We start from the raw sequence: 72,089 nt of genomic DNA, 5'->3' as shown, positions 1-72,089 counted from the left end.
TTTATTACGTATGTTATTATGATATATGATGAAATTGAATATGGATATTTTGAGCTATTATTATTATTTACACATTTTTCTGTGGGTATTCTCGTTACTATTGTAGAGTAACCAGTGGGTAGTGTAAACAGATTAAACAATAAATTAGATTTTAAAAATATCGAGTGGTTACACGGTTATAAAACAGACTAGTAACAAGTAACAAATATTTAAATGATTGAATTACTCAGATATTGTAGCTTATTATCAATTACATATGGTTTAACATTTACATAAATATTAAGTGTACTACATAGTAATATAGTGTCATCTCTCTTTTATAATTGTACTTTAAAATTACTGTACTTAGTAAAAGTGCAATACTTTCCAAGACGTTGGTTACTGAACCCCTCCTTAAGAGTTAAAAGGCTGTTAAAATTCAAGTAACCCTGTTTAAACTTCAGAAAATCGTTATAATGTAATGAAAGTATTTACGCTCGGGTATTACAGAAACTGAATGACTTTATATCAAGAGCTTATCTTTTTCAGATGAATGACTTTCGATAAAAATGGTACTTACACGTCTTATTACCTGTATATTAAAATACGGTATACCCTACAATGTCAATTTTATTGAAAATATTTTATATTTACATTAATCCTTATTAAATTTTTAAGTAAGTTTGCTATGCTTAAGGATTGAAATTTTACTCTATAAAAACCATTGTTGCTCGTTTCTTCAAGAAATTGTAAAATAAGGAAACACATAACAGTATATTCCAGCTATTCTGTTCACATATAAAGAAATCTGTCGTTGGAAATTTTAACCAGACATGGTTCTGCTTATTTACATGATTAGATTATACATGATTTAAGTAACATTTCTTGTATTTTTATGCGTTTAACAATAATAATATATATCGGAGAGGATACGAATAGGCGTATACAGCTCATAGCAGGCATCAGCTCAGAAAACAGGGTGAGGTAATATACAAAGCAGTATGAATACGGTTGAAACCTGCAAGTGACAGAGGTGCGTACTTCTTGCTATTCAAATGGGGTTGAAGCAATGGCGCACTTTATCAGCTGGCAGGCAGTAACAGCTTTTTATTAGTTTACCACGTACAATTGAATATATAATAACTGCTAATCTAAGGCGCTAATTTTCCACAGCTACGCGAAAAAATAAGCGAGAGAGATAAACTAAGGGGCGCAGTATACTGTTAGATAAATAAATGGGCACTATGTTTAAACTTTCTTAGCTCATATCGATTGCCTTGGTATTTTTCTAGTCAGACCGGATAAATTATTTTCCTAGTCCTAGAACGGAATGATAAAATTACACTCGATACAATAGTTCTTGAAATTTTATAAATACACGTTACAAGCTCCGGTTTTAAAACTATTTCATAAATATAAGTTTGTTAATAAAGTCTTTTATGGTACAGTTGTTACAGTTTATTTTTAGATGAGCTGTTCTTTCTGAGTGGTTTTAAACAACATCTTTAGGTTTATTGACCTTATATGTTAGGTGTAAGTAAGAGCGAAGTATGACCGATGATCTATCCTACTGAAACATTTCAGTATTTATTGTCCATAGAGATCAATAAAAATAAATCACGTCAATTAATTCTTCTATAGCCCCCACACTGGAAGACCGTGATCACTGCAAGGTGATGGTTGGGGAACCACCAATCACCTGTTGTTTCTCAAAAATGTAAGTGTTGATTTACATGACATTATTTATTTTTGAAAGCCTAGGGATTATTTCTCAAGAAAGGTATCTATAGATTGCAATTTTTAAAAGCGGCTAGTTCTTTATTCATGAGCATTAATATTATTGTTTATTTTTGATATTCATTATTGCAATACAGGAGAACAAAAATCTTGATACCCAGATATTTTTTCAAAGCGATGGTTCTTATAAAGCGTAGTATTAAAATAATGCATGTTAGGTTACGCGTTTATCCGAGTACATGAAGTTAATGAAACTACCTATATAACTTGATTTATTTTCAAGGGTTATAATGATATATAGGTGTCAACATATTTGTAAAATTTTAATAAGATTATATCTCATAAGAAACTAAACTGATCATTCAAACCAACTAAATCAAACTAACTAATAATGGAATTATGTCTCTGCTTTTCTGTAGCAATAAATGTTTCGCCAACGTTTCGGCGACCACTATCTTATATAGTCTTATTCGAAAATAATCTTACCCACTATAATTTATTTACCCTTCTTGAAGGTTCAAGCTCAAGAATAGTTTTCAAAAACAGATTTTACTTGTTTGTCCAAACTCTAAACATAAATTTTAACTACCAAATAGCAGCTATCACCACTTAGTTTATAAATACGTTACAAATTAACTGAAATTGACATAAATGATAAGATTACAAGTGTTCTTAATGATTTGGTTCTAAAAGGGTTCTTATTTAAGTAATCAATAATTTCTTCATTATTTTTTGACATGTTTGGTTGGGTGTAATCATTAGTACTGTATATTGTTGATGAGAACAGAACATGGGACTGCACTAATGTTTCATTCGAAGGCCGGTTTAAACTCTTGCAACAAAGCCCTTGTTGCAGAACAGTCAATCATAATGAGGTAAGTTACATTACACTTGAAATTTACTATTATTACAATAACACTCCATATTATATTAGTTTAATGAAGTATTAACTCCATATAAAGTATCGTTATATATTTACCAACTAGATTTAATGGTTAATTGCCAGTGGTTCTATTATTTGTACTAAATGGTTGTTAGTGTAATTATCTCTTAAAAAGTTAAAATGAATTACTGTACATGAAAAATACATGGAAAATTCTGTATTCCAGTTATAGACCATTGCTGGTTTAGCAGTATAAATATTCGAGAATGTCAGAAGGATTTTAATTTATAATAAATATTTCCAGGAAAGCTTCGTGGTGGAGGTTTAACACAATGAATTTAGATAACTGTTTAGATAGTTTCATTGGGATACTAATATATCCAGATACACCTCATAAGTATGTGACATTGATTGAAATACAATATTCCAAGAGCACAAATGTTTACATATTCTTAAGTACAGAATATTGTGAGAGGTTGTAAGGTAAAAAGGTGGATTTTCACAAAGCTTCACCAAGAAAACGAAATCCTCTACTCTCTGTTTGTCCATATATTATGAAAGTTCTAGGCGTGGTGAGAAAATTGGGTCTTGGTAAACACAAGGGACAAACTTTACTTTAATAGGCCCATACTGATTTGTTTCAAACACAACTGACAAACAAAAAAGTAACACACGGACTTTATTATTTCTTCTTTTCAACTAAATTAGTACGCAGTTTAAGTATGAAGTATTTATATCTACACCACGAGCTTGTAATAATGGTATATTACAGCTATTAAGCCTATAAATTACAGAGTAAGCATTTCAATAACGCTATCTTCTGCATTTGCTGCTCATGACAGTGAGAGCTCTTCTAACCCTAAAATTGCAATATAAGGAATAAATACTAAGACACGTTCTAGATTTACACAGATTTCTTTAATGCATTTCTTTTGAAAGACGGACTAAAAGTTAAAACAGAACTCTTTAAAATATATTTTTCTATCCTTCTTTCCTTCCTCAAAAGCTTGACGAGAACGGAACTTGAAAAATACAGATATCTTATTTCAGTAGAGAATATCTTAGGTTATTTACATCAAATTATGAATCATAAAAAGAGATTTATATTTTAAATTATTAAATTTTTTATTAATAACCCACCAATATTATAACTTTTCTCCGAATAGTTGTGAATAATAAAAGATAGTTACAACAAATAGTTCATTAATTTTCAAAGTGTTTATTTACACATAAAGCTAGGATATTTAAATTTTTTTACATGGCTGCAATTAAAATGGTCATATATATATATATATTTATATATATATATATATATATATATATATATATATAATATCCAGGCCTATATAAGACGTATTTTTTATAATCAAACACACTTGTAAAATAAAACAATTCAAGAGTATTCAAGAGTATTGTAGATTTAATTTCTACAATATTTACAACCCTGTGCTCAAAAATACCGTTTATCGTTTTCATTAGTATCAAAAACTAATTTGCTTTATAGTTTCTTTGAGATTTTTCCTATAATCTTAAAGATATTACTTTGCACAAAAAATATTATGTTGCAAACCTTCATTATTTACAAGATATAAAAAAATACCCAGAAAGGTATAAGTTTAATAAACGGTTGTTGTTTATACGCTACAACAATTACCAGTTAGGATTGGAACCATTAGTTATAGCAAATTATTTTATATGATTATATATTTTGCGCTAAAGCATGAATATGAACTTCCTTTTCTAAATGTATTTCCTTACTCAAATACAAGAGTAAATTAGAATTGCAAATAAAACTTTAAATTAATACACACGATACAGACTGTATGAGTATCATCGCGGGTTCTCATATAGACATTGTGTGGGTGAATAGTGCAATCAGTAAGCTATAGAGTTCCAAGCACATGTGTATTCTGGGATATCGTAATATACCAGTCTTTACTCATCTATCGTTGGCCCACCATCGTTTGTCCAGCTTTACCAATCGATTAATCAATGTAACAGCTTTGTAGATGGTATAATAATGTATGTATATATTAGTAAATGCATCAATATTGTTTTGTTTGTAGATATATTATATGACGAAATTAGCACTAAATGACTCTTTCTTATTTCCTCTATCATTATTAGACCTTCTAAGCGGGTAAATTGAGTTTATGAAATATATAAAAATGAACGTACTGTTTTAAAAAATAAAATAAGTGTAACTAAACTGAGGTCTCTTTATATTAAATATTATATAAACGAATTTATTTCAATTACATTCACTTAAACACTCCACTCCTTTTTCTTACACTCAATACCAAAAAAGTAGTCTCATCAGCAGACTTGTGAAACTTTTTTCTGACAATTTCATTAAAATGTTTGAATATATTTTTTTATTCAAGGACATTACATGTTGCTTTTTGCTCTAATCGATTATCTAATATACGTTGAAGGCCAATTATAATTTTATTTGTGTCTATCTGTCTACCTGTATGTAAGTTTACTCAGGGTCTCAAAAACGAGATATTGATCACGAATCTGCATTTATTATATGAGTCACTCCATGGTGTTTAGCTGAGCGTAAGCGAATATGTTCTTATTAGACTTATGGGTGTCATTATCATCAAGTCTAAATAGCAGAATAAATTATAATTATAATAAGTCATATAATATAATTTGTGAACAATAAAATTCAATATACTTCTAAGCACTGATTAATGGCAATATAGCCTAGTTATTTGTTAAAATTATTATTATTTAATTTTTTGAATACTGATATTTAGGGAGGTGCAAAATAATTGTATCGAATTATTTACCCAACAATAGGAGTTGTAGAATTGTAACAAAGTTGCTGTTTTTCACTATACGGCAGTAAGAATTTTACATACCCCGGCATACAAAATGAAAGTTATGACAGATTTTGAGACGTAGGCTTTCAATGAAGCTCAGCCAAGTCTTATGGTTGGACTTGCAACATCATATACTTTATTCAGGTTCACGCATAAATTTAAGCCTACATATGAACCCTTTCTGTTACTTCATATCAAAGTATAAGTAACAATAGCCTATATACCAAATTATATTAAAACGATGGATGTGTTACAATAGCCAAAATAAAAAATTATTAGTTTTTAATCATCTTTAGCGTGCAATTTATCTAAAAAAACTTCAAATTATGATTTCTAAATCCTTTCTAGATAGATCGAATAGCATAGTCATAAAGTTATAAACTGTAAGTTAAATAATATAAATATAGTCCTATCGTAAAGGAATAAGCATACAATAAGTTTTATTATATGTTATAATTATCAGAAAATATTAACCTATATAGTGATAATATATATATATATATATATATATATATATATATATATATATATATATATATATATATATATATATATATATATATATGCTTTGGTTATCAGGTTTTACTAAAATACATAATTAAAAAACACAAATATTGTCATATTTTTCACATTGGAACCTTGAAAGCCCATGTGGCTGATTTATACCCCATCTACAGCGTAAGAGCTTTTGAATGATTTCAATCATGTATACAAATCAATAGTTTTAGATATCTAAATTTTGAGTGGCAATATTAAGGAACTCTTATATTAAACATAATACGCAATATTAAGTGGTTTAATCGAACAATTTGATTTTGATTATTTTGTTTTAAGAATTGTACAGTTTTAAAGGAGCAATACAATTATATTCAAAATGTAGCGTTACCTCATCCCAACATGAAAAAAGAATGCGGAGGATATAAAAGAAGGCAATAAAGTCATACTATTACATTCTGCATCATCATAAGCACTAATTACAAGGCACCATGGCGGCATTAATGGGCGCAGCGACATTTCCCCTGCTTGACGTTTACTATTATTATAGCGAACGGAACATGTACATGGTCAGCACATAAACGTTATCTGCATACATACTTGTTACATTTTGGAATGGTGTGTATTCGAGAATTATAGTTTTTTACATGGATGAAGAAATAATTTTTTTCTGAATCAGTCTTTACTTTGAAATAAAATTATCTTCGAGCCAATCTGAGAAACATTTATTCACAAGTTAAACCATTTGGATTGCCGCATGTAGTTATTGTGTGTGAAGGTATTTTCCGACACGAAATAGAGTAGTATTAGCCTCCGGCTAGCTGTGATTAAACATTTGATCTTAACTTTTGGATCGTGCTGCAATTTTGTTAAATTTATTCTGTAGCATATCAAAATTAATCTCGTTGTAGATAATTTAATGATTCCAGCCCATAAATAATGCTAATTTCACACATCAATATTATTAAGTGCTCATATCTTTTGGTTGTGGGGTTATAATGATGACAAAAGTATTACGGTACTTCAACCAAAAGAATATTTTCAAACAATATTGCATGAGACTTAGATATAAACACATCAGTATTAGGACGAAATCCCAACATTTTTATGAAAAGTAATTTGATATCTAATTATTAATTTAGTAAATAACACTATACATTAGGGTTAATTTGTCCACTTATGGTAAACTACTGTTGAGATATCTGCAGATGTTTAGGCACATACGCAAATCAGAGCCAGCAATTATATATCAGCCGTGATTTTATTAGCTTGAAATATCTAAACCTTAATAATTTAAATTATTTGCATTTATCCTATCAAAGAGTATTTCGCAAAACAATAAACAATTACTATCTACATATGATTTTATTTTCGTCATATTTATAAAATTTGCAACATTAAAATTTATTACGTCTGATAAAGGTAAAAAGTCAATAAATAAAACGACACAATACGTTCCCACTCTGTGGAGAGCTCTTGGGCTTCATAATGAAAGTGGCGCTGGAGTTCTGGAGTAAACAGTGACGGTTGTCAACTCCATTTATACAATAATTAACACTGCTATTGAGCACACCTTTTAATATAAATACCTTATTTAACTTGCATTTCCGTAGAGAGTTTTTTCCGTAACGCAATACATGTTTAAAGGCGTGCTGATTTAATTTTTTTGATTATTTATCGTCTGTTAAATATTTTTAAACAATATACAAACGTGTAGCTTTTTCTATAGAATTCCAGCCTAGAATGTTATAAATAGTGATTTTGGGGGGAGCAAAATATTTTATTACCAATAGTAGAGCTGATTTTATTCTTTACCGTTACACAATTTTTGTTGGAATTTTAAATCGGTGAAGCAGATTGAAATAATCTTTAGAGAAATTAAGTATTTCCATCTATTAAATGCCGAAAGGATAAGCCTTAATTTTTTAATAAAAAGATAAGTATTGTTTAATGAATCTCATATTTTACCATATTATTGGTAATATTTATTTAAGAGAAAGCAAATTAGGGTAAAATGTGTCTTTAATAATCTCTGTTTACACGTTATCAAGGAAAAATATTTTATAAAAAGTGTTTTAAATATCTAATAAAACATGTACCTGCTGTTACAGATACGGTGCCAACTTAGGAATATCTGCAGTAACAGCGTGACTGATTGTTGTACCTGCTAATCCACTGATGGATTGTTCTATCAGCCGATGTTGACGATCGCCCGTTTAAGAAAATTGGCATCAGCACGTAACATACATCCTGTGTCTTACCATATCTTAGTTTTAACAGTATCAATAATGAAACCTTATCACGATATGTTTTATATCTCCAATATAAAATGATTTATATTACTGTTAGTAATCATTCACTAACGACGGCTATTTAGTAATACACCTGCATTATTTACTGAAGTTACAAAGTTTTGCTTGGATTACATATAATATACTTAATTCAATATATGTATACAATGAGACTCATATTTATATTCACATAAATATGCAAAGTGTTATTTACAAACGTATTATTCACGGTGTGCCAAATGTTGGACTCTATGCCCATAGAAATATTTATATATTTGTCATATATAATTTATGATATTGATTTGTATTCACTATATTATTTTGTATTGTCTGTTACAACAAGATAGATATGGGCAAGTGATAAAATATCTTCCTTTACAGAGAGGTCATATAATAAGGAAATTGTTTACAAAACATTTTATTCATGAGAGCCTAATTGAATTTTCCCCAATCATGTGTTGTATCTTTTACAAAGTATAAGTACGTTCCAAAAACGTTTTGAACAAGAGACTGCACTCGTAATGTATGTAAAGGTCCATGTAATTCACTCATTTTATTCTGATTTCTATGAGACAGAAGTGCAATCATACAGAAAAGAAACTTTGACATGCCCCATAAAAAAAAAAACTCTACCGGTCTATTTGCAATGTTGTTTCATGAAAAGTTAAAGGGAAATTCTTTTTATATTTAAAATCGTGTTTAATTTTATTAAGATTAGTGTAATTTTTAGTATAACTAATTTGTGTTCTCTATCTAATAGTTAAAAGACTGGGTTAAGTTGAACTATGGACCAAGATTTGGAATCAGTTAAATTCTCCCCAAATGGCTGAGGCAATTAAATATAAAATCACCTGAGATCACACCATAGCCTGATTGATTGTTATAGCGTCCCATGAACGATACCCGGAGGAATTCGCTCCCAGTCGATCAAAATGTAAACCCTTTAGCAGTTTCTGTGGTAGTAGTCGCCCTAAATTTTATTTAAATCGCAATGTACGTTACAATCTCTTCAAGACAAGGTGTTACTTCTATTTGCACTCTTGTAAAATCCGTTAGATTTTGTGGAGTTTTGTTTAAACTCTGGAGAGATGTGGGTTCCCTTGTAACCACTTATACCCTCCCCTCCCCAGATGCCAGTGACTGTTGTGAGATGTGTTTCAACTGCCAGTCTTCCCATGGACATCGTGTCGATCCTGTGATGGTCTCTCCGGAGGATGTGACGTCAGCCGTGCAGAGAGGCGTCTGTGAGCGGTGAGAAAGCCATCGGAATGGCATTATTCAAGTTAAAGCTTTATAGCAGTTATTTTACCATCGCAAGTTTTTCGTTTGTGCTCCTAGTCTGGGTGTAATTATTTTAATATATTTCTCAATATTATAAAGATCCATTGAAATCCTACGACCCAGATCCATATTTTGTTTTAGTACTCTCCAATCTAATTATAACGTATTTTAATTACTCAGAACAGATGAAACCTTAATTCATAGGTGCCCTAGACGTGTTATTATGTTATAAGTTGAAATTTCATATGAATTTATTCAGTCATTACAATTATTTTCTTATTTTTTTATTCTTTTATATTTCCGTTACCATAACAGATGAGTTAACCATTGTGTGTAATAAATTAAGAGTAATAAATATACAAAAAACGGGCAGTTAACTGACAGACTGCACATAAATATTAAAACATTTTGTTTAAACTACTCCGATAAATATGTGTAAGTCGGAGGTAAGGTAAACCTGGCAGGTATTTAAAAAGCAAATTATTAGAGGAGCTGCAGCTTACAGAAATATATCTTTAAATGATTCAAAGAATGGCTCACTACGTTTGCAAACACATATGGACAATCTATGGAATTGCCAATGGGTATCCACAATCTGTTGGCGGTGAATAAATTCACAAGTATCTTGAATAATAATATAGTGAATAGGCCTACACACAGTATGCATCTTCAAGAAAAGGTTAAATCGGCGCTTCCGATTAATCTAGAATCTTGTTGCTCTTCCGTTACACTTGACTCTAAACGGCCACTAACGAAAAGAGAAGCTATTATACATGATATTATGTAGTATTTCGAAAATAAAATGATATATTACAAAACACTCATCGTTTTCTTTATTTTTTTAAGGAAAGGCCGATCCCTTTTTAAGCCTTATTCTGCCCGTCCTCATGGGCCACTAGCCTGTTTAAGAATCTTATCAAACGAATTAGGGTGAGAGTCGATACAGTACAAGGTTGATGGTGCAAACGATCACAGACAGGATTTGAACCTGCGCTATCTCTACCTCAGACCCAAAGTTCAAACGACCGCTCGACCATCGGCACTCCCAAAGATATTGTTTTCATCTTTAGTATTAATTAGTGTTACTCATCTTCTATGTAACTTCAATTCAATTTTTTTTAACAAAATGCAAGCTATTTACAGCCATCAGTTGTTACAATACAATTTTACAACTTAATTAGATTAATCAGATGTCACGCACATCTGAGCATGGAGTGTTCCAGTCGTTATGTCGTTGCTGGACTCTGGAGAAAAGAGCTTGGGTCTATCATCCCTTTTGTCTGCGTTGCATCCAACCCTTGCAATCTCGTAGATTATCCAGTATAATAAATAACAATGTATCAAGTGTATACCTTTACAATTCTCATGTACAGCTAACTACTCTTAACGATCTATTCCACTCTCTGATCCTGATTTGCTTAATCATAACTGTCATTTGACCATGATATGTTCAAGTAAATAATATTTTTATAGATCCCATCAGTATTTCTCTTTATATTTATTATCTCTTACAATTGATAACTTTGTAACTTGACGTCTATATTATACACAGTGTAAAAATGTTAATAAGGTAAATATAAATGTTTTGCTTTAACAAAATTACACGTTATCTTGTCACAGAATGTTGAGAAAGTATAAAACAAAAAAATAATTTCTTTATAAATCTAAAAAAAAGATAGTTTTAGCAAAATTATGTTAGAGCACTCTAAATAACTGTACTCTGAAGAACGTAAAAGTATATTACGTCCCAGCAAGATGTTAGTTAATACAAATCCTTTTTAGAAGTTAAAAACCTTATAAATTCAAGTAAAGCTATTAAACTTCAGAAACTCGTAAATGTGATACAATACTAAGGCTGGGCATTTCAGGAACTTTAAGATTAATATTCAGATATTACTTTTTCACAGTTGAATAACTTAAGGGAGAATGACTCCGTTTATTGAAAATATTGTGTATCATATAATTGAATGTTCTTCAAATATACTTTGTCACATTGTTTACAATTAAACTTGTAATTATAATTCGTAAAGATTAGAAACTACTCACTACTAATACAAAGTTATGAGTCTATAAATTTAGAAATAATGATCAAATAGAGAAACAGATGACAAACCATAAGTATAATAAAACTTTTAGTTTTGAAATTATAATCTGTTGTAAGTTTACCACATAAATATAATTATAATTTAGCTTTTAATACTTTTAGAATTTCTCGTCAGATACCAGTAACATGCATAATAAGTCATGATATTATTTGCAAAAATGGATCTTAGAGAGGGAGAGAGGAGAGAGAGAGGAGGAAGAGAGAGAGAGAGAGAGAGAGAGAGAGAGAGAAATGAAATGAAATGAAATGAAAAATGCCTTTATTTACAGAGGCGAAGTTAGGACTTAAAAGTCCTCTCTACCACTTAACCTCCAAGATAGAGAGAGAGAGAGAGAGGAGAGAGGAGAGAGAGAGAGGAGAGAGAGAGAGAGAGGAGAGAGGAGAGAGAGAGAGAGAGAGAGAGAGAGAGAGAGAGAGAGAGAGAGAGAGAGAGAGAGAGACTTACATGCATGCAGCACATACTCTACTTGTTACTACATTCATCAGACATGTTTGAATTTGTTATACACAACACATTATTTCTCACAAAGCAATGTCGTTTCAGACAGCTTATTGACTTCTCATTTCATCAGATATGCATTGCAATAATCGTGTTCCTTTTCAGCCAGACTATATCTCAAATGTTTTTTGTGCTTGTTGTACATGTATGTTGTTATCTTGTTAAAAGTATAGGTATATACGGTATTAGTTTGACTTTTCACCATTTACGCCATTATATAATAACATTCATACTTTCCATTATGGTTCAATCAGGAGATAAATCAATTCGAAAGTTTGCCGCTCCTCTATATAACATATTCTACTGACGATTATTAGTTTCGAGGCTTAATAGGGAGAACTTTTATGACATAATGGCTCTATCCGTTATAATATTAATATACTTTTTTGTTCATATACACTCGTATCTCTTTGTGTGTCTAAAATGATAGTAATTTAATTTATGTCTCAAAACTACTACTATTAACTATGTAATATGCTAAAAACATTAAACATTATAATACATATATTTTATAAACAATGTTATATACATTTATATATAACTCATTACATATATTTTTATCATTCCTAAATTGGTCCTCTTGTTATGGTGAAACTATTTATTGTAATGGTTATTTTAAATGGAAAATACTGAATTTATAATTGGTCTACGTAAAAAAACACATTTTATACTCCCATTTAAATATAAATTTATTTAAATAAAAAAAGGAGTCATGCTATAACTACGAATGTGTTATGTACATCGCCTTTCCTAACTACTTCTCTGTAAAAGAAATGTGTCGTAATAAATATCAGAGTTGTCAAAGGCAATGGTTTATTCCAGGGTCATGGAAACAGATTTAATATTGATACATTGATGGGGCATTTTTTAAATAAAAATATATACTTGCTAAAAAAGCAACAAAATCCCTTTTAAAATGTTTTAGGATAAAAGATGTTTTAAATTGAGGTTAATAGAAGAGAAGAATATTATAAGTTACTCAACTTAACAAGAACGGAATAAAAATAGTTGTTCATTTCATTCAGGAAACAAAAAATTTTCATGTAGATGATAGAGGCTATATCTACTTCAATATCGGATAAGAAGAGGAATGGCAAAAAACATTGTTCTAATCAGTGACGAGAAATTTCTTTTGAGTGCATTTATGATGACCATTTCTATAAGACACAACAAGTTTACAATGTGATATTTTAGCTACCACCAGCGTAAGAATAAAGATATTTGTTTCTACACTGTCTGGAATTTAGAAAGGAAAGTTTGCTGCCAAAGGTGTCACATGACAGGACTCTGAGGTTTTATCCAAAAAATAAAGTCTGAAACTTTTAGCCTATAACTTTTACTATCTCACTTTAAAATGTAATGAACTTGTAATAAAACACGGTTAAAATTGCTATCCAATCGTGTCTTTAAGAAATTTTTGCTAAAAATAAATTAACCTTACCTACATTCAAATACAGTCTTATTGCTAACATTTTTACGTATCTAGATATATTTTAGTAAACAGTTATGTATATTTTGAAACTTGAGGCAGTTTTACATAGGGCTTAACGAAAGAAATATTTTACAGGTGAGAATGTTGAAAACATATGTTCAAAACCTTCACACTCTTTATAAGTTTAATAATTAATTATAGATTTTCATTAAGTTTTTGTCTATAAAATCAGTTAAAATTTACTCGAATTCAGCTTCTAAGTATGTCATCCCTATTATTTGGAGTAACATACTGGGTGACAACGTAAAAGTACGCCACCATTTGTCACGTAACAGCCTTCTCTGAGATTAAGAGAAAATTTTCAATTTTCTTGTTTATTTTCATTCTCGAGATGTCCTATGTAGAGGCTGACAATCATACACAAATTTTACACCGTCTCCTGCAGAGAAAAAGAAATTGTGTTTGTCTACTTGAGTGATGACTTGCTTCAATTGGGCTTCAATTACCTGCAGCGAAACTGAATGGTTGGGCATGCACCATCAAAAATCTATTTCTTGTCTACCTAGAAACAAATTTTCACGCAAATTTTAAGTTCTACGTAAGAAATGTTTCTTAAGATATCTTGCCATATGATACATTAAAATTTACGTTTATTAAGTTACTTTTAATAACAAATTTGTTTAAAGGCATTTTTTTAGTTACAGTAAGTTAGGAAAGTTACTACAATGCAAGATTCTACCGAAATTAAATTATTGTCACCGAATTTTAACATTTACTTTCTTATAATACGGATAAAAAATACATATATAAAAAATAGATAAATAAAATATTTCATGGTCCTGGAGTTATATACATGCTGTTTTCTAATACTCAGTCAATTAAATATCTGTTAATCATCAGCTTTTTGCATGAGTTAGATAGTCGGAAGGTACGGGTTTTATGAATAGGAAGGTCAATATACAGGGTGTACATAAAGTCCTGCACGGGTATAATATTTTCTGAACGATAACAGATAAATCAACAAGATTTGGTACATCAATACTACACCTAAAAATCTACTTTTTGAAGGAACTATCAGTTTTCTGTAATATCATGGGGACGTCCCGCAAGGAGTCAGAAGGAAATCTTAAATAGGAGCATAGGTCAATATGCACATCATTTTAAAGGGCTTATCTAGCAGAGCTTAATGCCGCAAACCGCACTGAAAAAGATTGATCCAGTACAAAATGGCGGCTGTTCAAAGATTTTACTTGGTTACATTTTATTAGTAGCCATAATCCCAGTAAAGCAAAACTGCAACCAAACGAATACTGCAGCTAACTACTACATTATGCTTGTCAGTTGTACAGAAGTGAATTATGACGTTAGTTATCCTCAAGGGTTACAAACTTGGTCCTAATATATTGATAACGGGGAAAACCTGATAACAGTAACAATTAGAAATCTCTTATCTTTGGGTCGCAGTTAGGACTTTCCTATTAGCCAGTCTATTCATAGTAGGCTATTCTAGTTTTCTTGTTTTAGTAGTGCTGTCCATCCTTTCTATCAGTGCGCTTTAGTACAAAAGAGTTTGTCGTATTGCTTGTAGTTCTATGTCGCTTGACGAACGTGAACGTATAAACACTTCTTATGATGGTTGGTTGGGGAAATAACAGACGATCACACGAGGAAGCATGCCATTTATTTAATGACTACTTTCACGAGAGGCAGCCAATTTCTAGAACAACTGTAGGGAGAACTGTTCAACGCTTTATGGAAACAGGAAGTGTTTTCCGATCGTCATAGGTCAAGAAGGCCCGCTACTGTGACAACTGAAGACAACTCTTTAGATGTATTGCAGTCATTTATTGAGAATCCGCAAGAGTCCCTACGCTCAGCGGCACAAACTCATGACATCTCTGTTACGTCTGTTAAAAAACTTCTGAAAGGGTCTAATTTTAAGCCTTATAAAGTTCATTTGGTGCACAAACTCAACGAAGGTGATTTCAATCGTGGTATAGAATTTTGTGAAACTATGATGGCCAAAATAGATCGCAACGAAATTGATGTAATCAATATTGTGTTTTCGGACGAGTGTTCATTTATGCTGAATGGAAGCGTAAACAGGCGCAATTGCCGTTACTGGAGTAGCGAAAATCCTCACTGGATACGGGAGGCTAATAGGAAAGTCCTAACTGCGACCCAAAGATAAGAGATTTCTAATTGTTACTGTTATCAGGTTTTCCCCGTTATCAATATATTAGGACCAAATTTGTAACCCTTGAGGATAACTAACGTCATAATTCACTTCTGTACAACTGACAAGCATAATGTAGTAGTTAGCTGCAGTATTCGTTTGGTTGCAGTTTTGTTTTACTGAGGTTATGGCTACTAATAAAATGTAACCAAGTAAAACCTTTGAACAGCCGCCATTTTGTACTGGATCAATCTTTTTGAGTGCGGTTTGCGGCATTAAACTCTGCTAGATAAGACCTTTAAAATGATGTGCATATTGACCTATGCTCCTATTTAAGATTTTCCTTCCGACTCCTTGCGGGACGTCCCCATGATATTACAGAAAACTGATAGTTCCTTCAAAAAGTAGATTTTTAGGTGTAGTATTGATGTACCAAATCTTGTTGATTTATCTGTTATCGTTCAGAAAATATTATACCCGTGCAGGACTTTATGTACACCCTGTATATATTTGTAAATGAAATTGAACCGTTTTCACGTAAAGAGACATACATTCTAATATATCGTGTAAGGTATCTTTACTGCTCATACTGGTCCTATGTTTAGAACAAAAAATTCAGGTTTTGTTAGTCCAGTGATGCTGTACAGGATGCAGGATAAAAGTATTGTAGAAGGACGATAAGAATCCAAGATTGGAAATATGAGGATTCAGACATGTCCTCCGGGAATATGACATAACGTTACGATATTGGCATCATTTACTTAGTTACAATATTCAAATTTAGGAACATGTGTATACATTTCTAGGTAAAATAAAGTAAAATGGTTTCTTTGTTTTTAATTGACAGATTAAAGTCTAAAGAGCATAGATTATTAAAAGGTATGTGTTTTAAAATATTTAAAAACATTGTTTACAGTTGGAAAACACAGCCAAGTCAATTTTATCTTTAAGCAATATATGTATTTGTGAAAGAAGTTCCTCTTTTTCGAAAGTAGCACTGATTTTATAATTTGTCCTTATAATCCATCCTACATTTTTAACATTGTAAATGCAGATTTTGAACACTACAACTCATAGAATTTCTTGGTATTGGTATTTAATGTCTAATGTTAAAAATAGTATTACATTTTTTATAAGTGACAATTTTGGGGCGAAAACTTTATCTTGATATATTGAGATAAAACTTTAAACTATTAACATCTTCCATATGTAACGGATTGTTTCTACTGAACTTAAGAGATGGAATGATTGTGCTTTACTGAATTTTCAACAAAGCTGTACTTGGAAAAGGGTTAGGAGTGGTTAGAATTTGTATAAAAAGAAAATGCCCTCATTTTTATATTCTCAGTATAATATTGCGTGCAAAATAGTGGGTAACTCCTAGTTGTCAATATATCTACTACCGTACGTTGTTATTGCTTATAAATTTATGAATGTTTAGTACTTGTACAGGCATTCATTATACATTAAGATATACACGAAACATGAATTATAAATTCCAACACGAAGACCGGAATTTGCCTGAGGCTAGTTATCTCAGCCTTACAATGATTACAGAACAAAATTTATTCCACTACAAAAAACCATCCTTGTTTTTATTACTGTTAATTAACTTTTAATAACAATAAAATTATTAATTTGGTCCGTGAAGTTAGTATTGAACTTTTGGTGAAACATTATAGTCATATTCGTATTTTTTCATATCGATTTGTTACATAATTCTACATGTTTTATCAATTAACATGTATCTTCAAGTAATAAGATTGGATAATACCATTGAACAGTTTTGATAAGTAAATAAGTTTTACATTTGGTTATATATTGTAATAAATTTGTTAGTATACGGTTGCATAATTTGACCGTATATATTATACAATGGTTAATTCATGCGACCTTTTTTAATTTAGCTTTATCTGTAGCAAGATCTGAAAGTGCATGTGCGTTCAACGTTATTTCATTTTAAAAATTAGAAGGTATTTATATTAATTTTATCTTACCATCTAGAGTAAATATGGAAAGCCAATTTTAAACCGTAGTTTCAGAAAATATCTTTACAGGTCAAGAAAACTTTCTTTGTAACTTAAGGTTTAAAATTTCACTGGTGAAAGATTAGTTGTGCATGTGTTATAGAAATAGCAATGTTAGTTAAATGAGGAAATCCTGAATATCTTTCGAATTGATAATCGTCACTAATACAACTGGAACAAAGAATAAATAAATAAATAAATATATATATATATATATATATATATATATATATATATATATATATATATACTAATTGTAATATCGAATATTCAAAGTAATGTTTTTATCGAATTAAATCAGTTTTTCGTCTACGTAGTTTCTAGTAAACAAAATATTAAAAATAAAACTCTTTTTAATTTCTTAAAATTTAAAAGCTATAAACCAAATGCAATTTAAATATAGTTGACATAAAACAAACTAATAAACATTGATTTTGTTTGAAACCATTTTCCATTACGTTTTGTGTACACGTCCGCAAAAGAATCGTTAATAATTCTGTTTGAGAGTCGTTTCGCTCATGACAACATTTTGGCAACCTTTTGCCTGTCAATAATTTCATATCATAGTAGTACATTTTAGTAACTAGTGGAATACAATGTGTACATTTTTTTATTTTTATTATAGTGAATAAAATCAATGTGCAAGACATATGATTCATAATTTTGGTATTCAATACGTTTATCAAAATTTTGACCCAACTGTTAAAATAGATACTTACGTATGGAGGGTTTATTCGTATAGAATACTATATTCATGAGACAATTCCGTATGTAGAATAATAATTGTAACACATCTTTATAAAGATTTTAGCATAGTAAATTGGCGAAGCAATATAATCCCACATCCAAAAAAATCCTTTATTAAAGACAAATTGTCAGGTTGTCGAGAATTTTATATTTAGCAATCTTCGTTACATTTGAATAATTAGAACAGTATTGAGTTGTTTATTGCATGGAATAAATAAAATTTAAATATTTTTTTAATTGTTAAATGATATTAAAATATTTGCTTTAATTCCTCAAAAAGGAAACATTATAAAATAGCACTGATACTGGAGCTTTGTTTATTTATAGAGAAACTGAGGAATCAGATATTCTATTGGGTTGTTCTCTTTGTTACCAAAAATTTTGGCGATAAGGGTTACTCTTATTTGCTCGGGATTGCACGCGTCCTAGGGTCAATCACGGACATTGGCAATGACGTAATTGGATAATATGAAGGAGAGTTACTTATAACCAAATTGGTGCAGATTTTGTGTCAATGTATACATTGTTCATATCTGCGAAAACATTTTGCGTAGTTGTCTTTTTTGTTATAGGATTTCGTATTTTGATAAAATTTGCTTTCGTAATACATACGTGAACGTTTGTGATGGGAGTTTACTTTTTTACAAATTAGCAAGTATATTTCTATACGTATTATAAAATTTGTATTTATTAAATTAACAAAAACAATAAACAATGAAACGTATTTATTATTACATCTTAGCCTACCTAAACATAATTTCATTCTGTGGGATATAGGCCTAACACTATTATTATTTTAATTGCTCTGTAGATTAAAAAAAAGATGATGTATATTTATGAAGTTATTATCTGGAACTTAATAACAGTATTGTTAGTGTTACTGAAATGCTGTAGTGCTTGAACAGTTCCTAACAGAACTGATAACATTACATATTGGCACAGACTTCATATATTTCTGGATAATTTTAATTTGTATTTTCAATTATTTTGAGTATATAATGATTGTTTTGCAAATATTAAGCAATTTAATGAAAGAATCTATAATTCATATTAGGAAATAGTTTTTTTTTTACTTATTTTGGTTTCTTTTTGCATAATATCCTTTCTCGAGGATTCCCTCATTGATAAGGTGGTATTTAAAGGTGGTATTTTATTTTTATGGTATAAACACATCCGCTGCAATTAAGAGCAGTGTTTTTTATGTTACATGTTAAAGTTGGACAGTGAACCTGTCTTTGTTAATAACATTTTACATTAAAGTGTTGTCCATTAAAAATTACACTACCCATTATAGATTAAATAAATATATTCGCTAAACCCGAACTCCATAAACTCCTGTCGTGTAAGATACTTGAGTCCTGCAAAAATAGTACACGTCTCTCTTCCAGTGGTCCATTGTGTAGTTTCGAGTGTGCGGGCAATATTCAGTGTTCTAGAATACGGAAGACAGAGGTCTGATATATTACTACTCAGCGGTCAGTTGATAGCGTTGTAATTATATACCTTATACAGTTGAGACTACTAATCGATTAGAAGATTTTTAGTGCTCTAGTAAAGGCTAGGAAAACACCTCCAGACGTGGGTGTTTGAAGTATAATTTAATTAATACGCTAATTAATAGGTATTTGGCCTTCACTTAAAATTTTAGTTTTGTTTTTTACAAACATATGCAACAGAAACGGCTACAAATAAAATAATTGAATAGTAAAAAAGTAAGTGTTGTAGTGGTAGCGCACTTGCCAGGATAGTGAGAGATACAGACATGATCACTACATCTCTGTTCATAATGAAGTAAAAAGGAAGTGGTTTTAGACACCCGGTATATATATATATATATATATATATATATATATATATTTACTAATTCAATAATATTAATTTTTATTAATTCACAAATATTGGCAAAATATGTACCGTAGTTAAAAATAGAAATTTATAAATCATTTAAAAGTGTGAGATTATATAAAATCTATTGTTGTCTCATGGAGAACTGTATGGTTATAAACTTAAACTCACCCCTAAGGCTTTTACACATGGCTTAGGAAGTTATCACACAACGTAAGTTTAAGTTTGTTTTCACAGTTATTTGGATTTTGTGGTTACTAGATACGTCCAACTTTATTGCAAGGTCCTCTTACTTACTCTTGTCCTGCAGAACCTGAATCCAACAATGTATAATGTATGGATAAATTAAATTCATGAATTCCTCGAATAATAATTTGTATTGCAGAAAACTCTTGTTAAATAATTTAAACAAATTATTTTAATATTTGTAAGTTTTAGTATATATGGTGTTCTGCTTTATCAAATTACCTAAAATAAAAATAAAAAATACTGGTTTATTCTACGTAAAAATCTTGATTTATACACGTTGATCTTGATTTGTACACGTTAAATAATTATAAAGCTAAGTTATAAGCACATGAAGTTTTTTACAAATGATGTGTGACGAATAAGATAATATTACGCTGTTTAATCGAAACATTATAATCGAGAATTTATTGTAGTAAACCTTGGAATGGTCATATAAAATAAATGCACTTGGTACGAAAGTCGATCTGAAAAGGAACAGCACTTTCCTTCAAATATACTTTTGCTTGAAAGCTATGTATCAATAGGCTCAGTGGGCTGATAGGTTGATAGAACAAACACAAGCTTTGAATCATTTTATTGATATTTTTATGCCATATAAAATTAATGATAATGTAATTAAATAATGTGATTGGTATAAATAAATTTATAAACAGTAAATTACACAGACTTTTGGTTCAAGGTCAGGCGATGATCGTCTTGATAACCCAAAAATATTGATATTAATAAAATATTAATCCGTCTTCAAGATATATTCTTTAGCATAAAAGATAAAATATATGTGGCAGTAAAACCGAAAAACAGCCTGGGAAGGATTTATGTGTTGACTTCATTACACTGAACAGTTATTTATCAGCCATTGACTTATAAGCTTGGTCTCCTGCGACAATCGGTTTTATTGGAACACAATTATTATCAATTCAGTGACTTCCTGTGATCATGAATTTTAGATTTATATTTCCATTTCCAACTAGATAGAAGTACGCCATGGCATGTATCATAACATACGTCGCTTGGATTGCATGCGAAGATTAAAATCCATACCTCCGTTCATTCTTGAAATGACGGATATACTTACAATCATAAAAAAGACATGTATATAAAACTAAAGCATTGTATGACTATCTTCCCTTTGTAAATAAAGTTTCGTGCATGTATATATAATCTTTCGTGACATAGTCTCGCTATATGATTCTATCTTCATTTAAGCGTATTTGCTTAAAGCAGTTGAAGATTTAAAAGACGAGTTTTGAAAGTTTTAATTGACATTGTATACTATTGAGTTTTAGGCAAAATTTCCGGAAGACTATCAACATTTTTTAGCAATACCACAATCAAAAAAACCTATAATTTTATGTATATTTATATATAGGCTATTAAAATACTCGTATAACAAGATCTTAAGAACACGATAATGTTTATTTTTTACTTCGTACAAAGGCAGAACATGCACATAGCTTTGACGAGTTCGTTAGTCCGACTTAACCAATAAAAAATCTCAATATGTAGGTGAAAAACATTCTACTAAATATTTTAACTGAGTCAACTGCCATTATTTACCCAAATCGATACATTTAAAAAATACTTTATTACATTTCTATAAAAGGAATAGTTATATAAGTTACTTTGCATTAAAAGACAAAAAAACTGTTTTTTTAAAGTTTCAGATTATTCACAATACGGTTTGTTCCCATGAGTTTTTATTTTATAAAATTACCAAATAGTTCGCTAACAACGTTCAAAGTAGTATACAACATTGAAGGAATAATTTTCAACAAGATAAACTACAGTAGTTATTAATAGATCAGACGACTGTACTGTGTGTTATAATATAGATTGAGTGACTTTATTTGGCAGCCTTACCCTTCAAACGTTTCTTAATATTTTTAAGTAATTTTTAGCACAATTTATTGTTAATATTTTTTCGACAACTTAAGATAGTGGCTGAGTAATGTTACAGAAGTATAGAGGTAATAAGTTATACCTAAATATTTTCACAAACATAATTTCATATTAATAGTACCTGAAAGAAATTTATGTTCTTCAAATGTATGTGCTTAAAACATTTTCATATAAGGATTCAAGATTATAAAGTCTCTAAATGTTTAAAAGTGTTACAAAGCCAGAATATATATTTTTGCAATAATGATAATAAGTTTTGATTTAGTTAAAACATAAATCTTCAATAAGTTCCAATAAAATGTGTGAAACTTTATTATTATAAATTATTTGCAACTAAAACTTACAAGTTCTTTTTCCATACTAATCAGACATTACCCTAATTTTATAAATTCATAACAAATTTTATGTGAGAATTGTTAATACATAAATCTGTAACTAGGATAAATACTAGGTAAGTGGTTTAATGTTTAGAGTAATATATATTAAAAATAAAAAGTGTTCCTGGTTTTAAGTCACATCTCGCGAAACTAAATTGTAGCATTGTTTCAAAACCATCGGGCCTTTTTCAAAACGAAAGAATAAAAAGTACTCAACTAAAAGTATTACCAATTATTTAGGTTAATGTTTCATGATGTTCTCACTGCTTATATAACTGAAAGAATTTATATATTTGATGCCTCGATTTCCTTAATGACAGATTATACGTTATATAAAATATTTTTTTAAATTTTGGTAATAGTCTGTAAAGAGAGATTTAAAATCCATTTGATCACATCTCGTTTTTACACTGTAAAACATATTGTGAATTACAAACACGTCTTTATCATCCTTTTATTTAGAGTTTCAACTTTTCTTTTACTAAAGTAAACGGCTTAACTTTTACTATGTAAAAATTAACCCATAAAAGGTTTCTGTCAGGTTATTCTTGTAATGCTAATGTGACGTCATCGCATTAATAGGATACAACATATGTCACCACAATTTTCATTTAATCGGGTGTAATATAAAACTTTATACCAGGTTGCTATCATACTTACTTACATCGAGTGGAAACTATTTTATGAATGGAAAATGTGTAATAGTTTTACAATGTTCAAGATATAATATTGCAGACACAAATAACTATTGCAAATCTTACTGTGGTCTGTAAGCTGAAAAGGTAGATATGTTGATAAAGCCCCAGGCTTCGACAAAGATACAAACACTCTCTGTGAATTATTCATGTTCGGAGCGTAGAGGGAAAATTGCGTCCTTGTAAACACTAAAGACAAACTTGACTTTGCAAGGCTTATACTAATTCGTTTGACACAATTAACACTTATTATATCTCGGTAAACACATAATACACTATTTAGTTCATAAATAGATGCTTAATAGTGATTTTCTTTCGTTTATTTTACCAGTTTCAACAAAATAGTTGTTAGCCAGAGTTTTATTGTGAATTAAGATGTAGTTTATAACTAGAGTCGTAACCATCCGATTTGTCTACCACATTCACAACCATTAGTCTACGTGACTACTTGGGGAATAATAAAAGGTGTTTATTATATTGATAATTTTATTGCTATAGTAGTTTTTTTATTAAATTACATAACCTATTATATGATCCTTCTAACATTGTCTTAAACAGTTTACCTACAATTTTAAAACAAAATTGACAATATAGCAGGATTATGCGTTTAAAACAATATTTTTTGCCGATATTAGTATAATATATGTATTTAAATATTGTGCTGCGTTACATGATTTAACGTTTCTATACCTCAGTGTGTTTATATATTTACAAGAATAATTTGTGTACTTCAAATATCAAATTTAACTACGGAACCTCTTTTAGATTTCAATATCCTTTATTGAATATGCTTTAAAATATTTGTATACTCTACGGTTAGTAAACTACACTGTAAATATATTCTTTTTTACTTGTAATTAACCTTAAACCATACATAAAAAAGGAAATCAATTTAATATATGTCAAGTATATTTTATTTACAAAGAGAGATTTATGCACGCAATGCAATTTAAAATGAGTTATATAACAGATATAACAAAATAAAATATTATAATGAAGCAACGATGGAGATACTTGTTTTGTCACATAATTTTGTGCCAAAGCGATATTTCAACATCTAAATAGCTTATTTATAAGATTTATGTGGTATATTGTGTGTTATACAGACCAGTAATGAGGATCTCAAGTGCCAAGTACCATCCAGTAGCTGATATTGCCGCCATTTACATAAGTGACCTTAACCTGCACACCATCTCTCAACGAAGACCATTAAATAACAAACAATTAGATCCAGTACTTAAAAAGATTCTTTGGACACATGTAAGCAATAAAAAATCACCAACTAAAATTGATGTAATTATTTTATATGTAGCCGATTAAAAAATTGATATTGTTAGTTTTATCATCAATTTTGCATTAAATAATTATTTCTTGCAAGTTTAAAATAAATTCAATGCCACCATTTAAAAATTTTAAATTATATTTAGTGTTTTTATGTTTTTTTTTTTTTTTTTTTTAATTTGCGTAACTGCTAAGTTTCATGTTATTTTTAACGGGTTCTGAGTTATGATTTTTTAATCAAAACACATATTAACTGACTATCACGTCCTGAGTTGTGCTAACCTCTCGCAAAACACAGTGTGTATATACACGCAAGTAGTAAGAGCCACGGAGTTTGTAATACTATAATGGGAACACCCCAAATATTAATTTTAGACGATTATTTTACAACGTTTTACATCGATTTGATTACAAATAGGATATTGAAATCCGGATGCAACATCTATTGATCTCTATCACTTTATTATTAATTGCAATATACAGTATAAAGGAAACTATGTCGTAATATTTGTAAGAATAAATGGAATAATAGAACTGTATATAAGGAAAATGTGGGTTTAATCAGTCAACAGCAGTTGTTTAGTCTTTTAAAACAATATTTGTACCGGCTGCCATAGAATCTTGTGAGCACTTTTAGATAACACGCTTTTTACTGTCAATTTATGACGTAACTATATCAATATATTATTCAAACCGTTTTTAAGAATAACTAAAATATCTTGTTTCAAATAAAGATGATATATTACCGATTGTTTACAGTTTTTTTAATAACGCCTGGAATTTATACATGTGCAGCTAAATTAAGGCCAATGTTTATGAACTTTTCAAAACTTGTAATTCCTATTTTATATTTACAGAAAAGATCATCAGATACAGGATAAAAGTAGTCTAATTTATAATAAAAAAGGGACTATTTATGACAGCTAAAGTCCAGGAAATAAATATTTTTTTATACTTATAATCACATAATAGCTTACAGTTTATGATATGTAATATTTAAAATTTGTAGCGATAATATAGAAAATCAAGGAGATTATAAAACATAATTCATTATTATGTGAGTAAAACAGGAGGTGGAAAATACTGTACGTAAATTAAGACGGTGGAGTTAAAGAGAATATTAAATACTAAAATGTAATTAACTTGGTGAAATGTTCATTATTTTCAGGGCAAGAAGGTGTTTTTTATAATCGCCATTACAAATTTATAACTAGTGTTATTTAAAGGAGTAATCAGTCAACGGCGAACGCTTCAGAACGATGATGACGGATTTCTTTTGGCCCAAGTTGAACGATATGGATTTAGACGACATGTGATTTCAGCAGAACGGCTCTACGTACCACACTGCGAATGAAACCATGAATATTTTGCATGCACGTTTGAGGGCAAGGTTATCTCTCGCAGAGGGGACGTGAATTGGTCACCGAGATCGTGCGATTTGAAGCCCCTAGACATTTTTATGGGGTTTTCTGAAGTCGCAGGTCCATGGCAATAGGCATCAATCAACCGATGAACTTAAGATCAACATAACCCAGGCCATTGCTCAAATTCAACCGGATTTATGCGGCAGAGTAATTGAAAATTAGACCACTCGAAACCGTAGTCATGTGAGAAACCGCGGTAAACATTTCAACGATGTTATATTTCACACATAATGGCATACATGCGATTCAAAAGAAAAATAAATTTTTTTAATCATACATGGCTTGTTTTATTTCATCACAACATCTGCCCGCCCAAAATGAAAAACCCTATGGATGGAATTTTATGCAGATCTTGTTTAAAAATGTTTCACAAGTACATAGCTTTTATGTACTTTTATACAATGCACTATGTCGATTACCAATATCCAAAAATCATGTTCTTGACAATCCAATAAAAATAACATTGCTTGAATTTTCCTAAGATATTTTTTACTATAAATATAAACATAGTATGAATATAATGCACAATTATTATATACACATACCGATATAAAAAAATTGTTTCAAACATTTCAATAAAAGAATGGATTGTTTCTCAAATATAAATTTTAAATAAACTTGTACTGGAGAAATCATGAACGCGTCGGTTAAAAAGTTATAGACGCTTTGTATTCGTGATTCATGGATTCATTTATATAGCAGTATTGAGTTTTGTAAACATTTTGTATGTTAAGCAACTAATTATTATTCTCACATATTCGGTGGACTTAGTTCTTAGACTTGACGTGCAAATTACCTGAAACGTGATAGTTCTTGGCTGCTTCCAGCTACAAACTGACATCAACACACTTTAGTACTGAACACAGGAGTTACAGCTTGTCACGTGGTAAGCAGGTTAGTTCAGGTTGTGAACAAACTTTGTTAATATAACTTACCAAGTCAAGAGAGACGTAAACTGTAACTCATCTAGTATAAGAAAGATTGACAGAATAGACCATATTCACCCGGTAATGATTTGTTAGCAGTACCAAAACTGTAGTGATAACTTTACCAATTTTTATTTATCATTGTATTTATTTGGCTTCCCTACAGCTTCAATAAATTATGTGTGTATTAAACGTATGAAAAGAACTAATATTATTTATCCCTTGAAGGGATCATGAAATCTGAAACTATCTAAAATAAGCCTACAAAACTGAGACAGTAACGAAGAGGTTGCGTATAAAAGGACAGAAAAACGATTTCAAGAAGGCCCTCTCGGGAAATTCTGGAACTATCATTTAAAATAAGTCGATAAAACAGAGTACTGTAATAATGAAAAGAACGGAGTAAAAGAGGTAACGTACAGATGGATAGATGGAATGACCGCTATTTAAATATTTTACGTAAAATCTAAATAGCTATTTCTTACACCAAGATGAACCTATGTCCCAAGCTCTAGGTCCTTACGATCATTATTTTAAAATTATTACACAAGAGGGGCAGACGTACAGACAGACTGTCCTTCCAGTAACAAACCTAAAACCATTAGCAAGGCACGTTATCGTTATATTATTGTCAGTGAACGAAAAAAAATGATAGGCAATTGTGTGATAGACAATCAAAAGATATAGAACTCGTTTGCTGCAAACTGAAAGCCAAATTTTTTTTTCAGACCTTTTTAACAATAGAGTTTTATAAAAACATACATAATTATTCAATTAAACTCATTATTATGAGATAAAAAATGAAACAACACAAATGTTTACTGGCATAACTACGTGAACGTTGGTTGAATAATTGTTATTTTATTACACATATTGTAACTTTCTAAATATTTCATATTTATACTATAAGTTTGCAAATATCTAGGAAAATTATTTGTAAAGCATGAAGACATCCCAATTGATCAAATACTACCTAATCTTAAATAAATCATGTCAGTTAAATTAATAAAAAGTCTTCAATCCAATGGTAATCTTGAAACTAAATTTCGTTAAATTATAATGATGCACCTTGGCTAACATATTACCTGAATTTTAGTCTAAATAACAAAGTGACAGCTGTTTTATCTGTTTAGAATATTATGTTTTTATTAATAAAGCAGAAAATAATATTGAAACATAAATAAAACACATTTTGGACTAATGTGATGAAAACATGTAGGTGACTGAACTATTCATTATGCACACTATTTTCTATGCGTTTTTGTTAAAGACTTTATTTGTTGTGCATTCGTTTTATAATTCGTATACTTTAAGGGATGTTGTAATTATTTAAGTGCACTAGACGCTTCCTTATAGGATCAAACGTAGAAACGTTAATAAACGTACAATGTCCAGGTCTAGTTGCAATTAACCTTTGAATACTATTCCAACATTTTCAATGGGTGTCAAACTTTGAAAATGTTCTACAAACTTCAGGAGGTAAAGATACTTTGTATCTATTGAATATGGCATTTAAGTATACCTCATATATGTTAATACTAAGTACAAGCTTATTATATTTATATAAAATAACTTTAAATGGATGGATGATTATTCTTTTAAGAAAATTGCTAAGGATAAATTCATCAATTATGTTTTAGACTTCGTATTTGAAATATAATTGTAATCTATTCAATTAATGTAGTAGAAAACCATTCCGCGCATTTAGGCTGCGTCACTAGACACAATTTAAAACAATTCCAAGTACCTAAAACAGTTATCAATATTTATTTTGTAAATAAATTAATTTCTGAGTAAACTGAGGAACTCTGAGGAAGTCTCAATACAGTCGTTTGTATCTTGACTTCTGATTATCAAACTTATAATGAAAGGAAGCTTTAAAAATTAAGCATCATCAATGTAAGCTTTATGCCATAAAAGAGATACATTTCGTTAAAAGAAAAAACTAATTGGAATTGTATTTTGTTGTTATAAAAGTAAATGGAGGATATATTTATTACAGTACGTGTAAAGAGTAAAAGGACAATACGCGGCTTCATGTAAATCAACACTCATCACTCTTACTTCACTTGGATGTTTATCGCACGTTAACGTTTTTGTAGGATTAGTATAGCATTTTATAAGGATATAATGTATCGAGACTAGTATAACACGATTAAAGAGTAATCATTTACCGTTGCAATTCTTTAAAAGATATAATAACAATCTTTAACGAGTCTTATTCAAACTATAATCATTATGTTAATAACGGCAAGTAAAACTGTCACAAACATGTAACATTTTACACATTGATGGAACAAGCTAAGTCTATGTAGCAAATATTTTCATTCTTGAGCTTGTTCAAAGAATGGGAATCTAAGGGTTCAGACTTTAAAGCAATCACTATACCTTCTATAACTATAAATTTCAAACTATTTTAAAACTAAATTTGTACAGGTTTAATTTAATATTGTTGGTTAAGGGCTCCAGACGGTAAAATCAATTTCACTACGCTATAGTGAACAAGTATGACATATCAACTAGCTAAAAAACTAAAAATAAAAATAAATTTGTATTTCATTGAGTTATTACTACATCTATTACAAATAATAAAGACAAGGTGTAAAGCGTAATTGAGTAATTTTATTTACAATTTCCATGAGTAAAAAATAGTAGAATTTACTGTAATCTAAAGAAGATGATAAATAAAGACGAGTATCACAGTAGAATAATTAATTAACTTTGCGAAACATTCATAATGCGGTTGAAACGGCAATTTCACAGATGGGATATTTTAAACCGTAAGTAATTAACCGACCAAGGTAAGATTGTGCAGCCAATTTTAAGTTTTGTTGAATATAATTTCATATTACATAGTATACTTTACAATATTATTATTCCACATTGGTATATAGTAAATATACTAAAATCATAGAATTTTAATGCACATTTACATGTATAATTATATTCACTGTTATGGTTAAATTGTACATTATTAACGAATACGAGATGGTGGTTTACAATATATATAGGAACTTTATTCATAAATATTTTCAAAAATTTAGGTTTTATTTGTAATAATATTGTTTAAAATTTTTGATGAATACTTAGTGTTTTTGTTTATTCTCGAAAATCAAGAATCTGGGAATTTTCACTTTGTCATAAAAGGACCCTGCGACGCTTTTAGAGTAACAGGACGTTCTGTTCGATGGGTATAGTTGGGGGTCCCCTTCTATCAAGATCTACGAGGATGGATATCGGGCATTAATCCCAATCATGTTTCCTAGGAATAAAAACAAGCCAAATTTGTACCAGGCTCTCCAATCATAGCAAAGGTGGCACGCAATGTCTAGGGCTAACAAAAATCCTGAACAAGTTCACAACTTCATTCAACTACCACAAACTCCAATATCTTTATAGACTATATCTATCGAGCACCTGAATATCTTGACATTTACGGTTACAGATGTTTCTCTCCTGTATATCCTTAAACGTTGGATTTGATTTAAGTAGAACATCAGTTTTTGCTGTACGTAGTTTCTGTTGGACTGGAACGTCTAAATTACCCAGAAGTAAACTCTACTGTGGTTGTGGGGGAAAGAGGGGGAAATAAATAACATGTCTAAAAGAACTTATTCGAGAAAAACTTTAGTTTAATAGCGCTTAAGCAAGTGTATATTTTCCTCTTGGTAAAGAAGCTTTGTAAAGGCACTAAGAACTTCACTGTTCACAGCAACAGCACATGCCATATCAGTAACTGTTGTTAAATTTTAACTCATAACACACTGTATGCGGGTGGGTAGATTTTCCTACAGAATTAAGCGTTATCTATTCATGTAACGGTTTAAACTCACCATGCCTCAAAACTAGACAAGCTGAGAAACTGTTGATAGCTAACTCGGGATTTCCCCCTTGATATATACTTCAGAAGGTAATATCAAGGTTTTTTCGGAAAAGTTAGTTACCTGTAGTACTTTTAATAGTTATTTATATGCAAACTATGCAGAGAGATAGGTAGGCATATACACAGACGGACAGACATAGGTAAATTATGTTTTCCAGCCTTGAGTGAGTCGATGGGGCAAATTAGAAAGTGAAGCTCTGTAAACAAAGTCCTTCATAAAATTAATTATGACCAAAGCAACTCATTCAAAGCCAACAAATTCTTATGTGACACTAACAAATACACCGTGCTTTAAGTTGCGTCTTAATGCATAAAACCTGCCTACTTCTACGACTAGTTTTAATGTATACATATTTTTTTGTGGAAGCAATTTTGCTTTCTACAGCTTGAAGACTTTTGCTGAGAAATTCTAATCAGTTACAAAACGTCAGGTGATTTGATTAAAAAAAAACTTGTTTAGTTGATGACGCAGTCTAAATATACTCTTATTTAGGTAAACTAAAAATGTTACTGCAGGTTGTGATTTGCTGCTATACACTTTTACTAGCAAAGTTTTCAATAGAAGTCATAAAGTTGGTACAGTTAGAAATTTGCAGTACTATTATGCGAAAACTCAACCTGCTCTGTTAAACAAATTGATTACTCAAACAAGAATAGCAGCAGCAGCTGTTCAAAATTACTGCTACAATCAGCACAGTCTGTTGCACGTGGCTATTATCTGTATTTAATATCATGCCTTGATGTTTTATATATTTCAAATTAATTTAGTCAGAGAAACGAATAATTGAATAATTCCCGAGTACAACTGATCAGTTTTGGTTATTCTAATAATATTAATAATTATTTGTATAGGTGTTTGTGCAGCTTGTATAATTTTTAAACTCAGGATATAGGGTGCAACTCTGCTTATAGTTGTACATAAATTTTTTTGGACAAGTTATTTCATGTAATTCGTTTGGATTGTAATAATAAACGCGTTACGAAATTAAATATAATAAAGTGATTAAAATAAAATATAAGTTTTGAAATATATATGTAACTGTTTACATATGTTTGTACTTTTTAACCAATCACATGGGTTTGAGGAGGCGCTAAAGCACATGTCGCCTAACAGGCTACGTACATGCGATATTTGAGGTCTATTTTTCGTTTCAGCCCATTCATGTTGTTCTAGCTACATGTCGAGTTACTATGTCACCCTTGTTACAATATCACATTATTATGTTTTAGTTCGTTTAAAAATGTATTTATTCCGTGTTTTTAACTTTCCATCTTAGTTACCTATGAAACCAATGTAAAAGACTTCGCTTATGCTAAACCAAATCCCATCAAGTAACATGTCCAGCTACCGGACTCGAGTTGTTCCTATGTTTGAATTAAAGCTGAAGGCAACTTTAATTCTTGACATATCGTGTGAACGTGTATAAAGATAGACAGGGATACAGACAAAAATAAAATTTTAGTATTGTGGTCTGAAATATAATTACTTCCTGGTATTTACCATCCTCTATTAACAGACCGCTTCTCTTATTCTTTTTCCTCACTCTATCTCGGTTTCTTATAGTAGTGTGTTAGAATGTTGTGAAGTTTCTCTGACTCATAAGTTTTTCTTATTTACATTTTTCTTGCCTACCTACACTTTCTTATAAAACTAACCAATAATTATGACAAAATTTATACGCGTCGTATACAGATTTAAAATTGAAATATGAGGATAAAGAACTATTGCTGTCTAGGACAAAATAAACTCAAATAACTATCTTATCATAATAAGGTTATATTAGCAAATACTGATAAAAACTAATAAATACCAAATATGATGGACATGGACTTGGCATTAGGTTTCACTTTGTATCTACTAGATTATTGAACAATTCAAATTCAAAAAATTTAAATATATTTAACTATATAGTCCTAATATATTCAGGTTAGTGTCCTGAAAGAATTTTATATATTGTACCCTGTTAATTAAATTCCATTAAAATCATGTTTTATGAAATCACGAAATTTAAATAAATAAGCTTTATAAATTATGTTTGAAGAAACACATTCTAGAAAATAAAACTCAGAAAGAATTCATAAATTATTAGTTAAAAGGCTACTGAAAAGCTATTATTTAATATACAAAATTTTGAGTGATTAGGAAAATTTAAATAAATATGAAGTTTACTTTTCTGGAGGTTAAGCGTAAAAACAATATTTCCTTAGTATAAACATAATAATGGAAGTATCATTCTTATTTTACAGGAACGCGAATGTTGAATGTAGTTTTAAATTAGAATTTTTTGAATTTGGAATTCGCGCCCTGATTCAATCCGACAGCAATAGATCTTACAGCACGTACAAACCTGTACTCAACTGCCGAGTATTTTTTTTAACAAATAGAATTTTAATTTATTTATTTACTTAAAAGTCCTGTAAATATTTCAAAATAATTGTTCATTAGTTAAGTGAATTTAATACATTATGGAGAAAATATTATAAAGACTTTATAGTGAATATTTTACGTACATTTTAAAATCAGTTTCCTACAATTATAAACTGTGGCAGCAAATGAGCTTTGAACTAAAAAGGGCCGGTATCTTAAGTATTGTAAGAAGCAGTGAGTTAAAAAAAATAAGACAGATAGTAACTTCACAATAGACAGATTTTATCACTATGGAATAGGACAATAATCAGTATATCGATATAAAATTACGGCTAAAATAATGTAAAAACTATTTTTATGTCTGAAGAATTTATCATAAAGTCCTTCTACAACTACAACATGAGTTCCTATAAGTGTATGTGTTATGTGTTTGCTAGGGAGATGTGTATCTGTACTATTTGTATGAGAAGGGCGAATTATATTTATTAGAATTCTGGGGGACAGCCTCTATTCAATCCCCCATCTCACCATGAAAACTGTAGTTCCTTTCGTTGTTCGTTTCGGTGCATGTCTTTGAAGTAAATAATTTATATGACTCAACGTCAAAGATAGAAATTGTCTGAGCACTGATATTTATAGCGTGTATCTCCTAGTATCGAGAGCTCATTTGTAAATTTAAACCAATATCTTATATTCAACCACTTCTATAATGATACTTAAGAAATTAACTTTATCTTACTAGGAATTTGCTTTCATATTAGAGCCAGTTATTATAAATCAAAACTCTATAGTTTAAACGAAGCAGTCTAGGTATATTAAAAAAATTATATATCACTCAAAACCAGAACAGAAGATGAGAATTTTTACTGATGGACATTTGTATCTGATAGTAACACAGTTGGCAATACTGCTGAACTTAGGGTGCAATTCGGCAGCTGTCAGTGACAACATCGGGGTTGCGATTTGATTCAACCCTGACAGTCAACAAGCTCATGTATCACATTGTTTTCCTATTTCAACCTAAATCAACAATACTGGTGCATGTACACTGGATCGGTTCTGGAGTAGAGTTGACAAGTACATTGTTATTGACAATTTACTAGTGGTTAATTTTCTCATATAATAAAATTCAAATACATTTTAACGTAGTAAAAGAGCACTAATAATATAACCTTACATTTAACGTTGTTTACATTTAAAGAATGTAAAACAACACTTCGCACACAAAACATTTAGAAACATTGGAAAATGCTCAATACCACTTCTTAAATGGTTAAAACGGGAACAATTTCGATTTAAAGCAGTCTCAGTTCAGAAAAAATATTATTATTATACGTTTGAGTCTTCGTTAGAAAACTACACAAATAAAAAAAAATATGGTTTTATTACTGTGCATAAACTAAACCGAATTTAAATCGAGTATATGTGGGATTTAAAAGTAATGGACAAATTAGGATTTGTTATATTAACGGAAACCCAAAATATCTACTTTATATACAATTGTATATTGTGTCTAATAATTTTCAATATAAAATTATATTATTTAGGAAGAATTATCAAGTAAGATATTTGGCTTGTGATAAAGAAACTGATATATTATTACTTACATAATAAACCAAGTTAAGCTATACATATATAGATCATTTATATGAGTTTAACTTTTCCATATAGTATTTTGTTTGTGGCAAATAACGTCAAGAATTGTAAAAATAAATTTATTTACAAAAGTGAAATTACGTAAATAAGTTTTCCTTTATTGACACTATTGTACCAAAATTAAATAAAAGGAAATGTTTATATACGAAACGTCAAGAGTAATTAAACTAAAAGTGATAAATTCTTAAAAAAACATAGCTCTGACTATCTATTAAAATGCAAATGGTGCGAACTACAAGTGAAAAGTGACCGAATATAAAATTAAATTGGTCATAACCGGGTAAGATAACGATGAAAAGTTTTTACACGTTATTTAGTATAATAGTTCTCTAGGACATAGTGGTTAGTTTTGATTCTTTAAAGATCTAACTCACACTTTAAAAGGTATATATTACTTCATTAATACGTTAATATTCAAGAAAATATTTAATTTTCAGTTATAGTAATTCATATTCTTTATATTTTATTAGATTTAAAATGGTTTATTATGCTTATTATTTATTTTCGTTTTTTTAACACTGATATATAAATTATCTGTCAAATACAACTGTTATAATTTAAAAAATTTGGTTGAAGATTAAACTATAAGAATACTGGGAAAGAAAATGTTTGTGAAAAAATGAGGGATAAGGATAAAAGGTTAGTAAATATCTCAGAGTTAATGTCCAAAATTGCTGGTACTGTAAAAGTATGGATCAGGGATCTAGACCAATCTCAGTGAATCTTTGGAGAGCCCGATTCCCTTTTAAGCCTTACTTTATCCTTTCTCTTGGACCGCTGGCCTGTGCGAGAACACTATTAAACAGATAAATGGTAAGCAGAATTAAGTACTGGTATCTCTCCTAAATTTCAATGGAACTCGTAGAAAGATATTCTACGGTCACAAATGAGATTTGATCCTGCGCTATGTCTAAGTTAGATCCAAATTCCGACATCTTAAACAACTCTGACATTGGCATCCTCAGAGCCAATCAGAATATACAGCGGATTATACGAGTTTGAGTAATAAGAGTATGTAATTTGTTTTATGAACGTTTTACAAAGGAGTCTATTCCAAAGGTGCGTCTTCTTGATGAAATGTATTTGTTGGAAACAAAGTATAAAACCAAATCTCATGGATGCATGGAGTTTATTGTAATTTTCCTATAGTAAAATTAAATTCTCGTATGTTGTATGCTCCACGTCAAGTTATGTTTTACTAAAGCCTCTCAAATAAATAAAATTTGTCATCATGTAATATGGCTATTGATTATATTTCTCAACATGTAGTTGCAACGGGTATTACCTGCTCTTGTTGGCAAAGATCTACACCGAGGTACAAAGGGTGATGACGTCAGTCCTGGATTGGAATGGCTCTTTGATGTGGGTAAGGGATGGCTTAGACTTTGCGGTACTGTTAGTTACAAAGGTAATCTCTTAAGATATTACATGTTCACTTAAAACTGCTTTATTATTCTGTTTGGTTATCGAGTGAAGGAGTAATTTAAAACAAATGTTCGTATTATCGTTTGTATATTAGAAACTACATAAATATTTATTACTGCAACACAAAGCTACGATAGTCCATATAAGTTAGTATCCTGCTGAACAGAATTTCTTCTCATTTTACATTTCAGCACCTAATTTTAATATCAGTAACAAGTTTACTGAGTTTATCATGAAAGGTGAAAACACTTCTGAAATGGACCACAAAATGATGACATACAAATATAGAAACCATAACTAGTAAAGCTTCCACAATGCATAAATCAAAATAACGTTTTAAAAATTATAGCTATTAATACCATCATCAAGACAAGAACAAATAATTCTTCTTGGTTACGGAATATGATGTACAGTCTGAAGAGATTTACAAAAATACTATTTCGTACATTCTTGCTTCATATTTCTGGACTGACAGGAAAATTAAAAATACTGCATAAAAATAGATTCTTACTTACTACAAAATATAGAAGGAGTTTACATGCATAAAAATATTCAATTAGAAAAGATATACTGAGGAAATCAAAAGCAAGAATGTGTTTAAATAATCTTATATATGCGTAAAGAAGCACGTGATATAAGTTTCCACGTTTCTGTCGAGCCTAGCCCGATTACGTCTTCGCATAATAAGACTTTCTAAAGTTTTAATGTCCTCACTTGAATTTATCAACCTTTTAACTTCTTGCAGAGAACTTTGAGCATCAAATATCTTGTTGGGAAATACGTAACCATTACGTGTATATACTTTTCGAGTATTATACATCACAACGTTATTTATAGTACAAAATGACAATTTTTATAATCCAGCTATTCATGGAGTGATTCTTCCCCACACTAAGAACACACTTCTTTGAGTTTAGATCACTTCTTTCACATGTGATCTAAACTCAGAACTGTGAGAATATTTATTTCGTTACTACAGATACTAATTTTTGTATCTTCATTATTTTGTTATGTCTATTCCTTTAAAGTAATATAATATTTTATATTTAACAAGTGTAATAAGGTCTATCTTCTAGTTGTAACTTAAAATTTATTAAGTAAGAAAACGCTGCTCATAAATACAAGTAGCCTAATCTTATACACAGCAGTCTATAATATATACCTGTCTGTTTCTCTTCTGTGAGCCTACTCTTAGCGTATGCATATAAAATATTACAGACATTGTTTTATATGAACCTTTCTTTTTAAGTATAAAACCATTGATCAAATTGATGATTATCTGTGTACAGTATTTAACGAAAAGCATTTTAATCTTTAAAAAAATCACAATAGAACACAAAATATCATTAACAAACGCAAAGTATTCTCTAACTCATCACTCATGTCAGCAAAATGTTTCATACAGTTTTGATTTGATAAAAAGGGTAGTGACCTATTATATCACAATATGAATAACTGCCAAAATTTAGCACTTTTATGGAAATGGGGTGGAAATTGGATGGAAATGGAATGAAAATGGAATGGAAATGGAATGGAAATGGAATGGAAATGGAATGTAAATGGAATGGAAATGGAATGGAAATGGAATGGAAATGGAATGGAAATGGAATGGAAATGGAATGGAAATGGAATGGAAATGGAATGGAAATGGAATGGAAATGGAATGGAAAATGGAATGGAAATGGAATGGAAATGGAATGGAAATGGAATGGAAATGGGAATGGAAATGGAATGGAAATGGAATGGAAATGGAATGGAAATGGAATGGAAATGGAATGGAAATGGAATGGAAATGGAATGGAAATGGAATGGAAATGGAATGGAAATGGAAATGGAAATGGAATGGAAATGGAATGGAAATGGAATGGAAATGGAATGGAAATGGAATGGAAATGGAATGGAAATGGAATGGAAATGGAATGGAAATGGAATGGAAAATGGAATGGAAATGGAATGGAAATGGAATGGAAATGGAATGGAAATGGAATGGAAATGGAATGGAAATGGAATGGAAATGGAATGGAAATGGAATGGAAATGGAATGGAAATGGAATGGAAATGGAATGGAAATGGAATGGAAATGGAATGGAAAATGGAATGGAAATGGAATGGAAATGGAATGGAAATGGAAATGGAAATGGGAATGGAAATGGAATGGAAATGGAATGGAAATGGAATGGAAATGGAATGGAAATGGAATGGAAATGGAATGGAAATGGAATGGAAATGGAATGGAAATGGAATGGAAATGGAATGGAAATGGAATGGAAATGGAATGGAAATGGGAATGGAAATGGAATGGAAATGGAATGGAAATGGATTGGAAATGGAATGGAAATGGAATGGAAATGGAATGGGAATGGAATGGAAATGGAATGGTGTTACGATTAGTTTAAGTGTACAGTTCTTGTTTACGTAAAAATGAATTTTTATGAAAGATTTTATTCTACGGATAAAATGTTTCTTGTGATGTCTTGCCACATCATACATTAATATTTTTTCCAATAATTTAGTTGTAATAGCATTGCTCAGTTATCAGTAATTAAATTTACGCTGGCTATGGTGACCAGTACAACGCAAGAGTGCGCTGAAATTAAATATTTTCACGGACCTTATGTCACACTGACATCCAGTGTATTATTTATTCTTTACTCTATGTATAAACATTTTACACACTCTAGTTGCATATAATTCTACGTAGTTTTTATCGCTTTTGTTAATATGGTGTTTTCTTGTTAACATTATGGTTAACCATAAAACCATCGTAAAAATATTCGTCATAGAAATGAAGCTTATGCCTAAATCTCAAGAATCAAGGCCATTTCGTTTTCGAGATATCATAGGTAGAGACAGACACAAAGATAAACGGAGATGCAAAGAGAAGTAAACTTTTTGCTGCCTGTACAATGATAGATTTCGCTAAACGTCAACTAATTATTAACTCAGTTTTTTAAGGTTACTCATATACATTGTGTAGAAACCCTACCTCTGCCTGTACTTAGCCTGGACTGGACTAGACTCAAGACCACAATCCACTAGAGATCTAAAACTGGATAACGCCTTTTTAGTTTGATATTTCCACAACCACACAAGCTGAAGTAGTGAATTGCAGTGACCTAAATTCTATAGTCGTACTTATAAGACACTTATTATGAAAAACATGTCTATGTTGCTTGAATATTCATTATTAAATATAAGTAATTTATATAAAAACTGTTCGCCGAAATATAATTTATTTATTACTAATTATATTTTAAAATAAACGCACATTTACAGTATAAAAATGCTTGAAAAATACGTTTTTATTTATTTTCGAAGAAATTTTCAAGCTTTGATCGCAGAATCTTAATAAATTTACTATTTCACCGTGAAACACCCCGCTTTCTGTGTTTAAATTAAGTATATTGGAAGCAACATGTTAATTTAGACATAATAAATTGTTGAAATGAAAAAAAATCCATTTCATGTGTTGAATCATTGTACCATAGTTCAAATTCATTTATGCTGAATCGCGGTAGGAAGTAGGCTCTTATTAACTAGACGCGGTGCGGGGACTTTGTTTGTTCAGTTGGACCGGCAATCAGCTGATCGGTCAGTGACGTATCGGGTGATGCGTTCCTCCCGGCTCGCTGGAGGATTCAGTTCGAGTCTTGAAGCCACGACGACAAGGTCCTGTTGAGAATCGCAGCTCTTCCTCTAACCCTATAGTGTGGGATTAGAGTAATTCCATTTTTTATCGCGTGTAAATTTAATTCAAGTTTTTTTTTATTTTTCTTCAGTGCGTATTAAATCCCTATCAGCCTCCGTAATCTTCAAAGTAGTAAGTCCCCGTACCAGCGTTTAGTTAATATCTTTGATTTTTTATACTGTTGTAATTAAAATTTCTAAAGTTTCCCATCTTTCAGAGTCTGAGAATTAATTACTTTTTTTTGAAGTATTGTGAATTAAATTTTGGTCATAAAGTTAATATCAAGTTTTGTGTTATATTGAATTTTGAGTATTTTGAGAAGAGAACTTTTATTTTATTTTGTTAATTTAAAACCATTTTTTGAGAAGTATAAATTTTTAGTTTCATTTTAATTTTAATTCATTTTTAATCAGACTCTTAATTAGATTTGTTCGATTGTGTGAAGTTTTGAAGAAAATCGAATCAAAAGTTTGTAAACTTTGTTAATTTTTTTTGGTAAACTTGAATTTCGGAATAAACCAAGTATTTCCAAAAAGTTGTTTAATTTTATAAAGTATTAGCTCCATATAAATTTAAAATATGTGCTATAAAAACGGTACATCATGTCAATAATTAAATATAATAATAAACATAATAAATAAAACATAACATGTAATAAACTGAGCAGTGTTCACAAGCAAGACGCCAAACTGAAGTAACTGACACAAAGTATGAACTCTTCGACTACGGGATAGGAGTAATCCCTTTGATACTTTAATCCTTTGTTAGTGTCGTTTATGTGGACATAATTTACTAGATACACCCATATAGCATTGCAGCATTATAGTTGAAACAAACAGTTCAGTTTAATGTAATTATATAAGCGGAATATTGATATATTCAGGGTTTTACCAAACCTCTCTACCAGCATTTTTATGTATTTGTCGTGGATAAAACACAAGCTTAAGTATTATATGAGAACTTAAGAGTACTCAATAATAATCGAAATATCTGCAATTTTTATTTTTACTCATCTATTTTTAATGTGCGAAACGGCTAACATAATAAGGTTATATTATTGATATAAAGATTGGTAACTCCTAAACCGAATTAATAAAAAAACGATTTACTGGTTTTTCCAAAACCTCGGCTATTTAAAATTAAATAAATATATATATATATATATTCTTATGTTAAAAAAAGTTAATGTTATCTTATTCAATTTTCACAATGTAATTATAAAACCATCCATAAAACAATCTAAATAATTGACAATTAAATAAAATACAGGCCTGATTTATCTTGATTAGGAAAAGCAAACCTCTTATACTAAATGAAGCAGTTTATCAGTTCTTAAAACTCACATTTTTTACTGACTTCCAAGAAAACCCACCAACAAACAATAAAGGATGACTCTACAATATTGTAGGTGAATTCATTTTGTCCATTGAGGCTTCTGAGGTCAAAGTAATATCACTTTCTGACACTTATAAGCCTTCTTTTATTCCCTCTCCTTTTATATTTCAACCCTTTTCTCGCCTCCACGTCGGCAATAACATCAGATCCTAATTTATTGAGTCTACCTCTTGTCCATATTGTTAGCTTGTCATTTTTAGTAGAATATTATTTTAGCAAGCTTATTAAACAAATGATGATTTGTTTAAATTAAATGGGATTTCTCGAAATAAGAAGATATTATTTTTTTCAACAAGTGAAATCATCTTTATATTGCCTCGGAGTTAACTGTACTTGTGCCCATTATGTAATACTTGGTACCTCACTTTAAATAACTAGATATTATAATATTTTCCAACGATACGTATAATATATATTATTCATTTCTATAAAGGGATTTAAAAATTAGCATAGGACGTTAAAATGAGCCAATATCTATGTTAGTGAAGCTAGATAATGCGGCAAGAAAATTATATACGACAGAAACATTGCAATTAAGGTAACTCTTATGTAATAGTATTTAAAAAAAAGTTAAATCCAATTAATGATAGGTACTAAAGTTTTTATGTATATAAAATTACAAAATCATTATACTTTAATTTCTCAAATTTGATGAATAATATCAAGTGACACAATTCGCCACACTTAATGTTTTAAAATCAAATTAATGGAGGAAATTTGTCACCTTTTTAAATTAGAAATCTACATCTAGAAATTTCAAAACATTCTCGTCTCTCATGTAGGGATACAAAACCACTAATCGGAAAAAGATTAATAAAAAACGTTAGTAAATAAAACTTCATGATGCATAGTTATTGTTAATAGTTGTAGTTACAAGAAAGCGTAATCGCTACGACCAAAGACAATACTACGTGTATTTTTGATGAAATTATTATGAACGAATTATGGTTTTCCTGAATATTTGTATGGTTTTGCGGTACAGAAAATCAGTAACACCACGATTCGATATCTAAAATTTCATTGCTTCTTTAAAAAATATCTTATGACAGTTTGATTTTCGATTATTGAATTCGGAAGCTAATAATCTGCAATTCTATACTTTTAAATATTCTGCAATCCGATGCAATCAATTTTGTGGTTGGCGCTTAAGATCTATAATCAATTGCCACCTTAATTTTTTTATCTTGCTTTAACACTAATCATTTTTTTATCATTTTGAAGGAAAACGGTTCAATGGTAATTAACACTTTTATTAATTTTCTCGAGAATCGAGTTAAACTGGAGTTCGAAAATTGGATAAATTGATGTAGACCTAGGTGGCACTGGTAGCAAGCAACAAGTCCTTTCCATACTTGTAGGAAACTGAGTTCTTCGACCAAGTCCTTTAGTTTTTATAATTAAAATTTGTTTATATAGTTTTCCTTTATAAATCTGGTATATTTATGAGTTATTTTTACAATATTGGTTACTAAACGAAATAATTATCATTTGATCAGTTTAAAATGTTATATAAATGCTTGTTATTTGCATTCATTTAATAAAATTATTTTACATGACTTGCTGCGTTTCATTAATTACAAGATGAAATAGAAACATGTAAAGGTAATAGCGAATATCTGATATAATAAGTGTCCTATAGGAATCTCAGTATTAGGTGTAGGATAAAAAAGACCCATGTGTCATCGGTACGATATTGTTTAAATAAGATGGCATTCTTGATTAAGTATAGTTTCATCAGTGCTCGGTTAGCTCACTATAAATGTTAGGAATATTATCTGGAGAAGTTAAATTGAAGAAGATCATAAGGTTAAGTAAAGGTCATAGCAAAAAATCTTAGTTTCAGAAATTAACTATTAAAAAAATACTATTCATATTATTGCTTATGTATATTTCATTCATAGTTTTTAAAATGTAAAGAGAATGAAATTCCCGCCACCCTAATTGATTTGAGACAACACCTAGACTGATAATTTTAAAGAAGCTGTGCATACAATGTGCAAATACAATGAAAATGAAGTGGAGGCTTTGGATGTTGAGTAGTTGACTGAAGATTTCTTCTCTCAGATCATCTCTGGACGATAAGTTCGAGACTGAAGACTCCTGAACTACTTGCACATAGTGCCTAGACACGGGTTCAAGGCTTTGTTTGTATGTATTAGTTTGCTATTGTACAAGATATTGTGATGTACGGTGACTTATGATTTCGTATTATTTCCTGTCGGTATTTATACCTTCATTATCCTCATTCTTCAAGCAATATCTGTAGGAACTATAGATGGCAAATTGTGCTAAGCCTATAAGCAGGAAAAACTATTCGACTTGTATCTTATCTATTGCTGACCATCATTCAATAAATGTAAAAGATACTGATTTTTATAATTTAACCTTAGAGGAGAGCCCAAAATTTAATGATGTTTATTGCCCTAATTTAGAAATTATAATTAACTTTTAAATGTTTATTACCATAGGTAAGGTCATTAATTACAAAAAGGTAGAATAGGGAAGGCTAAAAGTGTGGTATCCCAAATGTTGAGACGATTTAAAATGTAATATACTATGTACTGTACTACTATATATACAACACCCAGAATAACTTTGTTATGCTGCTGACAAAATAAAACAAATTTAGTTAGGTTTCTAGAATTAGTAGTTTATGATTGACAGCTATAAAGCTCATGAAAGAGGTTTTATAGCTACAGTGTAGTTTCAAAGGTTTAGAAATGTGTTAAGCCAATTCACAGAAACTTTTAGTAATGAACAACGTAGTACCTCTAGATAATAAAAAAATGTTTCTTGTAATACACAGATAGTAGTGTCACACTAAGTTTCGCGAAACGGGTTATGGTAAGGTTGAATTCAAAATTTCCAAAACTAAAGCTTATATAATTCTTATAACATATATATTTTTTATTTATTTTCGTCTTGTCTTTTGTTCTTGGTTTGTGTTATGTTTGTATGTTTTTAATTCAGTGTGGTTCTGATGAAGGGTTCTGTGAACTCGAAAATTAAACATGAGCACTGAATATTCTGTTTTTGTGTAAACTTTAAAGTACTTAGAAGAGTATTGAAGCCGATTGGTATTACAGAAGATATATATATATATATATATATATATATATATATATAAACCTGTGGAAAGATAGAAAATCTGACAGTAATAAATAATAAATAAATTTATTTCCTCGGTAGGCTAAAAAGGCTCTGTCAACCCACCGAGTCATAGTATTCAATTACTCTCAGCAAAATCCACTGCGACATTCTCCTATCATATAACTCATACTGGTCTGTCTAAGAATTAAGTTTAGCACAAAGTTAACTGTTGCAATTCTTTTTAAAATATCTTGCCTCTTATTTGCATTCCCATTGTCTTCTTTAAATTAGTGTTTGTGGGAAATTTCAAGTAATAGAAGATTCAACGAGGTAAGGATGGTGGTATAACGCAAGAATGCGCTGATATAAAAACTTATAACTTATATTATATCATTACTATCAAGATTACCCATAATAACAATGTAAATTTATATACTCTCACCCAAATCCCATAGAGTCACGTGCGCCATCATCATACTCAGATTTGCTAATATGTAAATGAAGCTTCATGTAAAATCCTGTAGATAGGCTAGCTCGTTTTCGATATATGGTGTGGAGAGACAGGCAGATAGACACACGTAAAAATATAAAAATACATATTTCCAGGCCTTCGCGTATCCAAAGCTCTGCTCATAAGTGTAATTTTTTATAGCCACATTCCATACAATACAGTATTTACTGTAACCCTTTACTGTTACCCTTTATTTGGACGGAAGTATCCATAGTGTAATAGCATACTTTTAAATGGATTACATAAAATATTATGTTTCCGTTTTCCCAGTCAACACTGTTTGTTTGCGCTGTTTTGGTATTTTATCCCGGTGGGAATCTGAGAGCAAGATTTCAGATCATATGCTATATAAAATTGTTCGCTTTATTAATTTATCAATATTCAAACACGATCATATGTCTCATTGGTTTTTAGTCAGTTGACAAGCACTTATTATGATAACCTAAACATGTCCTAATCGACATTGAAAATCTCTTAAACATTTTGGTAAATGATCTTAATGCTTCAACAGTCCATGGGATAAAATACCTTTTTTGTTAGTGCACTTAAATGCTTTTTCCACACACTAAGAGGCTTGTTTTCTCCTTAATAGTGCCGGACTCCCTCAGGCTCATTTTTTACGTAATACCGGGTGAAAACCCCCTTCATAAATCCGTACAATCATTCAGTTCCCGGCCTCCAACTATTTTTGAGTCTAGTGGGGAGGCCGTTGTGTAACTTATGACAAAAGTATGAAAAGCTCTTTTTCCCGATTACTTGTATGACCTTACGAATATTTAACATAGTAATTAGAATTTTTTATATAAGTCTATATTTAAAACAGATTGAAACTTTTGCGTAAGATATGTATTGAGAAAAAAAACTAAGAATTTAATTAAAGTTTAATTTATGAATTTAGACTTTTATATCTACAGGGCAATCATCTCGCAAATATCAAAATCTCATCAACTACCATTAAGTAATTGTAAAAATTATATCTAAAACCTAATACTTACTCTCGAATGTTCTAGGTCAACATATTTTTATCAACATAGAGTGCATATAATTTTTTTATATTTTTTTACATAAAGTTCGTCAAACAACTAACAAGCTATCACCACACACAAATTGAATGCGACATGGAGAGATAGCGTAGCTTAGCCTATAATTCGGGTTGCATAATAATTTACGGACACTGTGTCCGGAGATTGACAAACAGGATGTAATCAGTCATCCGGTATTGTTTCGTGACATAAATCCCGATACTAGCGCTGCTATTCCGTAAAATATGTACCTGTGCATATATATATATATATATAAAACATATATATATATATATATATACATATATATACGAGATGGATATATATATATAAATATATATATATATATATATTATTTTAGTAAATTACTGTACAAATAAAATATTTTTTAAACTTTGGCACTATATTCGGTGAAAACCGTCTTCAGGTGCATAAATTGTATAAAATAGAAAAATAAAAATGAAAACAGTACAACCGAAAGTAAATAAACAGTGATTTATATATATAGATATATAGATGTTTATTGTCATAATCTAGAGTTAGACACAATGAAGAATTATTAACAAATATTTTTAATTTTTGCTGTTTTTCTGGGCAATTTACTGAGAGTTGAGCTAGGAACGTACGAAATATTTCTAAATTTTAAAACTGACATAATGTGACGCCAAAATAGCTGGTTAACTAGGGATTCAGTTACAAAACATAAACTCTATTAGGAGGGCAGTTTCAGCGGTATGTATATCAGTAGTATTTTATTTAGTTTCATCTACAGAAGTAAGTACCAAATTATATACAATGTTTTAATATAATTCTCAACACATATTGCTCATGCTATTTTGTTGTATTTTATCCCGTATTGTCTCAAACCACTTGTATGAATAGCAATTTAAATTAAAATAAAGAGCATTCAATATCTTAACAAATCGTAGTAAGCCTCTCAATTAAATGGTTAGCCTAGAATAAGTGCTTAAATATAACAAAAGTAGCTATTGTGTGCGATCACGTAGAAACTAGAAAAAACAAAATAATTTATTCTCAGGATGTTTTACCAAAGCAATGGTATTGGTCTGCCACTCGGGCAATTTTAATCCACTATTTATGAGTTATTCCCACAATTTTACAAATACATGAAAATGAATATAATTAAAACAATATATTCGTTTGGTATTTTGAGTAGCCAAGTTTAGGTGTGGGTGTTTCGTACAGTAAATTATTAAACGCTAAGAGGCTTTCATCCCAGGAGAACGTCCTCCTGTAATGCCTCTCTGGCAAGCAAGGGACTTGATCATCTTAGCAAGACTTCACATGCCACTCCTTACAATAAAGCCTTCGCCTCATGGCAATCAAGTTAATTTGTAGCAATGAGGGAAAATCTATAATAGAGGTAAATTTTAAACATTAAATACCTCCTATTCTATATTGTTATGAAAAGATGTCAACTTTGTAATTTGTTAATATAGAAATTACTATAAAAAACTGTGTATAGGATTCAAAAATAATTACTAATCATCACTTTTTTCATTTTTTTTTGCTACCAGGGTATGGTTTTTTCTAATTATAGCGAACAATTTAGTAAGGGATTTCTAATTTCATAAATAAACAACTAACCTTCAAAAATATTTGTTGAGCCTTTAAACAATTTGGGTGGTAGTAACCTTTGTTCTTGTGATATCCTGTTGAATAACTGTAAAAAAGAACAATCATACAGAAAAGTATATTTCACCCCCCTCCTTACAACCGACCAAATAAAAATTGTGGAACCCAAAGTAGTCTATACACAAATACGTCACTTTGTTCTTGAGTCATTAGCCAAAAATCTATTTCCCATATGTATATTTTAAATATATGTAAATAATTGTGCAATACATTTAATTTCAATATTGAAAACACCTGAACTATTAACCCTTAAAGCGCCAAACAGTTTCAGCTAAACTCTGGATTAGCGCTCATTTATTATAAAAAATTAAAATTAGATTTTCTCAACGCTAATTTTAATTTCTTTTTTTAGGTAACAAAATAAAACAGAAACTGCAAAAAAATATCTTTTATCATATTTATTGCCCAAAATACACATGATTTACTATGTAGCGTTCCAGCTCCTTTATAAATTTTACCCAATGCTTACTGTTTCCTTTTATTATTATGTATATCAATGATGACATTGCGTGCTTATATGTACTAGAATAGAACTAGAAAATAAGTATATTACATATTTAATACAAAGTTATAATAAAAAATTAAATTTACATGCCAAAAATTTGAAAACCAAATATTTTCCAAATTCTTAGTCCTTTAACGGGTGTAATTTTTTATAATAATTACAAAATGGTTTTCAGATGTTTATAGAAGTAAATAAAATATTGTAACACTTATTGGAGTAAAAACAAGCCTAAATAAAAAAAATAAACATAAATGTAGAATTTCGGTACAAGAGCTAAAATACATAATTATAAATATATGGAGTAAAAACATTTCTACGAGGAAAAAAGACTTTTATCGCCATTCAAGAAACTGTTTATTTCAAAAGTGTATAAATATATAACTTTCATAAAAAGATGATCATATAACACATAAAAACTACACAGTAGTTTACCGATCAACTATTCGCACTGCTTCAACAGGATATGAAGAAGAACACAAGAGCTGCCCGGCGCGCGGCGAGGCAGTAGTGACGTACGCATAAATGCGCTTGCGGCGTTGAGCAATACTACCAAACTGCCAGCTGTTCAACAAAAACCGGTTCAGTATCGATCGTTAAACACAAAGATTGTCATGTGATGTGGTACAGCCCCGCTACACTACTGTAACATACACCCCTCACAGTCTAGCGGACAAACTCTGAACTAACAGTGCAAAATAGTAAAAAGAAGTATATTGCGCGTCTACGCGCTTACGGCGTTCAGAGCAAAGTCGATCCTCGCGCGCATATGCGCTTACGGCGCTTTAAGGGTTAAAGATACTGGAATACATTATATTACGAAAGACTTTTAACTAAAAAAAAGTGCTTTTAACATCCATGCCTTGAAACCAACATACATTCTGTGTGTATCTGTGTACATACGAATACACGTGTTCGGATTGTAGAGAGAAAACTGCGTTCTAGTATACAGTAGGGAGAAACTTAATCTTTTAGCAAAAATTATACTAATATTTTTAGCACAGCTAACTGGCATTGTGCCTGGCTAACACCATCATGTACTCGTATTTTTAATAAGTCTATATGTGATTAGCATATTACGGATTTTATTTACTTATGCAATTATCTCGAGAAGCTTTAAATTTCTGTCAAACGTAATATATTCCTGCGAACATTTTGAGGATCAATGGTACTTTTAAGTACCACTAAATAGACTGTTAATATAAAGAATAATCATGGCTTCAAACTAACGAAAGGCGGTATACGTACACCTTAATATAATGTCAATACTTGAACAGTTAGCAGCACCTTCTAGGCCAGCACTTATCTAGTATTTCGAAATTATAAATTACGACTTCCGGAATTTCAATACTTAATAAATATGTATTTTCCTTTCTTTAAAGATTTTTACTAACGATGAAAAGTTTTAAAGGATCTTAGTATCATTTGACATTGCTAATGTTACAAAACATAACAACGATACAAGGATTGAAATAAATAATCTGGGTCAGATGTAAAGATAATTAATTTTTATAATTTTTATGAACTAAGACAGTAAAAAGGGATCAAACATATTCGAAAACTGCATAGAGGTCAGGCAGGAGAAAATGAACCCACGTGTTCAAACAACACTAGCACAAGTCATAAGCATAAGAAGTAAAGAGTAATATTTCACGTCACCCCAGAATGAGTGGGAAACATGGCTTCGAAACGTTGTATTATGCACTTTGCAACTTGTCACGATTGCAAACGTTAAAAATCCTAATATGCATTTTAGGAATGAAAGGTTTGACACTTTATTTTATTACTCTTTTGTTATAATAATATATCACCACTGAATTAAATATAATTAGCACAACAATAAATAGTACTTACAAGTACCCTCCTACCTCCATGACAATGGTAATAGTTCAGCTTATTAATACAAACAAAATGCTAGTCTCTTTTTATTGTTTAAAACGTGGAGGTTATTGGTTATGTATAACAAGTTTTATAAATCTATTTCTTTAGCACAAGTATTTGGCACCTATTGTCTCCCATATACTAGATGGTGAGGCTAAAAACACTTGAGCTTTGATCATAAGCAGTGACAGGGCACTTATACCTACACATGGTATTTCTTCTCTTGAAAGGGGATAACTGGATTATCAACTGTTCAAACAATGTGTAAAATCTTCAATAAGTAGCACATTGAAATAGTCTGATTAATATGAGACTACCATAGTACACAAAAGACCAGTGTGTCACGATCTCAGAAGAAAGTTACCAAATCAGAGTCATTTGTCCAACCACACAACACAGACTTGGAAAGAAGACATATTAAATTACGCAGTTGTAACATTAAGTTCAAACAGTGAGGCAATAGTTATTCTGCGAAATTTTGGAAATGCATTTTTGAATGCCTATTTCTTTAGTCAAAAGACGACATTTGGGATATGATGAGAATAAGTCTAATAAATTATATATTATTAGCACAAACAAGGTAAATATTTCTGTTTCAATTAAAATGAATTGTATTAAAGAAACTGCTGTAAAAAGAACTTGATAATGTATATGAGATAAGAAGAAAGGGCTATCCATCATGCTGGATTGGTTATAATAAATTTATTTTCATATTTATTTACACATTGCCTTAGTTAAACTGCATATAAAAAAGAGACTAGACGTAAATAATATCCAAAAACTCAATAGAAAAATGGGCACGATAGTATCATTCAAAACTTTTACTGCAGTATAACGATAGAATTAATTCTGTTGAGTTAGAGGCCACTTCGAGGGGTTTATTATTCATTTTAATTATTTCTCACTGTGTTTACATTTCCCAACGGTTTATTGCCTTATTTTATGAGTTCGTAAAATACCCACCATTTTGAAAGATAGCTTGTAATGAATTAGTGTATTTCTGATATAGGTGTTGGGGTTATAAAGCTTTATATAAAAGTTAAGATTATACAGCAAGCCGCTTTCAAATTAAACATAAGTTAAGTTAAAAAACAAAATGGTTTCTGTTTGGCTTCATAATGAGTTTTAAATGTTTAAATGCAATAGTTTGGTTTTTTTCAATCCAGGGGAAATTCTTGAAAATGTTAGTGGAGTTGTTTTAAACATTCTGTTCATTAATTACCTAATTATTATTTTATAACATTACAATATAGCGATTACTTGAACAGTTCTGTTTCGCGGGGGGCATGCTCATTATGAGCAACTTCATCGGATTCAATAGCAGAGTCTTTTCATTCACTGTAATGATTTTGTATAAAGCACAGTTACTTGCTATTCGAATTTATACCCTACTACAAAGTTATAATTACTATTTCCAGCTTTGCACTATATTGCTGTCATCGTAGTGGATTGAAATGGGAAGAAACCCTCAAAACTGTTTCTAAGTTCATTTAGAATCATATTTTTTTTTTATAACGTTGTATTGGATTTGGATCTGTTGTGTGCAACGTAATGACTAATATTACAAAATAATGAAATAATAAGTGATCCGGTAATTAAATAGTTGCAGTATGAAACATTTCACATGCCCAAACTTTAATACTTTTGAAAAAGACACTCTTATTTAAAGATCCTGGTAACTTTTCTTCATTAAACGTTTTGGTGTTACACATATATTAACGTAATTATAAAATGTGAGTCAAACATCACTCAACAAATTTCTACAATATTACAAGTTTCTAATGTGTGACAGATATATACTGGGTGATAATCCTTGAACGAATATACCCATCTTGCAACCCGGACGGACAAATAGACATATATGCACATTTATGATCCCTCCGATTTGGCAAGTCAACAATAAGTGCTTAACAAAAAAATATCTGCTACAAAAACAAGTGCTCTACCTCACTTATATTGACATACATTAAATTCCAAATCACTAACAATATTTGAGGTACTACTATAGTGCAAGACATTTCATTAAAGCCTATTTTTTATGTAAATTAACTGTTCTTTAATGCACTTAGGTAACATAATTTGTCTTTTTAACTACACATGAGTATAGAAGATATTGCTATAACACTGGTATTAACCTTTCTTAATACAGTATCTTTTATTTATTACCAAACATGCGTTTACGTCTTGTACTATAGGGTGCAATTCAGTACCAAAACTTAATAGTGACCAGAAAGGAATAAATTAATGTACCTCGCTTTATATGAGATGATTTAGTATTAAATCCTAACACAATCTAAGATCAATTTTATCCGATACAATAATTGTTCAAGTGTATCAGGAGGAGACTGCCATCAGCGCTTTACCAACTAACAAATACATTAAACTGAAATGTATCTTGTCTCGTGCCAGAAGCCTCAATATTGGTTTTGAATACATAAACATGATCTGTGGTACGCAATTAGTTGTATTGCAATAAATACTTCCTGAATTAGATTACGGGTATCCTTAATCAAAAATCACAAACACGATATATAGATAGTTGACCTTTTGGTCATCGTAATACATAGACGATCTTCATTTCACAATCTAAAGTTTAAAACTTTTTTCTTCACGATTATTTAAATTGAATTAGCCTGATTTCAAAACAAGGAACATCGCGTGCAATGATTGAGCATGTCACTCCATGGGAAAATTTCGAAGCTTTACTGTAAATTGTTCTTATGAGTAACCATGATTATGGAAAACAGAAAATTGTAAAATACGCAAATTCTTAACAGTATTTACAATAATATAATTTAACAATTTTATCACGAAATATTTAATAAATGTAAAGTATCAATTTCATTACATTATATCGAGTCCTTCAACAATTCCTTATATCAGTATATTTGTCTATATATATAAATCTTCAATAAGAATTCTTCAAATATATTAAGCAGTTTCTATATTTCGGCTTAAGCCGTCTTCAGGAAATTACAAAAATATAAATAGGGCTATAAGAACAGAATAAACATAAAACATCTACACAGAAAAATGAAAATTAAGAATGATATATAACATATTTGTCTATATATATATATATATATATATATATATATATATAGACAAAATATGACTATAGAATATTAGAATTCCGTATTAGAAAGACTTGCTTGAGGCTCTGCACTTGAAGGTTGATATTAATAGTAATAAATTTATTGGTAGTTTTCAAGTAAAGACAATAGAAATAAATACCTGTCTAAGGCATCATACTATTTTTAAGAAAGGAATTTGGATCGTTTTAAAATGAGCTCATTTGGTTACTATATCCTTTTTCGCGAGGAATTTGACTCACTAACAATCCTAGAAAGGTATGGGTCAGAATCTAAGGTCTGAAAAATATATGCCACCCTGGTAGAGATCGAGAACCTTTTCTTTAAATCAAACTTTACCGGTTCCTTTTTACTTGGTATAAACTTTACCTGATCAGTCAGAACACAGACATGAATATATGAGAAGTGAAGCAGCTAGCATATTAAATGACACTTTAAGGTTATGACACGCTTCAGGGATGAATGAAATCATATAGGAATAATAAAAACAGGCCACATTCCGTATTGAATTGCATAAACCTCACTCTTAAGGTATGTTTTTGTATTTAATGTTTTTGATATTACAAATGATTAAATCAGTATTTAGTTTAAATTCCTCTCGTATATTTTTAACAAGTAAATAATAATTTTAAATGAAATATCCGTGGTGATGTGTTTTAAATTAATACTTCCTTATTTCAAACATTCTAAACTATTGAATATGTCAATGAAAAAAGTTTAATGATATTATTACGTATACTATGTTGCGGTATTACCATACAATCGTGTAAAGGTACACAGTTTTGGTTGCAGTCACCTCTATAAATGTAACCATTATTAAAATACAAAATGTAATCTACATAAGTTATAAATCTTAAACATTCTTATAGGTCATTTGAAATTTTCTTAGTTTATACACAACACAGATCCTATATCACTAATGGTCACATATAAGTTTTTAAATAAATGTGAAGATAAGTTAGTATTTACGGTATAAGAAGCATTTCTAAATTAAGCTTTTTATTTTTACATAGGATAGTACTAAATTGAATTAAAGTTCAAATTTAAGCAATATTATTTTCTACTCAATACATGCCAAGTCATACAACCAATCGTTAAAGCATACAAAGTGGTAATAGGAATTAACGTACCATACCCTTATACCCTCTGTGTTGATGTAGAATTAATTAATTTGACGGTGTGATGACAATATTATCTAACATACAGCTTATTATTTACCTAGTTTAGCGATTGTAGGTCTGCTAGTATAGTACTCCCTTAAGCTATAATTTTCTCATAAATGCAGTGTAATATACACAAAAGCGTGTGATATGCTAAATTAGGGCATGATTAAAGTCACTAATGAGAAAGCCGAATGAAAAGTCATAACCGTAGGATAATAAAATATTTTTACCGTCTAGTATCATAAACCATAATTTAGCCTATCTCTGAGAAATATAGGGATATCAACTCAATTGAAGTAAAATTATAAATATAAATAAAAATAAAAATATAAAAAAAACCCATTGAACTCTACTCACGAAATAAAATTTTTTCCCATGAGCTAAGCCCCTAACTGGGATGGATATAAATATAAGTATTCGGATTTTCAAGATGAAAAATGTCAAATTTAAAGGATATTGTACTTACAATGTGTGCCTTATAGTGTCCTTCATATTTACAGTGAGACAAATTATTTTTAGTTTTTTGCTGCTCGTCGAGCGGTTAGACTTCACTAAACACAGCCAATTATTAATGTTATGATCTAAATTTTAAAAATAAGTGGCTGCATTGCTAGAGATAGACATTTAGTTTTCTCCCTCGTAATAACTATGGAAACTTTAACTAATTGTTATTGTTGTATTTAAATACTCGTATATGTTTAAAACAAATTATATCACAAATCATGACACAAATACCAACACAAATTAAAATTTTACCAGCCCCTCGAGTGATGGGATTTGTTAATGATTAGCTAATTAAAGAAGTTAGGACTCATTATACATTTATAAATCGCATAAATTTATATTAATAGCTTTGCTTCAATAACTTTTTTTTTAATCACTCTAAGAATACATAAATTAGGCAAATGTTTATAGTTAAATGTTATTTAAATCTCTTACTCATGCTTATGATTGAACGATACATTTAAACAAACCTAATGTGAACTGTGATAGTTGACTATGGAACCGGAAAGTCGGTAGCTTTTCGTATTTACTGTGTGAAATACAATATGTCTCTCGGCACAATTAAAATTAATAACGTATAATATATTTTATTAATCGGACAAAAATTTAACGCAAATAAAGTCCCAGAAATACCTTAGTCCACCATGAGATGGCATTTTTGGAAGTAAGCAGATTGTATTTCCTGAAGTATTCAAAAGATCAATTGTGTATATAGCTTGCTCCGCCGAGACTGGCACAAGTACGACTCAGAGTTTTATTATAGTTAAATAAAACTATAAATATATAGTTTCATGGGAATACGCCAATTGTACTATTATGTGTGCAATATAATTGATTCATACCAAATATGCTTCATCACAAACCAAACCCTTAAAAAGGACCAATGATAATTTAGTTTAGGTTATAAAACTCTCAATAACGAAAACGTAAATAACACGTTCTATAAACACACAAACATCTGATTTGCAATTATTATAGGGTTTCATTATGTTACATTATCATAAGTCCTTTCACTAAGAGAACTACAAAACTTACTATTAATCCAATGTGGAATAAAATAGTTCAATGTTGTTACCGAACTTGTTCGAGTTATTCATTTATGTATTATGTAATCTTGCCGAGATTTTGTATATTTCTATTGCACTCATAACCACTGTTCCACACTCCAACTTCAAACCCTAAAAATTTACCTGAAGTAGATCAGGAGACTTTTATATCTTCCAGTGACGACTTGCCTCTTTTATTCCATTAATAAATGCAACATTATAACGTATTTAAAATTTTTTCAAGTCCTTTTGCCAAATATCTCTAAAACCGATATACCTCAAAAAGTAAAGTAACAGTGATAACGAACCAGCAATTATATTGCAGTGAGCAAGAAAAAAAACCACTACAAAAATTCTAATATTGTCCAATATTCTTTAAAAGTCCAATATAGTCTTAGTTACCACTTAAATGCATTCACTCAAAACAATAGTATAGTAGCGTAGTCAATATAACGACGTGGGTTATCAGCTTCAAAACCAGGAATATTCAAGGATTAAATTGCAATCAACTCTCAAGTCGGTATGATATATATTTTAATTGGTTATGCCTGAGTAATTATTACTTAAACAAGTAAACACCAACTATATGTACCGATATGAGATTTTATTTGAGTGACTACTTACACAAACTTAAAACTCCAACTGTGAGATTTTGTACAGTACACGTTACGTTCCAGTTAATAAACAAAACGTACGCACGCAATAAAAAAAATCAAACGCAAGTTGCTACAAAGTTGCTTATTCTTACTGTGTCAAATTAGATAAATTAGTTACAAATAGTTCAAATCTAACTATTATAAAGATGAAATTAAACTCAACAAGTAGCAAGTGTACTACATGAACACTTTTTCTTTTCTTCTTACAGCCTCTCTTTTTTACTCAATTACTTTTTATATATTTCAAACCTGTTCTTCAGTAATTGCGTAACATTCTCTATAACAAAAAATCCCTGAATTAGGTACAGGCAAGGATAAGTATTTACGTAATTCGGAAAGAAATGTAGTACTTCCCAAAAATCACTCACGGAACTTTTGACACATACGGAACGGACTGATATAGATTCGCGCACTGTTACAAAAATATCGGTGGATATCGTGAAGCGCTGATTTAAATATTCCCCCATCTACCAATAATTAATTATGTAATTTCTGAACAAAACCATTGGCCTAGCACGTTTCCAAAGAATTATCCAACTTTCCTGATCTTAACCTACTATAACCCAATAATAGTTTTACAACAGAGCTGGCACAACAAATGCTCAATTCAGAATCTACCAACTGTCCTCAAGTAACATATGCAGATTTTCTTAAAAAGTACTTTTCAATATCATTTCCTACGTCTTACAATATAATTAATGAAAAAACTCCATTTTTATTATTAAATTAAATTTACAAAACTGTTAAAGTTTAAACTAATTTTGCCCAAAATACTACAAGCGGTAAATGTATCCAATTATTAATATATTATAATTAATTTATACAATCAATTAATTTAGCTAAGACGAGGATTTGTGGAACTGAATCGATTTAATGAATTCGCATAAAATGTAATTTTTGTAAAAACAAAGAATGCACAGAGTATTCGATAAATAACAGCTTTTTGGATTGGTACTAAAGGAGTGTGGAGGGTTGCATAATTGTGTTTGGGGTTTGAGGTAGAGGTGAACAGAACAACGCCATTAGCAGTACTTTACAATTTATGTGAGCTTTAAACGGTTGTATGTGTGTTCCAAAATTCCTTACACTTTTTTATTTTACTTATTAATTCTTAAGAAGGAATAAATTAATCAAATTATGTCTTAAAAACATATAAAGCTAGCTTAAAATTGAAATATAACGTAAAAGAAAATTGCAATACACGTTTGAAACATACTACTCTTAAGAAAATCCTTATCCTTTAAAGTTGCTACTCTTCATACAATTACTTGCCTCCTTACTTTACGTTTAAACAGCTCTGTGAGTCACAACCTTATCAAATCTATCAGTGCCTAGAGATATGCATCGCTGGTCAAAACATTTACCCCATATAAGTTATTATCCATGTTTATTGACACAAAGCTACACATAAATTGATAATTATTGTACTGAAATAATATAGTAGTTCTGAATTATGTAATTCATATTTTATATTTTATTTCAACTGTACTGTGGATTGACAGTAAAATCAATCCTTAGAGTATTTTGATTGCTACCTACTATTTTTTAATATTTGTTAACAAAATTATTTAATCTACTTGGACCGTGGTCGTATAGATAAACTGTTTACCACAAACTGTTAGATCTACGAGTATACAAAAAGCACAATGTACAAGTACATTTAGATTCATGTAGTAAATAGTTAATAGTAGGTTATACACCGTTATGTTATGGGTGCTTGCTTACCTTGCATAAACTCATTACCTTCATTAAATTTATAATCTAGTACTTATTTTATCCTTTTAACACCATTTAGCATTAATAATTAATTTTTAGTATTAGATAAGTACGAGAATTCAGAAAATTTAGTGAATTGTTTAACGCAACTTGTATACAGCCGTTTGTGTCAATTACAACAAAATGTAATTTGCTTAACATGAATATTTAATACCGTAAAGAACTTCTTCAGAGAGAGATAGCCCATCCTATATTTCACATATGTTTCCTACGTATTAAAATTTATCGTCCTAAAAGAGTTGCTAGGTACAACATATTCATTTCCCGATTCCTTGTAAATTGTGGCAATATAATCCATGGTTGTGGTCCTACTCATTGTCTGTCGATAAAGCGGGGAAAATTTTTTTCTTCTTGAGCTGCTAAAACGGGAAAAAGTTTATTTCGTCATCGTATTCATATTCTATTCGTTACAATGCTACCGAATATTTTATAACTATCCATAATCCTTACTATATAAAATTAATATTGCACTATAAATAATTAATTGTTAATTGTATTCATTAAATTTGATTTTTTATCTTAATGAAACCGTTACTCAAATCTGATGTTCAATACTGTAAAATGTTATTGATACAACCGATCTGTTTAAAAAAATGTGCTTGTCGATTTACTTCTTTAATATTTGCTATGAAATGATTAAAGCTGATATCAGTGCTCTTCTGCAATTACCACTTGATATTTGAGATCCTTATCTGTTTTGAGTTATGATGAAGGGATATACCTGGATTTCCAGCATTCAAAAAAATCATGATCCAAAAAATATTGCTATATTTTTGAAATACGACTCACCACTAATTTAACAACAGTTGTAAATAAATAAATAAGTAATGAAACATTCTGACGATTGGGGTCAGTCTACATCATTAAAGAGCGTTTCGTCTCTATATTAAACGAAATACATTGAACCTTAACAACTCACAGGACCACAAGGAACAAGAAAATATCATTTGTTGAAGCCATGATTTTAACCAACTCAAAATAAGGCCATTAGGACTGGTATCCCCACCACCCCTGTTATCAGAAGACAGCACAGCTGCTTGTTGAAGAAAATACACTTCTAATTTAATATTTTACTGTTTTCTAAACTTGTTTTTGCTAACTCTTTTGGTCTTTATAATTCTGTTTTAGATTATCGTGAATAAAAATGTCTGTACTTTTTTCTAACGAAGAGGACCATGAGGCCTTATTAAAAATTTTCATAAGGCCTCTGTATTACTGAGATACTACATGTTTTTTTCACCTCTTACCAGTTTTTAAAAAGTATTTAATCTGTATATGATTGGTTCAACAGTTACTATCGCTATAATGAAAATGTCAGTAGATGCATTAATTGTAATAAAGATTGTTCCAACATTCTTCACTCAAAAGCACTTTTAGCAGGCTTATAAAGTAATGAACACCAATAACTTTTGTAAGAATACATCCTTATTTGGAAGACGTTATTGCGAGTAATTCCTTACGTTGGCTTTCATCCATAAATTGACACTTAAACTAGAACCAACACTCATAAGGTAATGAACACCAATACCATTTGTAAGAATACATCCTTATTTGGAAGACGTTATTGCGAGTAATTCCTTACGTTGGCTTTCATCCATAAATTGAGACTTAACTAGAACCAACACTTATAAGGTAATGAACTCCAATACCATTTGTAAGAATACATCCTTATTTGGAAGACGTTATTGCGAGTAATTCCTTACGTTGGCTTTCATCCATAAATTGAGGACTTAACTAGAACCAACACTTATAAGGTAATGAACACCAATACCATTTGTAAGAATACATCCTTATTTGGAAGACGTTATTGCGAGTAATTCCTTACGTTGGCTTTCATCCATAAATTGACACTTAACTAGAACCAACCCGGTGTGAATTTACTCTTGGGTATCACAAACCATCAGGCTGGAAAGAAGTAGAGAAACTCAATTTCTCGTTTTCTATCTCATAGCTTTGCAGAAGATTCGCAATAAAGCGTCAGGGATAAACGTAACATACATATTTTAACAGCCTAGTTAATGCACTGACCTTCAGTTACTTTTAATTACGTTATGAAGAAACGCTTGGGAGTTTTTAGTAATCAAATTATTTTTAATATCTTCGTTATTGGATACCATCACAAATTTATTTTTTTATTTCCGACGGAAATACTCTCCATTTTTACATTCAAGATCCATATTAACTTATAACAACTTAACCTAAATAAGAATTTCTATAACAGAACATGTGAAAGGCTGAAAAATTATGTTAACATAATACACTATGGCAAGGCGTGATATATAAAAAGAAATAACACGCACATACATACACATATATACATACACACATATATACACACATACACATATACACATATACATATATATATATATATATATATATATATATATATATATATATATATATATATATATATGTGTGTGTGTGTTGTGTCTGTAAAATGTTTTAAAACTGTACCAATACCTACATGTAATCCGCAACAATAAATAAACTATAACAATAGAAATAACATAATAAACTATAACATAATATAACAAAAATATTTATAACAATGTTTCAAAAACAGCAACAGTAAAGATAACAGTAGTGACAAGATAATCTACGGCGTACAATAACAGAGAATATGAATAATTATATGTAGACAAATGAGGATAATGAATGATTCAATATCGTACTATATTTATATGTGGAATCATTTCAATCTCTGTAATTAACCATTTTTAAACAGCATGTGCTAAAAACAATTTTATGCATTTTAAAATAACAGTTACGTTCAAATTAAAAAAAAATTACAAAAATATACTTTATTGCTAACTTTTATTAAAAATTGCGGTAATGATAACATTTCATAAAACAGTACATGGAAATGAAATTTCACTGTGCCCTTGAGTTATTAGGCGTTCGACCATATTATTCTATAATAGTGATAAATGAAAAAGGAAAGCAGATAATTTAACTTTGATTCGATATTTATAAATTTTCTACGTTTACATTTTACTTTCCTGGCTTTAGAAGCATCTATAAAAATAAGATTTCACTGCACAGGCGAAATTCAAGCAACCCACTTTATGGCGGACACAATGGTAAGTGCCACTAAAAACGGTCTAGACTACACTTGGCAGGGAATGGGAATGACCTTTAATGCCTGTTTTAAAGAAAGGAGAGCGTATTAACCCACTAAAGACTGCCTTCTCTTTGAGATCCCTATATAAATTAAAATTCGATTAAGTTGCTTAAAAAATAATGTTACTTAAAAAACAAAGTTTATTATTTTAAAATACCACTGTACATTTAGTAATGTGCAATGTAATGTTTATGTAAAATTATATTGTTATTTTATTTAATAATCAATTAAGGGGATATAAGTTTCTTAAAATATAAGGTTATACACGTTTAATAAAATTATGTTTATTTTCCATGTAATGTTTAATTTATGCATTGAACATTGACTATTTTGAGAATTTATACTTCATTTGTAACAAAACAATATAGAAATTGGGGATTTTTTTAATACGAAAATATTATGTATTTATCGTTTACAATTGGTGATTGTAAACAAACAGCCCTAAAATATTTATTATAAAAAGGTGTTCAGTCCATGTAGCATATAGTTACTTTAGAAAAAATATTACTCTCCATCGCATTCTGTGTATCAGGCATTTGTACACTACTTTAGTGATACAAAACCATAACGTTATATGCTATAAACGTTTAGCATGGCATTGGCTTCGGCAGTAAATCCTATTTTTATAGCTCTTTCTTACGTTCCCCGTTGTACACAAAAGCCAAATATTTCTAAGACATTTTCCTTTTTAATTTTTATTTTTCAATTTAAATTTATATCCCAAACCAGAGACTCATTTCCAGCCTAAGCGGGTTTTAATATGTTTAGTTTGGTGGTATAGAGGATTCCATAAATACCTGTTTCAGTGCCAACAGTAACAAGGTATGATTTTTTTTAAACTCCAAAGTAAAGGCTGCGCTGATGTTACTTGAGAAGTTTTGAATGTATAGTCCAGTTTAATCTTGAGTTGTCCTGTGCATAGATATTCTCAACTTTCTGTTAAGAAAGAAATAGTAACTGCTCTCAAGCAAAACAAAAGATATATTACACAAGCCAATCCATGGCATTACACTACAATGAAATCAGATCCAGCCTAACATTTATAAAAATTAAGTTTCAATAAAGTTTTCAAATTTATTGATCATTCCGTTTGCGAGACATCGTTATGATATACATTTAAACAGACAAATATACTTGAATTTTCCATAAGAAACCATAATACAAATAAAAGAATCATACATCAAAATAATTGGTGAAGGTTTTAATATGTTGTCGTCTATTGCAAACGTAATAAAGTATTATGTTGTTTTTCTTATAACATTGTTTTAACTTTGTAAAAACTTTTACAAAATTTATTTTTATTTTTAAATTTTACACAGGAATGAGCAGGACACAAACTGATGTGTCAGCAGTAATTAGCAACAGAGGTGTGATGTAGTGGTGAGGTTGATTACGCTCATCGACCACCCTCTTGTTGTGGCTTACAGCGTTTTGTTACTCCTTTGTCTGTTGTATTGTCAATTTAAAAAAATAAAATGGAAAGTTTAAGCAACTTATTTTACTCATTCGTAAAAAACTTATTTGTCTCCCAATAAAATATAATACTTTTCACACAGTCTTCCGTTTGAAACCTTCCAGTTTGGCTGACTTTTATTTGGTTTTTTTAATTTTAATTTATCATATAATGCAAGTTTTTTTATACATTTAATAATTTTTGTTGGTGTTTCTAAATCAATTTAAAAATTTATCCTATTTAATGAAATTTAAAATATAAAACTTCAAAACATCAATTAGGCAAGAGTATTACTTGATAATTTTAAGGCTTGTATCCTCGATTTCTTCATTCGGGATTTAAAAACGAAAAAAGTTAATTACTTTACACTTAACTATATTCTGACATAAATAAATTAAATGAAAACTATAATAATGTTGAGTTACTGTAATCAAAAATTTATGTTTTTATGGAGTTGAGAAGAACCAATATGTGCCAGTTTTGTCAAACAAATTAATGTTATCCTTGCAAAGTAAAGTTTGTCCGTTGTGTTCACCAGAACTCAATTTTATCTCCACGCTCCGAACATGAATAATACATAAACATAGGGAGTGTTGGAGTCCGTGTCTAGCCTTGGAGACCTCCAAATCTTTATAAGCTTATTGACTATCCTAATGTACTGTATTTTATGATTGCAAATTGTTGTTTGTCTTTGAAATATTAAATTAATAATAATAAATATAATATTTTTAAGGTGTGCTTGTAAAAAATATAATATGTTGTAAGTGTGCTAGCGATTCATGTCAAATACATTGTTGGTATTAGGAAAATGGTACCATAACACAATTTAAAACACACAATAGCTTTGTAACTGGTAGATATTGGTAAAATACTGAACATAGAACTTTAGTGTAGATATACATTTATAAATAATTTACCAACTTGCTCCTTTTCCAAAACTATGTAAAAAGGAGATGCTTACAATTTTTAAAATTTAATTTCAATCAAACATATCGTTTCTTTTCAATACAAATTATGTTTTAAAATATCGCAATTTCCTACATTATGGGAAGGTCGTTATGTCTTACCAGTCGGTCACAGTGTAGGATGTTCTGCTAGATAAGGTAATGCATGCGATTATATGAGGAACGTAAGGGCGGTCTCAAAGTAGCCCTTAAGGGTCGGGATAAATGTAACCTACATTATACTGTACACAAATACACAATTCCTTTGGAAAGCCTTGTTGATAAACCCTCCCGGGGGGTTTAATTTAAATAAATTAAATAAAGTGCGTACAACTTTATTTAATTGACACTCTTCATAACTAAGAAGTACTGAAAAATTTTCTTCTTTTCTTATTTTAAGATATTAAAAATATGTTTAGCAATAATGGAAAAAAATTTAAAGATAAATATGTATTAACTATAAATTCAATGTTCAAAATAACTTGAGAAATAATTTTTAAAATATTTTTGTAATTATTTATCCCGTAAAAAATACAACACTTAATCACTTGTGTGCAATTAACATCTTTTTTGACTAGTGCAATTAATTTAGAATTCTTTATTAAGACCTCTTAATATTAGAATTAGTCATTATGGTGGAAGCACATGGACTGAAATCTGTGAGCCACTGGAAAGTAAGCTTGATTACTACGGTTCACTGTATTATTGCTAAGGCAGCATGCGATCCAATATTAGATTACGACATCTGACGCTACTGCAAGAGAGTCTGTATTTAGTAAACACTTTCTCGTAAACCTCCGATCTCGAGACGATTGGAGAAGGAAAGAGGGAAAAATCTAAATAAGAGGTGATCTAGTCTGGTATGAATTTGGCTCCTTTGATTGAGAAATGATCTATATATGTAGTGTGATTTAATCTCAGAAAACGGCAAACGTTTCAGAGAGTATCCTACAGTCTTTTAAGCTGAAATCTATCTTTCTAGCGTGAAGTGATATAGTATTGACTAGGAATTATGTGAGTCAATGGGTTGTGATACAATCTGATAGTCAGACCACTTTTTACTTACCTTAAGTCTACAAAATTTATTTAAAGGCTTGAATGGAATTGCTTATTAATAAAGAAGACTTTATCCGTTGTTGTTAGTGATAACTGAATATACCCGCTGGATTTCCTGAAGATGCATATTTTAAGGTCAATAGTCTCACTGATAAAGTGGAATGAAATGGCTCAAAGGACCGATTGATTAATCTTGACACAACTTGTGGTATTCTAGCCACAGTTAAACTGTTGTCCAACCTATTAGGAAATGGTTCAGAGATAAGCACTGCCATCTATGGCAGAGTTTCTCTGCCTAATCATTTGGAAAACATTCATTCCAGGCACGAATATCAAATACACAAAACGGCTGAGAAAGCTAAATAAATGTATTTTGACACAAGTTCAAATTTAATGTATTACTGGACACAGTAATTTCAGAAAACACTTGCAAACATTAATACTCACAACTAAAGATCCTAGGTATAGACCATGTAAAAAGTCGGAGGACACTGCTAAACACATTATTTTGAGGTTAAATACAGATTATTTACGCATTAAATAACACATAATGTTTGGTCATTATGATTGTGAGAGGCATGTGGTTAATAGAACTTAATTTAGACTCTCACAGCCAACTGACGAATTCATGGTTAGCATTGGGAAGAAACTCTTGGATGTCGTTGATGATACAGGGGGCTAGGCAAACCCTCCAAACAGAAATAGGAGTGCGTGATTACTTTTAAATGGCTCGTTAGGAATTAAAGGTCCTTGTTATATCTCATGTTAATCTTATCTAATGGATGAATATGCAGCATGAAAAATAATTTTTACTACTAGAAATAAAGTTTCATCTAAAGTTTTAAAATTTACTATTACATCTTTCTTGAGATATCTTCCAGTTAGTTAGCATAAAACCTTTCCTATTGAACACGTTAAAAGTTCATATTTTTGTATTTAGTTTTGCATAAAATGTATTTATTTTGAGTTGCCATCATGGTGCTATGGAGTACGCCACTTTAGGTATTGCAGAAAATGCTAAGCTAAGGATGCATGTAAATCTGCAGGTTTATAGGTAATTCTATTTTCTCCAGGTAATGTCTTGTAAACGCTCTGACGATCAGACAGATCCATACAGAAATGTAACTTTTATATCACCCGGCAGAAAAACTATTATGCCAACAAATCTCGCTGGAAATATCTTTTCGAGTAGAGAGAGACTTTGTCACTTGTTAATACTTTTATCCACCGACATCTATGTTACTCTACAGATAATAATTAACGTGAATCTCCACGTTGAGTTGAAAGTGTCGTGTACTTAGTTCGTGTACAAATTTGCTAATTCTGTTATAAGTCAGTTAGTGGTTCACAATAAATATTGTACCGACTAGCAGATAGACAGATATAAATAAAAATTGTCTAGCCCCATACGTAATATAGGCTTCCCTAACACAAACTTTGTTAATATAATTATTATTCACCTCTTAATAAATATATCCTAAGTCATTTGTAAACGTAAATATTTATTGTAAGTACTGAATATATTTAACCAAAATACGTTTTTTCTAATCATTTAATTTTGACAACTCTAAGATTTATTACAATATAAATGTATTTATGCTACAACTAATGGAAGATACCAGGTTCTAAGCAAGTAAGTTTTGAAATTGAATGTTTATTGAAATAATATTCGGTTATTGCCATTTATAACCAATTAAATGTAAATAAAAGGCGTTTGACACCTGTTTGATCTTCCGATAATATGTTAGTCTGGTTATTTGTGACGCATATGTGACAGATACCGCCAAATACAAAATAATTCAATCATAAAAAAGTAAGGGTTCTGTGATGTAATGGTAGCACACTCACCCGGCAAGTGAGAGATCCGAGTTCGAGTTCCGGTAGAGAAAGTACTTTTTGTGATTGAGAGTATATATATACTTTTTTATTCACTGTTTATTTACTTTCGTTTGTACTGTTTTCTTTTATATTTTTATATCTTATACAATTTTTGCACCTGAAGACGGTTTCTCACCGAAATATAGTGCCAATGTTTTAAAAACACTTTGTTTTAATTGTACAGTAATTTTACTAAAAATAATACGTATTTCAAATTCTTTAGGAGCAACTTTTTTCTACTGCAAATCGGAATATTGTTGATTTGGATTTTAATTTATGAGGCTGACTCGAGTCGTTTGTTTAATGACCTGACCACTCATTCAAGAGTTTTGTTTTGAACCTGATTTATTGTTCTTCAGCTAATCAACTTATACTCGTAAACAAGGATAGTTTTCTTATAATCCATGGTTTTACTAATTTTTAAATATAGATATTTATACCCAGATAAGTATGATATAATTATATGATATACAATAACCGTCCAGGCCAAATAATATTATATATCAAAATAGTTTAAGGGGAGTTGAAGGCCCCATTCCCGCCCATGTTAAAAGTAAGAATTTTAGGAAACACATATCTGGGTAATTATAGCAACTAACAGCATGAAAATTTTTTATTCTTGATTGTTCCATCATAATAAGTAAAATAAACTACAATTAGCTTGATAGGTAATATAACTTGAACATTATAAATTTTTTTTCAATCGCAAATTTTTTTTTCAAAAATTTTTAATATTACATATATTTTTTTTTCTAGTTGAAGAATTTTATTCATTGTTAGTTTATATTGTACATTACATATATACAAACAGCCAGTAAAAATGTCAAAGCAATAACTCTACTATTACCTGAGATAATGGTTCCTAAAACTAAAAAATGCAACTTTCGGAAAACGACATAAATGTAAAAAAAATCAGCTTATTATTGTGAATATTTTACCTTAAAATCCACCTGGGGAGTATTGAAGAGGATGCTCCTTCTTCTTCTTCAAGTTTGTTTCTTCTTTTAGCAATTCTGGATTCTTTAGTTGCATCCTGTGCTGCCCGTTGAGCCTTTTGAAGTCGAACCTCATCAGCTTTTTTCAGCGCCACAACAGTGTTTACAACGTAGTTAACAATCCCAAGTTCTTTCAAAACATTTAATCTACCTAAGTTTCCATCATTGAATGTCAAGATTTGCATCAAATACCCCTATTTCTAAAGACTCGTTAACGTTTTGGGTTTTTCCATGTAGGCATTTTTTAAGGAGACTAGGATCAGCCAATGATTGGAAAAATAGGTTTTTATAACTTCCATTACTGCAAACAGGAACTGTATTTTTATGCTTGAAGTCTTTTTTTCATAAACAGCTTTATTGTACTTGCACCAAGTTTCCGGTGAAGGTGGACATAGCTGATGGTTCGGGTGTTCATCCGTAGAGATGTAATGGAAATATATGGACCATAACATAACGTTCCATTTTATCCAAACTATTTACATTAGCTCTAATTGCATTGCCATAATATGACTGAAATTTATCAATAACTTTATCTTTAATCAAATATGTTTAATCATTAATCTGAATGATTGGATTTGAAGCTTTTTACAACCGTATAGAGTGATGTGTGCAATGTGGAAACAAAACTTCTCGCTTTTTTTTCGGAGAGGGGGATATAACGTTATTATTTCGAAAAAGAAACATTTTATTCATGAGAGCCTAATTGAATTTTCCCAAATCATGTGTGTTGTATCTTTTACAAAGTATAAGTACGCTCCAAAACGTTTTGCACAAGAGACTGCACTCGTAATGTATGTAAAAGTCCATGTAATTCACTCATTTTATTCTGATTTCCATGAGACAGAAGTACAATCATACAGAAAAGAAACTTTGATATGCCCCAGGAAAAAAAACTCTGCTGGTATATTTGCAATGTTGTTTCATGAAAAATTAAAGGGAAATTCTTTTTATATTTAAAATCGTGTTTAATTTTATTAAGATTAGTGTAATTTTTTAGAATAACTAATTTGTGTTCTCTATCTAATAGTTAAAAGACTGGGTTCAGTTGAACTATGGACCAAGACTAGGAATCAGTTAAATTCCTCCCCAAATGGCTGAGGCAATTAAATATAAAATCACCTGAGATCACACCATAGCCTGATTGATTGTTATAGCGTCCCATGAACGATACCCGGCGGAATTCGCTCCCAGTCGATCAAAATGTAAACCCTTTAGCAGTTTCTGTGGTAGTAATCGCCCTACATTTTCTTTAAATCGCAATGTACGTTACAATCTCCTCAAGACAAGGTGTTACTTCTATTTGCAGTCTTGTTAAAATCCGTTAGACTTTGTGGAGTTTTGTTTAACTCTGGAGAGATGTGGGTTTCCTTGTAACCACTTATACCCTCCCTCCCCCAGATGCCAGTTACTGTTGTGAGATGTGTTCAACTGCCAGTCTTCCCATGGACATCGTGTCGATCCTGTGAAGGTCTCTCGGAGGAATGTGACGTCAGCCGTGCAGAGAGGCGTCTGTGAGCGGTGAGAAAGCCATCGGAATGGCATTATTCAAGTGAAAGCTTTTTAGCAGTTTTTTACCACCGCAAGTTTCATTTGTGCTCCTAGTCCGGGTGTAATTATTTTAATATATTTCTCAATATTATAAAGATCCATTGAAATCCTATGATCCAGATCCTATTTTGTTTTAGTACACTCCAATCTAATTATAACCCGTATTTTAGTTACTCAGAACAGATGAAAACTTAATTCATAGGTGCCCTAGACGTGTTATTATGTTATAGGTTGAAATTTCATATGAATTTATTCAGTCATTACAATTATTTACTTATTTATTTATTCTTCTATATTTCCGTTACCATAACGGATGAGGTAACCATTGTGTGTAGTAAATTAAAAGTAAATAAATATACAAATAACGGGCGGTTAACTGACAGACTGCACATAAATATTAAAACATTTTGTTTAAACTACTCCGATAAATATGTGTAAGTCGGAGGTAAGGTAAACCTGGCAGGTATTTAAAAAGCAAATTATTAGAGGAGCTGCAGCTTACAGAAATATATCTTTAAATGATTCAAAAGAATGGCTCACTACGTTTGCAAACACATATGGACAATCTATGGAATTGCCAATGGGTATCCACAATCGGTTGGCGGTGAATAAATTCACAAGTATCTTGAATAATAATATAGTGTATAGGCCTACACACAGTATGCTGCTTCAAGAAGAGGTTAAATCGGCGCTTCCGATTAATCTACAATCTTGTTGCTCTTCCGTTACACTTGACTCTAAACGGCCACTAACGAAAAGAGAAGCTATTATACATGATATTATGTAGTATTTCGAAAATAAAATGATTTATTACAAAACACTCATCGTTTTTATTTTTTTTAGGAGAGGCCGATCCCTTTGAAGCCTTATTCTGCCCGTCCTCATGGGCCACTAGCCTATGCGAGAATCTTATCAAACGAATTAGGGGGAGAGTCGATACAGTACAAGGTTGATGGTGCAGCGATCACAGACAGGATTTGAACCTGCGCTATCTCTACCTCTGACCCAAAGTTCAAACGACCACTCGGCTATCGGCACTCCCAAAGATATTGTTTCATCTTTAGTATTAATTAGTGTTACTCATCTTCTATGTAACTTCAATTCAATTTTTTTTAACAAAATGCAAGCCATTTACAGCCATCAGTTGTTACAATACAATTTTACAACTTAATTAGATTAATCAGATGTCACGCACATCTAAGCATGGAGTGTTCCAGTCGTTATGTCGTTGCTGGACTCTGGAGAAAAGAGCTTGGGTCTATCATCCCTTTTGTCTGCGTTGCATCCAACCCTTGCAATCTCGTAGATTATCCAGTATAATAAATAGCAATGTGTCAAGTGTATACCTTTACAATTAATTCTTATATACAGCTAACTGCTCTTAATGATCTATTTCCATTCTCTGATCCTGATTTGCTTAATCATAACTGTCATTTGACCATGATATGTTCAAGTAAATAATATGTTTATAGATCCCATCAGTATATCTCTTTATATTTATTATCTCTTACAATTGATAACTTTGTAACTTGACGTCTATATTATACACAGTGTAAAAATTTCAATAAGGTAAATATAAATGTTTTGCTTTAAACAAAATTACACGTTATTTTGTCACAGAATGATGAGAAAGTATAAAACAAAAAAATAATTCTTTATAAAATCTAAAAAAAAAGATAGTTTTAGCAAAATTATGTTAGAGCACTCTAAATAACTGTACTCTGAAGAACGTAAAAGTATATTACGTCCCAGCAAGATGTTGGTTAATAAAAATCCTTTTTATAAGTTAAACATCTTATAAATTCAAGTAAAGCTATTAAAACTTCAGAAACTCGTATAATGTGATACAATACTAAGGCTGGGCATTTCAGGAACTTTAAGATTAATATTCAGATATTACTTTTACACAGTTGAATAACTTAAGGGAGAATTACTCCGTTTATTAAAAATATTGTGTATCATATAATTGAATGTTCTTAAAATATACTTTGTCACATTGTTTACAATTAAACTTGTAATTATAATTCGTAAAGATTAGAAACTATTCACCACTAATACAAAGTTATGAGTCTATAAATTTTTAAATAATTATCAAATAGAGAAACAGATGACAAACCATAAGTATAATAAAACTTTTAGTTTTTAAATTATAATCTGTTGTAAGTTTACCACATAAATATAATTATAATTTAGCTTTTAATACTTTTAGAATTTCTCGTCAGATACCAGTAACATGTATAATAAGTCATGATATTATTAGCAAAAATGGATCTTAGAGAGAGAGAGAGAGAGAGAGAGAGAGAGAGAGAGAGAGAGAGAGAGAGAGAGAGAGAGAGAGAGAGAGGAGAGAGAGAGAGAGAGAGAGAGAGAGAGAGAGAGACAATTGACAATTGACAATTGACAATTCGTTTATTTACCTGCCCTGGCTTGAGACCATAGGTCCACTCTTCCGCCAGGACAGGCTCCAAAATTATACATTACAAAATAAAACAGAGTTGTGACGAATACATCATTTACAATAATATTTTAAACTGTACTAAAATTGTATACAAAATTTTACATAATAACAATTAATAATAATAAAATCTGTTTCTGTACA

The sequence above is a fragment of the Homalodisca vitripennis genome, unplaced genomic scaffold, assembly GCF_021130785.1.
Source record: "Homalodisca vitripennis isolate AUS2020 unplaced genomic scaffold, UT_GWSS_2.1 ScUCBcl_1634;HRSCAF=5506, whole genome shotgun sequence".
Lineage (NCBI taxonomy): Eukaryota > Metazoa > Arthropoda > Insecta > Hemiptera > Cicadellidae > Homalodisca > Homalodisca vitripennis.
Note: the sequence above shows the minus strand (reverse complement) of the source record.